Source organism: Malurus melanocephalus, unplaced genomic scaffold, assembly GCF_030028575.1.
Source record: "Malurus melanocephalus ecotype Western Australia unplaced genomic scaffold, MMel_1.1 scaffold_523, whole genome shotgun sequence".
In the NCBI taxonomy this organism is placed as follows: Eukaryota; Metazoa; Chordata; class Aves; order Passeriformes; family Maluridae; genus Malurus; species Malurus melanocephalus.
The window spans coordinates 196,632-268,448 of NW_026623755.1; the positions used below are offsets into that span (position 1 = coordinate 196,632).

Here is a 71,817-nt window from a genome sequence, read left to right on the forward strand (position 1 = left end):
CGGAGCCCCAGCTACGTGCACAGACTCGGAAAATGGTTGAGTTTAACGCACACAAGYCTGTGCTGAGCTGGGGACCATGAACCACACCCAGTTCTCCAGACGCGTCTCACCAGTGCTGAACAGAGGGGATCATATACAGAGTAAATTGCAAAATCATCTTAAAAAGCAAGTTCATAAAAAAAATACCTGCACGTCACAAAAACAGGAAAAATTTTAAAAAAATATCGGAACCTCATATTTATAATTATACATGATTCAATTTATTTCAATTTATATGTTTGGAATAAGTACCTAAAGGTTATTTATTTATTTCAGAATCAAATTTTATACTGAATACCATGGTACTATTATAATGAAACTGAAAGATCAATATTACATTGCCCTCCTTTTTGCACAAACAGAAATTTAAATATAAATACACTTAAAATGTAGTACAAAAGGTGACCATGGGGAACGGAAAGCATAAAAAAAAAGAAAGCCAAACTTCTTCGTTATATTCTAAATGTTGCTAAATATCTAAATAATGCTTGTCTGAATCATGGTCAGTCAATATCACAGCAGATGGTGCCTGACAATTTCAATCCTATTATGAACAGTATCTCCAAAACCATTCAGTCTTCTGTATTCCAAAAAATCTAGCAGACAGAGATAGTTGCTCCCAAATCCTTAGTTATCATCTCAGTTTTGGCACTTATAATATTTTTGAGACCACAGGGCAGAAGTTAACAACAGAAATTCATGATCTTTCTGCACTATGAAACAAAGTAATTTTACTTAGTGTTTGTCCGCGGTAAAGGACCACAATGATTCTGAAAGCAACACCATAAATAACAGAGAGGTGGTAAACTAGTGTCAAGAAGGTTTCATTTCAGCTAAAAGTAGATCAATGTACTTAGAATTTTAATATTGATCAGAAGATGAGATGAAACATCAGATTTCACGGTTTTTTAGCAGAAGACTAGAGTATTCAAATTACTAGCTAGATAAAAGAGGTACACTTTGCAACGTCACAAACCACCGGAAAATAGACAGCGATCTTCACGTTAGCGCTGAATGTAGTTTTCCTGAGCCATTCTGTGAATCAGCAGCTCACATCTCGGAGGAATGCAGTCTGCTCAGGTAGCTGAGAGARTTAGCTCCTTGTTAACAAGAGGTTAATGAGATCCTGCTAACATTGCAGGTCATTGCAGACCTCAAAACTGAAAGTAGATGATTAGCAGCTGATCTCTTAATAGAGATTCCTGAGCAGCACCTGAAAATTCTCTAGGAGGGAGGCTCAACTTATTGGTCATCCTGTCCATCACTTTTACCCTAAAATAAAGGGGAAACCAGACAAACTAACCATGTGGAGTGGGCATAATGGTGCTGATTTAATAAACTGCAATATCCCAGAAAAAGCTACTGAATACATCYACAGAATACTATGAGATGGGAGATATGCTCTTAATACTGAAAATCTTTTCATACACATTTGTTCAGAAAAGGAACAGGTGTGTATGAAAGGAAGGTAAATGAAGGCTCCCTAAGACAATTTTTTCATTGCTGGAAATCTAGTTTCATTAATAAACACTAAGCAAACAAAATGAGAAATTATTAAACCTTAAGTGCTATCAGATATAATTACATGGAAGCAATACCATGCAAGTGATTGTTAAACAGCTAAGAGAAACAGTGGATAAGGAAAAATCATTTAATATAGAATATAATGAATTTACAGATGTTTCAGTCAACAGTAATATGCTGTGTATGAGACGGGAAGAGGCTTTCCTGTCACTGGGAAGTGTTCTTTTTATTTTCATATTCCATACCTGAGGATCACGGTAATGTCAACAGGCCACAGGGGGCCCCTAAAATGACCACAGACCCTTTTGCGAAAGGGTTGGTAGCCTCCATGAGAGAGGATGACACATCCCATTATAGCTAGACTCTTTTTGCCTTTTAATACTACTCTAATTTATCTGTCCAGTTTGCAGGAAACTGTCAAAATTCAGCAGACAGAAAGCCCTCAGGCTAAAGAAACACTTTCTCCCATCAAATTCCATTTAACTTTGTTTGAGTTATAAGCTGTTAAAAACCACAAGCTCCCCATTAAATCTTGAAAACCTCAAGAAAAATTATTTCTGGCAGAGTGACAAAACAAACTGAAAAAGAGGGAGGGAGGGAAGAGGATTTACACATTGGTTCATAGCATTGCCAAGCAGCTCCAGTGTGTTCTAGGAGACCCCAGAGCACAGGAGCCTGCACCACACCTGGTTGCTCTAGCCAAACCTCTCCTTATACCTATATGTAATCCCTTCATATCCTAGCACATAAAACAAAATCTATTCTGTCCATCCAGCAGGTCAGGCTGGTTTAACCAGCCTCTAAAGACATGGCACTGAACACCAGCCTCATGTCTGGAATGACAATCTCCTCTGGCTAGCAGCTGACACAGCAGCTGGAGCACGTGGTCACTGTGCCAGCAAGGCTGTCCCACATGACAGCCTGCTCCGGAGATGGTTAAGGTTTCAAGTTTTTCTTAAAAAAAAAAAAGTTAAATTTATAACCACATGAATAATCCTGGCTCTCTAGTTAATTCTCCATATCCATCATGATATAGTCTACTTTCATTCCTCTGTGCTATTTTTTCCTGTGTTGTGATCCGATTCATCCCACATAGAGTAATGATATTCCTTGCACAGGGGAAAGAATAGTGATAGCACATGCAGTCATGGTATGATTTTCCCTTCATTTATTGTGGCCTTGCAATGCAATGCTGATCAGGTCTTTTTTCCCTCCACTACAATATACAAGGAGTATTGGGGAACTGCTAAGCATTTGATGAATTTTTTATCTATTTTTAAAAAATAATTTCTGACCATTTTTTCCTAACTTCCTGTTTGGGGTGTGCCGACATTAATTTTGTCTACAATCTTCCTTACACTCAAAAAAAATTGTGTCACTAAATCAATGCCTCTAGCACCATAAAAAATTAATTATTATTACATTTTTCTCACTACTAACATATTTTAAAATGTTGCAGCTATCTTAAGTGATGAGTTAATAGAATTTTTATTGTGAGATTACTACCCTCTTTGAGCTTTTACTGATGGAAATTTTTGTCTGACAAAAATAATTTCTTTTAAAAAAATTAAACATTCACATTTCTGTCTTACAATTCCATGTGTTCATTTCTATGTCTTTTTTAAGCACCTTCACCAGGTTCACTGCTGATAATATTCAAAACTTGGCAGCCAGTGAAGTTTTCAGTTAATCAGCACATACACAAGTTAAAAGCTTTAATTTAAATTTAAAGCTTTTAATTTATCTCTTCAAATGTTTCAGGGCTCAGACACTGTTAAATTCTAATGAACAATTAATCTGAACTGTATAATTTGGCTTCAGAGCATAAACAAATCTGAATTCACCTACAACTGAGTACCACTGCAACCTGCTACAAATGCTAAAAATGTAAAGGCAGATAGAAGATTATTAAAGGCAATTGTAAGATAGTTAGTGAGTCCTTATTTTAAGAGATTTTTTAACCCGTTCCTTTCTTGTATCAGTGAAAGGAAGATTGAACGAATCATCAATGAAACCTGGCCAGAGAGTCACGTCACTGCTGAATGTGTAGGGTGTTTCAGAATATAATTCAGCATAATGAAAATGTAGCTTTTAAATGAAAATTTTAGAAAAGGTTGTGGAATTCCCCTCACTGGAGATGTTCAAGAACTGTTTGTATGCAATTCTGTGTAATGTCCTTCAGGATGAGCAGGAAGGCTGGACCAGATGAGTCACTGTGATCCCTTCCCACCTGACCCATCCTGTGATTCTGTGAACACGAGCACAGGACCTCCAAAAAGGAAATCTATGCTGTTCTAATGCAGCTCTGAAATGCACACTTGAAATTAAGAAATCACAAACAAGGTTTCATGTTTGAGAACCTTTAGAACATTGTAAGGCATTTATATGCAAAACACCCCTTCACTTACAGCTCAGGCAGATTGCACACAAGTGAGAAACTCCTAAAAAGATGAATGAAGAGCAGCAGCTGCCCTACATGGTATTCTGTTGCAAAGGTTTAGTACATAGCGTGTGCACAGTCGAACTTTGAAACTGGGAATAAGCCCTTTTACTTGTGCAAGTGAAAGGGCCTTGGCAGATGTCTTACCTGGCTGTTTTAATTCAATTTCTTCAGCTTATGAGGACTGAAGGACTCCAGCCCCATCGAGCTCTTTACTCTGTCAGCCTGTCTTTGGTTGATGAGGAAGCTGGAGCCAGGAAAAGTCAGGGGCTCCCTTCACCTTCAACCTCCAGGCAAACATTTCAGATAGAACTGGGGTGGAAGATGACATGAACAACAGAAATTTGAAGATTGCCTCACAATTTTGCTGTCAATTAAGAAACCCATTAAAAAGTTAGGAAGAGCTGAGGGAATTATTACTCCATTAGGACTTTGTACAACTGAAGTGGAACTGTCTGTTCCTGAAGGTGGCTCTCATTCCTCCAAACCACACAGGTGTCTGAGGAGAGAGCCTTTTGGCAGGATCTCAAAAATCAGTTGACACCTACAGAGCACATTTAAAAACAAAAGAAGGAGCACTTCCTTTAAATTGTTTACAAAAATTATTCCACCTGCCACAGCAATGCAAAAAGCAAAGAATTACAGCTGAATTTATATCACACATGCAACTTTTCATGTTGAAGAGGCCTTAGCACAATTGCATAGCACAATGTTTATCAAAAGCAGAGTTAACTATTGAAGTGTCTATTGTGGACTGGAATGACTGGTTATATCCAAGCAGGGATCTGCAATTGTTGATTTAGAAGTAGCTGGTGGCACTGCACTGTCATGTGGCTGATGACACAAGATGGCAATAACAGCATAAGATACTTACCTAAGCTGAATCAGAGGAACAAGCATACTGGAATGAGTGCAGGAGTGACTTTGCATGGTTCAGCAGAGAAAGCAACAGCTCCCATAAGACTTGCTATACCTCACAGAGACGCATTTTCTTAATTGCTTGTAAGCATGCAAATGATTATAATTCCTAACATGAGACAAAAGAAAACTTTTGAAACATTTAGCCAAAGAAAAGAAGAGTGACCACAGCTCTCTGTCACGTATTACACACTTTTTTTTTTAAGTGGGTCAGTCTAATTTGACAACAAAATGAATAATCTTATTCTAAGTTTTCCATGAAATGTTTCATTTTCATAAGACAACAACTGCAGGCATCCTTCACAAAATATTAACTTGCCATTCAACTGAGAAAGACTTCAAAGCCAACATAGAAAAGGACAAACCTTTTTCTGTGGCCACTGATGATGCAAACCATGGATATATAAAAATGTTTATGATAAACTGTTTGTTACTATGTGATCAATATAYGAATGTTCCATGATGTTCAGGACACCAATAGAAATGTAACAAATGCTTGTAAATGTGAAGTGTGTACTGCAGCCAACAAGCTTGAATTTGGTCATGCATTATCTGTGACAACATTATGACTGTTCTGCTGCTGMTGATGACTTTGGGATACACCTTTCTGCCCATAGGCAGAGAAGGATAACGAATGGTTTCTTGCCAATTGCCTTCATCTATAAAATACACCAAGCCATTCAAAAGATCAATAAACAGATAAATTTGTGGACTGTATAGCAGTAATTTTGACTTATTTTTTTTCTGGAATTCTAGGTTTCAAAACTACTGAAGATCCTAAATTGGAAGCAATTGTAGTGAAGCAGTGAGATAGGGTAGGCTGCACCATGTCTCTTTCCATGTCTGGTGATTGACAAAAAATTAAACAGGTTTTCTGTTCTGGGAAGTTCTTACAGAATGGTGGGGATTTCTGCCTTCAAACTTTTAAATTATTTTAAAATTATACATTTTGGGAAGAAGCATGCATATTTTTGGTGGCTTTTATTTCTCAAAAACTGAATACTTCTTGCAACCCATCCAAAATTATGTTCTGAAGTTTATGAACTCATTGAGAAGTAAAATATAATAAAAACACCATCAGGTATGTTGGTCAAGAAAACCATTCCTATTTAAAAGCATGACATGACAAAGGAGGTAAAAGCGGAAGTGAAGCATTATTTAGAGACATAAAATCCATACAAATTTCTGTTTGAATAGATGAATAACAGTATATTATCTTAATCTATTCACTTCCTTTAAAAAAATACAACTACTATTTAGGGAAATCATAACGATTCCTGAAAGGTTGAAACCTGAAAAAAAGCTAGAATAAAAAAAATGTATGTAAAAAAATTTCATGCACTGAACAATTCAGTAAGAGATTTATTTTTATAAATTTTATACATATACATATTTTTATAATATTTATACGTATATAATACGTATAAATATGTATATGTATTATATATATGTATAATTTTATACATATACATATTTTGATAATATTTATACATATTTCAAGAACTGTATATTAGGAAATTGGCAATATTCTACCTTAAAATCTTAATTCATTAAACCATATGATTTAAGAACCATTTTAATATGTCCAGCTTAAACTATACCTAGACTAGCTCTTGAATTTTGAGGGTAAGCAAACTTGTTTCTTTCTAGTTCTTAGATATCCATTTCATAAAGTTATCTGCTCTACTCTGTTCTTTATTTTTACCATCAACAAAACTTTCACTATGATATTTTCTCAATCAGAAACCTTGTCTGTAGAGTCAACAGCTTTTTTAAGAGATCCTATTTGTTTACTTCTCTCTGTAATATATCTATGTTAGCTTTTCACTGCATATGGGGAAAAAGAGGAACTTTTGTGTTGACAGATTCCATACAGTGTACTGACAGTTAATAGAGTGTGAAACGTGCAGGCACAAAGCAAACTAAATGAAAATGGTTCTTGACATGTGTGTTTATTTTGCTAGCACATGGTTTGAGGAAATGCACATTCATTTCAAATGTGCAAAAAGTCACCTGTTTTTGCTCAACAATCTTTTAATCCTTGTTTACAGGTGTTGAGTTTTACATTTGTCAGTAACACTATGGTATGGTTACTGTTGTCACTGCAATGGACACACAGCTGCAGCAGGGAGGGAATAAAGGAGTGGCATTCGTTATAGAAAACAGGATAAAAACAGTAAATTGGATAATTTTTGTCTTCTCCACTCCCCCTGCCCATCTTTCCTTTCACACGTTAGTGCACTTCTTTTATGTAAACATAAAGACAAATATATGCATTTCTTTGAAATAAAAATGAATAAATGAAAGAACCTGAACTTGGACTTCAAATTTTAGTTCCTCCAAAAGTGTTAGCAAACTCTGCTCCATCTCTGGCTACTCGGAACAGAGCCCAGTGCTGTGTGTCAGGTGTGAGGAGCATGGTCAAATTGTTCTGCCAACCTCTCTGCCACAGGATTTTAGCAAAAGTGGCAAGAAGAGCAAGTAGTACCTTGTAGTCATCTTGTATAAGAGACTTAACTGATGGCAGTCTCATGGCAATAGATTTTTCCATCACACCTTTTACATGGCAGAGCAGCTCTGGTACTATCCCTCTTCTTTCAGCTGGGCTTTGTTTTGTGAGACCCTGATAGGGAACAACATTGTCCACCTTGACAGAGCAAGATCCTGTCTTGGGTTGATGTTTGGTGCCAGTTTTGTTCTGTATTCCTTTTCCGTTGGCACATATGCCCAAAAAATGTTTGTCCCTTTAAATGTAACCCAGAAGAAGGAGCAGGGGCTGCTGGGAAGCCACAGCGGACAGTTTAACAGCCAGCGCTGCCACATGATCTGGCTGCTCGAGCTTCACTCTCTCTCTCTGGCTCTCTCTGCCTCTCGCCGTGGGAGCCCTCGCTTGCTGCTTGCAGCACAGTTACAGTGTTGCAGTTTCGGCTAGCTCAATTTTGTTGGCTTCCGCGGCTTTTTCCTCGGACATCCCCTCTGCGTCTCCTGCTGCTCCTGGGGCGGTCCCGCCGAGGGAGGGGCCGCACGGCTCCATCTCGCCCGGGATTCCGGGGGYGGAGTCGCCGCCTTGTCTACGCCCCGTGGCGAGTTTTATTTTGTTTGAAGATCTGACAGTTACGCTTCATCTGTGTCCTGTGGGCACTGTGTTTTTTTGTTAATAAACTACCTTTTTTCTCTTCACCTTTTTTTTTTGCCCAGCATCTATTTCTCGTTGGTGGAAAAAAAAAAAATATCAAATTTATTTTCATTTCAGAGGAAACATTTCCCTGTAACGTTTTTCCTCTGAAAACATTGTCTCCAAACCGAGACAATCCCCAAGGAGAATTCAATTACATGCATGGAGGGAAGTCATCCAGAGCTGATTTCAAAGCTCTCTACGCAAGGAGTGAGGGGTTGTCTATTTGCAGTTGTATGATTTTTTTTCCTCCCTGCAGAAAAAGAAAATGTGAAACACATTCCCAAAATCTGATAGTAACTACAGCTTGAATTTACTCAGGTTTTCAGGGAGGCAGGTAGCAAATCTGTGACTTCACTTCAAGTGAAGTACCCACTGCTGCCTGCATGACACATGATATTAGAAACAAGTACTTATCACTGCTTAGTTTTGTACAATTTTGKTTGTTCCCAGTAAGTTTCCCCATTAGACTTGTACTATCTCTACCTTCACTGCCAACTGATTACTTGCTGTCTGGGTTTATCCTTTCAACCACTGCTGTGGCAGCAAAGCACAGAAAGAGGGGTGAGGAACCAGGAAAAAAAACAGCTTAGGTGAGGGCAGAGTTTCTTTCTAAAAGGAAAAGTTGTAGGTGAGAAAATAGTAATTGGAGGACAGTGTTCAGTCAGTGGAGTGTAATTTTAAGTGCAAATTAAAGCTCAGAGGAAAGTGTAATGCTGAAAGTGTGCCTGAAGCCAATGAAATAGAAATGCAGCCTGAAACTCTCTGCAGAAGAAACAACGGCTCCACAGACTCTCTCACCAAAGTCTGCTTCCTTCACTAGGAGATGCCTTTCCCATTAAAGAAAGCCACATTGCCTTGTTCTCATCTCAAAATAACTCAAAAATTTCTTCCTTTGGTTATGACTGCTCAGTTCCTTGTCGTGGCAGGAAACAGAGCCAAACTGATGAGTTGCTGTTGTAATTTTCTGTCAATTTGAGGTCCATGCAAGCTCATCAGGGAGAAATATACAGAGCTCCACGGGGCATTAGCATTGATCCTGTGTGTAATATCCCCTCTTATCCACACCCATTCTAAAAGTGCCAAAAACAAGCCAAGAACATTGCCAGTACCTACTACTCTTGAACTTACCACTTAGATTTCTCAAGTAATTTACAGATGATTGAAATGTTGTTAACAGCTCCAAAATTCAGCCTTCAAAATTATCTCTGCCACTTTTGACCATACGTGTGCTAAATAGAACTTGTTYTCTTCTATGAAAGCTATGATTAGGGGACTTAGTGAGCTCTATATTTTTAAAATTACTCCACAATTATTTCCCTCTTTTTGCTACTTTGCAGCTTTTACTGTTTCCTGCAGCATGAATCTGCATTCCCTGCACAGGGACTTCTTTACAGCYTTGTCTTTTAAGGTCCTGACTGGGGATCGCACGAGGATATACAGCCAGGTACACCTAGGGAGCAGCTTGTAAACAGACCACTTGTCAGTAGCTCTGTCACTGTCTCTGTTAAAAAAGGAAGGACATTATGAAAAACAAAATATCAGGAGGTTATTGTTGGTTAGAAACTGACTCAGAGTTAAGAACATGCTGCTGCAAGGAACTTCAATCCAATTGAGTGGTGTACAGGGGTTTCATTAGTGGCAAAGGGTGAAACCTTTCTGTCCCACACAGCCCTTGTTGAGAACCTTTGTGGAGCACAAATTTTTAAAAATACAATAAAAATCCCACAAGAAAGTACTGCTATTTCTGAGAGCTTTAGGAAAAAAAATGGATGAGAAATTATTTTCAAGAATTTTGTTGCTCCTATCAGAACAGAGAGACTTAAAGAAGAGAAACAGATGTCAAGTGTTTTCCACATCTTCCAAAAGAAACAGTTTTCATAAAGGACTGCAATCGATGTTTTCATTTTGCATGGAACAGAAGGTTCTTTGCCACAGAAGAGAAATAATCCAAATATAAGAGGAAAACACCTTCTAAAGGTAGTGATATGGTGAAACTAGATACTAGAAATATATGGCTTTTTCAAAGCAGTGAAGGACATATACTTAATCTTCCCCAGTGGAGGAAGGTGGTTAAAAGGACTTCTTCAAGACACTTACAGGATTAATATTTTCTTTAGTTCACATACTCATATATGTGCACAATATAAATTCTACACACTCAACTTTCAGAGTATCCCACCAAGTTGCCCCCACAGCCAATAGAAAAATATTACTGCCATCACCAGAYGCTCCTAGAGAGATTTCATTCATCAAATCTTGTTTGGTATTACCTGCCAAGTAGACAGCGGTCCTAGTAGTGAAGTCCTCCCTTTCATGGTTCGTCTTTTGCTAGTAATGTTTTGTGCTACTCTAGCACAGATTGTATATATCATTGTTCTCTCCCCATTGCTGCTTAGAGCAATTTGCTGTCTTCAAAGAACTCAAGCACCTTTTATTTTATTTTATAGTGTATATAATATAAATTTATTCTTCTTTAAACCATATGTTAAGCTGACTTTTACAATGGAACAGCTGCCTTGGATTTGGTGGGATGGTTCAAAGAGCTCTCAAGAGCACTTCTCTGCAATCACTGGAGTAGGTTTGTATTCCTCTGACAAAGTCCCCAGAGAATGTTCAGCAAGCACATACCTATTCATGATGTGATATGAATCAGGTGTTGAGGAAAACAGAATGGACACTTGAATGGAGAGGTGTTTCAGTGACAGAGACTTTACTGAAAAGAAATTATTTTTAAGCAGGAGGTGTTGATTGCTGCCTCAATCCCAGCCTAGATTTTAGCAAAATTGTGTCACATGCACAGTATTTTCCTGCCTTAGCCTTCTGACTGAAAAATAAGATGAAATGAAAAAATAATGTGTAATGTACTCCTAATGATTTATCCTGTAAAACTGTCATAGCCAAGCTTACTTGAGATCTATAGTCATCATCCTAAACCCCTAATCATCTGTAGTGTTCACATACAAATTATACTCCCTCCAKTCCCATAAATCCTAATTAGCTTTAACTCTGATGCCTTACAGGCTCTGATTAAGGAGATCATAGTATCTCACTTTGCTGCAGGATCCCTCAAGAAGCAAACTAGAACATTTGAAGGATAGTCTGATATGAAGTTAATAACCCTCTACATTATGTTCAGTCCTGATATCTTTAATTAAGAAAATGCCTGTTGTCCCATTTGGAAGTTCCTCACAAATAATAGGACAGATAAAAGTAAAACATTTACAAAATGAAAGCAGCCATTTAGCAATGTAGTTCTGATGCTACCTCTAACAAAAACTCACATCACAAATGTATTTCATACTGGTGTAGTGAGAAAGAGCAATTCATAGTGAAATCGGGGAGCTGGCAGCTGAACGACGCCCTTACTGGTTTGTAACTGGAAGAGTGCTGAAGAGCTTTGCTGGTGTGAAATGTTGCCTGCAACCTGGGGAACCCACTTCTCCCTTGGTTATTGCTTGGTCTTTCTTAACCTAATACTGCCTTTAAAGATACAAAAGCCAGCTGCTTCTCACATTTTACAGTTCTTGCTATTAAAGATAATGATTTGCCATACTCCTTGATTTCCTCCCTTCTGTTCTAGGCTTGCCCTGTTTAACCTCAGCCTTTATGGCATGGCTGCCAATTTGCGTTGTATTTCCTGCTGGCAAACCCTTGTTCTTTTTTTCACCTATGCAGACTTACTCTGTTCCTCAGATACACTTTTTGAGTGCTGCCTTGGAAATTCAACATGAATTTCCCTGGATTAAACTCAGTTTCCTTCACTCATTGACCCAAATATCTTTTGCAGCATTACAGGGCTCAGATGATATTCTTAACTCCTAGAGAGACCTATCTTGTGTCAACAGCAATAACATCCTTTTCCACTACTGTAACTCAAAGCTAGACTGCTTGCCACATCTGTCTGCACTGAGGCAAACCCTCCAGAATGATTGAGTGTTCTTGCAGACATGTAGGGTGCCACATACACAAATGATGATGTGCAACATGTTGTACTGGTTTTAAAAGTAGACTTTTTAAAGTTTCCATAGGAAGGGTTGACCAAAAATTAAAAAACCAATATAGTTGGCCTTATATAAATCAGAACCTATAATATGTGGGTTATTTGTCATCACCTTCCACACTTATTTTTCCTCACTCCCTCTTTTTTTTTTTTACTGCTGGACAGAAGGAGGAAAAAGTTAATAGGAATAGGAAGCAATGGAGTGAAGGGGGCATTTTCTCAAATTTTTCTCCTTCTAAAGAGTCTCATTCTCTGTTTTCTTCCTCTCCCTTCCTTTATCTATCACAATCACTTTCAAAATAGAAAGGAAGAAAGTAAAAGCAGCTCAGAACATTTCTTTCTAATCTTCCCTCTCCTTTACCACTAGGAATGGGAATAAGCCAATGAGATGCACAATAGAAATGAAGGGATTTTACATATTTTCAAGACAATCTACTCAAAAATCTTCCAAAATTAAAACAGTTTATTCAATCTGGTTGAGGATCTTCTGTAAGGTGAAAAGGTTCAGTGGTTTTCTCTTAAGAAAAGTGAGCAGCTTGAGATGTTATGCTTAAAGTTTTCCTTTGACTTTCATATTTGTTAAAGATCTTCCCCTTCCAAAGGTGACAGAGAAACAGCAGCTGTGGACAGTTTAGTTACAGCTGAATCTGCAGTAATGCCTTCTGCAGAAATCCCCCTGCSTTACATATTCATAGGTTTTTACCCTCTTCCTGTCTCTCTTCTCAAATTTAATTTGCCCTCAGCCATGACACATCTCCCCAAGGTGTTCCCCTCTGTATTTCAAAGGGATATGTGGCTTCCCTATATACACAGAAATTGCATCTCCTCTGTGGAATCAGAAGATGCTCAGATCTGTATGGGAACTGGATTTGATGTGGATTCAGCAGTTGCTCTGTGAAAAAATCTGAAAGCATGGAAGGGCAAGGGCCAATATAGAGTCCATTTTCAGGAAAGCAGGGCAGAAATTCAACCCCATTGCTCCTGAGATGGGTGGCTGACACAGCTGCCTGCTCATGGTTACATCACGAAGCAGGAAATAGTCTGTCAGTGGGGCCCCACACAGTTCTTGCCATCCTCTCCTCTATGAAACCTGCATCTGCACCAGATGCTCACAATACCAGAGAAACAGATGATGGAGACCTGCAGCTGCAAACCACTGAGCAATGAGCTCCGGCTCTTCACAGTCCCCACGGATGCAGCAYCTCCAGCATCAGGCAGGGCAGGTATCAGGCACAACACATAGCTGGGTGGGTGACAGAGGGAGGTTTGTGCTGTCAGGCTAAAGGCAAAAGTATAGTTTGAGGACACATCTGTATTTCTTCCCAGGACTACCCCCAGGATGGCATCTGCTATCTCCCTGCCAAAACATGGGCATATGTTCTGTTAGCCGGGGTCAGCAAACGGCGTGGTGATGGCCACATTTCTCCTAACACAAGCAGAGGAATTGGTTCAACCCCTCTGAAGAATTAGATCTTAGTTACTATTTGTTTTCTTTCTTGGAAAAAAAGTAGAAAATTAGTTCTTTAGCTGCGACAGAAAACAGAACTGAAAAAAATTATTCTGGAAGTTCAGAAGTTTTACTTTTTTATATTATAGCAAACTTTCTCAAACTGAAAATGTTGCAGTGAAAATGTAATGTGCTTCTGCTTGCTATGCTACATAGAAGAGTAATTCCTCCCAGGAGAGGACAATAGCACTCCAAGAACTTTTGCTGTCCAAGATTTCAGCTATCACCTGGTAGCAGTGATATATTCAGAAATATATTCTTCCTACATTCAGGAATCTACAAACTACTACAACTCCCACAAGCTGCCCTTAGTGTTTGTTGGAAGGAATTAATAAGTAGTGATTTGATCCTGCAACTTCTATGCTTCAGCTGAGTTGACTGAGGTTTCCAAGAGCTAGTGGGACTCCATGTCTGGAGGGTCAGGTTTTTTATTTATTTTCAATTTTATTTATTTTCAAGTTTATCGGTCTCAAGCATTTTTCCAACAACCAACATTAGACCACTGCCAAGGGGAATATCTTCTGCCCAATAAATACCATCTGGTTCCAGCTGCCAGGATACAAGACTAAGGCTGGGCATGTCATAGAGGAACAGCCACCCACTAACCCCAACACTAGTGCAGCATTTCTTGGGAGTGGAGCAGCAGTAGACCAGTCTGAAGTCGTCTTGGGCCTGGTGACAGTCAGAGAAATGGCTGTAATTACCTGTCAGCTCTCCCAAACTGCACTGAGAACAGCCTTGAGCCTCACCTGGACCTTGAGATCTGACCATTCAGTGAGTGAAATCATTTATCTATTAGTCATAATTGATCAACTGCCCTACAGAAGCAGGTAGAGAAGCTGGTACAGGTATAATTCAGCTGAGCTCAAAAGTAAAAACTTCAATCAGAGAAATAGAGATATCATAGCATTTACATAAGTGTCCTGGTATTGATCAGCATCTGCATACTGCACCTCTGGTAGTTTCCTTTTGTATGCATAAATTCTTAACACAAGTTTCTCATACAATTCAAGATTGGGGTCTTATTCTTTTATGATCTCCTAGGACAGAGGACTACTTCAGTTTCACAGGCAAAAGAGGAAATTCTTTACAAAGAAAGGATAGAAAGTCCCTCAAGCCACTAATTCCAAAGCTTGGCACTGAGAAATATTTCTTCTTTATTTATTTATTTATTTATTTATGCAGTACGTGCAAACATGTACTATACATAGGATGTATTAAGTAGGGTACTAATTTGGTATGCAACTAGGAAATTAAGATTGCAATACTTCATCAAGTTCAATGTTTAAAGACACTTGACTTACTCATTGATTAAATTCTAGTCCAGCTTTTTTGTTAGACTTCAGTTACTTGTTTTCTTTAAGCAAAATGTACTTAGTGATTAGACAAAGAAGCATTTCCTTTGTTTTCTCTGCAAYTTCCCAGCTTTACCAAAACCATCTGCTCTCAGATCCTATTCTCAGTACTATTCTACATATCTATGCAGCTTATTTGTAAAGCTTATTCAACAAGAAAGGGTTCCCTCTATAAAAGTATAAAGTAAAAAATAAAAAAACCCAAGCCATGTCAACTCAACCTCCCTCACATGCTTTGATTTCACCAGTAAAACACCAGTACTTGGTTATGACCTTTGCTCTGACTCTATGTATGATTCAAAAAGCATTCATRGCAGCCCAGCTGGTGTGCAAACAAATTCTAAAAGTTAACACAGCAAAAACTATGGAAGCATTAAATGGTGCACAGTAAGTGTGCTCTTAAGTATAAGGGGTATAACAATTGCTCAACATTATGCAAACTGTGAATCAGCATAAAGTAGGTAAGAATTATTTTTGTTTTTACCAACACTTGAAGCTCTAAATTATGTTGAGAGCTGCTAATTATAGGATAGTTCTTTAAATAGGGAACAACATATTGGTGCMCAGGAGTGCCCCTTTTATTATCACCTCTTGACAGAGATTTAAAAAGWCTGCTTATAAAAAGTTTTCTATTTTTCAGTAAAAAAATCATCTTTGTTTCTTATGAGTCTATTCGATTTCTGTCTGGCAAAAAAATTATATTTATTTTCCCCAAATAGTGTCTATTTTTCAATCACAGTAATCGCTAAGCAATTTTCYTGCCTTTATCCTGATCTGTGAGATTTTCCACACAATTTTCTCTCCCTGTCCTGGTCAGGAGGGGGACAAAATTGCACAGCTGGACTTGGGGAACTTGACATGTAGCCAACAGAATGTCTGCTGGAAAGATGTTGTCTCCTCTGGGAAGTGTCTGAGGTGATTATCGCTGTGCACCTGCTCAGAAGCAATTAATGCCTGCAGGTGATGACCAAGGTGATCACGCATGCACTCGCAGGTATAGTTGAATCCATCAAGGAACTACATGGGAATACTCAAGTTTGTCATTTATTCTAAGCTGAGCACTCAATTCCTGGTTTACATCAAAGGCAGAAATTCTGTTTCAGTTCACCCTTTATTCAATAAAAGTTATTCTGTTTTTCCATCAAGTGCAGCAAATTATTTAAGCCTCAACTTCAGTGGAAGGGCAATTTAATTAATTCACAGAGTTATTATTTTAATTGGATTTGGGTGAATCAACTTTTCTGAAACTCAGGAAAGGGGACTATTGGCTTGACTTCACAGATGCTATCCTTTCATTTCAACTAGCACCAGAAGCAAGGTTATTTCTCTCTGCAGATGTCAGTCTGAGACAGAGGCATCCACTGCATTTTTATTATCTTACTAATATAAAAACTCAGGAAAAGTGATTGTTAAAATCAAACTCTCTCCTTCTGGTTGCATTTCTAAATTATAGAAATATTACCTGGACTGACACAAAACTGATGACCAGGCTGTATCCTTAACTGTCAAAAAAAAAAAAAAAAAAAAAAAAAAAAAAAGAGTCAAAATTAATTAAAGGGAATCACATTTTGATGACGAAATGCTCTTGTCAACTTCATCATGCAGCTATGGTAATTGATCCACCTGAGCTGAGGCTGGTAGATGACACTGAAGTCATGTCCACAGAAGTGTTGTCTGTTCCTTTTCTGTGTTAAGTAAATTCATTAAAACAGTGAAAGACAACCAGACTAGCCTATAGTAAARTAACAGTAGTTTCCTCCTGTGTTCTGGCAGGACTAGGGAGCTGAGAACATACTACAAAACTAGGACTAAAATAAATAAAAAACTCTCAATAACAACCTTCTGACTTAGATCCACCATGTCTTAAGATGCAAGACATGCAAGAGATGCACTCTGTCAACCAGATATGCTAATCCTAAGGGAAGGATTTTTCTTCATCTTTTTTTGTTGCAGTGAATTCTTGACTCATTAGGAAGCATAGATCTGCTGCAATCTCAGATTCAAACACTAAGAACTTCTGGATAGTGCTGTAATGAAAAAAAGTGCTCCTGCCGTCACTCCCCTTTCCTTGCCAGTGCACAGACAGACAGGAGTGGGCAGTGTGTTTGTGTTCATGTATCATGTATAAGTCTCACCTGAGTCTGGGACTGAATTCACAGTCCCTGCTGGCCCCAGGGATGGTGCGAAACAAGAACACGGCACAGTTCTTTCCTCCAGAAGTTTTTAATTCCAGCCAATTCTTTTAATTCCAAGAAATACTGGAAAAGAAAACAGAATGCAAGGAGTGAAATAATGTCACCCTGGCTACCCACTGCCAGAACAGGGAACTCTGCTTCTCTTAAAACCATGCAAGATGTTTTTGCCACTGCTTCTACAGGATCAGCAATGAACAGTGTCAGAGCAAGTCCCTCAGAAGCGGGACATTCAGTGTTACCAAAGAGACCGTGTATCTGAACTTCTTAAAAAACATTAGAAAACCAACCCCTCAATATAAGATTCCTCTAACAGCAGTATAAGACAAAACTGGAATTCAGGTAAGGCAATGAATTCACATTCTGTGGCTGCACTTGTAAACACCAAGGTAGATGTTGACATTTAATTTTCTCCCATTTATATTCCTAAGAGGAATTACAAGTTCAGTTTACACAAATTTATTGTCTTAATTGCCTAGCAGCTTTTGGTATAATATTTAAAAGGTCAAAAAGAAGTTCTTAATACATATTGTAAGGTCCTGAGTCCCCGTGAATTACAATTATAAAGCCTTCCCTCTAAAACAAAGAGCAGTGATGTGAATGTGCACAAATTAAATGGCTCCAGATCTGGGAAAAGAGGGATGTTTTAAGACATGTGCACAAAAGCACATTTATTGAGGTAAATCCTGTCTTTTCTGGGGTTAGAAATATGGGTACACTGTTGCGTCTGAAGTCTTCAGGTGTGAACTTCCCATTGCCTTTCCTAAGCAAAGACCCTGGAGGGAAGGGAGCCTGTGATTCTGCTCCTAGGGAAGTCTGAAAAATCATCCACACCCAGACACTGGGACTCAACTAACATTTTCCATTCATACTCTGTAGTAATGAGAAAATTGGGATGCTTATTAAACAAAACTTTTCTGCAGAAACCTTTGCTCTCTTTCAAATGCTTTCAGATTCTGGGAGGGGGAAAAAACCCCATTCTTTTATTTAATCAAAGAGATATTGTAGACAAATGGTTGAGAGACCAAGGACATATATATGAAGCCTACGTGCACAATCCAGGTTTCTGTAACTTTGAAGTGTCCTTGAAGGAAGAAAAAGAAGTAAAGTAATGTAGCAATCAAGAAAAGAGGATGTTGAATGGGATACAGAACTGCTGAATCGATTAAAAGTATGCTTGCTTAGCTATATGCGCTGCTTGCTTTTGAACCAAAAAGAAGTTACTAATGCCACTTGGATACTGATGTTTAGCCAATCACAGTAATTAACACAGCGTGCGGTAGCTTGTAATTGATATATATGTYGGACCCTCAGACAGAATAAACGGAGTTCCACGATAACTCTATGAGTACGTGTGGTTCATCCTGGCAGCTCCCTATAAGATATTCCTTTTTTCCAATGAAATGTCAGTATTTTTCAAAGAACATTTATTTTCTGAACACTTCTAGAGGATATCGTATGCCAGTGACTAATTACATAATTGATGATCATTTAGAGGTCAATACACAATCTTGTGTAGTGCAGGTGAGCTCTGCTGAAGACCAACAAGCCATGGTCAAACAAGCACATTTTCCAGTGAAGCCTGTACCACTGCACCACGCCATCCYCTCTCTGTTCACGCCAGCCACTTAACCTGCAATGACGAATGTACTGAGTCCGACACATCTCCTTCCCCATTCAGATCAGGGCTGCATACACCACTGGCCGTGTGAACATGGGCAGGAGTGAATTCCTTCTTCTAAATTCCTTTGCACATTTCCCACTTGCAAAACCTGAAGAGCTTATGAGCTGCCCGCTGTGGCTAGATAGGAAATGGCTTCAATCAAACACTTKCCCACTCTGTGATGATGATTTCTACTGCAACTTCGGTGCAGGACTCCTACTGTTAATTTAGCTTATTATGAATGTGCAACGTCACAAAATCATTTGGCAACAGCAGCATTAGGATTTCATCCAGAGCTGTTGCCATGATATGAAGGGGAGTTTAATATTCTAAACCAGGGAATGATGTTTTATAGCTGGAAATTCTATAGACCATGAAGAATTTAATTGAAAATAAGGATATGGAGTTTTCCAATCCACAGAATGTACATTACCAAACCAGTATGACATTGCACTGACCGGACTGTAGTTTTAACAAATCCTACCTTAATACTATAATCAGTACCCTTATTTTGAATTCAGCTTTTCATCTGATTTTGATGGAAAAAGAAATGTCTGAAATTGGTATTTTCTGTGCTTCTTCAGACCAGTATTGTTCTGAGCAAAATTTGCTGTGACTGTACAAGGAGAAAATACAGCTGGATTTCAGGTTTTGTTGCCATCTTCTAGACTACCACAGTTAGAGCTGGATGCTAGAAATTAGAAAAGAAWTCTTCACACATTGAGTTGAATTGAATGCAAAATACTTGCTGTCATCTGCCTGTTTTCTAAAATCTTCATTCACAATGTTCCCTGAGGTAGATTTCCTCCATCACAGGAAGGAGGTAAGACGATGAAAGAAAATTGTCTCTTGGCTTCAACCCATTTTTAGTCTACCCTTTTCCTTGCTTAGACTTTACTACTTCCATTATTCTGTGCAGAGTTCTACACAAACTTCACTGTTGTTCCTTCTTGTACACCTCCACTAACAATCCTATGAATTGAGTCTTTCCTGTTAAGTCCCCATTCTTGGGATTTGTTTGAGACCTGGTATATTTTGCTCCTATTGTACAATCACCCTAAATGGTGTATGTCTGCAGAGGGATATCACATCTTTGACCCACACAGTGTCACCAGATAGAACTGAAAAACAAACAGGACACTCGAACCAAATCTAGGTTAAAAAGTTCTACTGGACCTCAAATCTACATATGATTCCAACCTCCTTTCAGTTTCTCTAAGAGGCAGCTTTGGGGGACCAGCCTTTTATGCAGATGAAATTTAAAATTCTGTCTAGAACTTTCATTCCCAGCTAGTCTATGCTGGATTTGCTTAGTGAAAGAAAAGTGTCATTGTGCATTTGCATCAAATATTCAGTGTTGATAGGTTGTCAATACAATCAGCACCTCTCCACTCACAGTAAGTCCTCCTCAGATTGCATCCACTCAGCCTATCCTCTCTCAGGGCATGATTGCTGCTTTTTCACTGCTATTTCTCAATGCCTTATGCCCTTCACAATGGTTCTTCAACAGCAGCACTGTCATCCCTACGTGGCTTCCAGGGCAGGCCACTGCTTGCCCTGTAACTCTGTGGGGAGAGGATGGGGTGGTGTCTCCCTTTCCAACATTGTAGCCAAAGCAGGTAACAGCTGAAGGTCTTGCTTTTTCCTAATCTGGCATCTGTCTGCTGTTCTGCCATCCCTCAGATCATGCTATCTGGAGTGAAGAGACTGGAAATTTTAAATCCTTCAGCAGACACCATCTAAAGAGATTACCTTCCCTTCAAGCAAGAAAGTATTCTGTTTTATTATCAGAGCTCTGTAGCTTGACCAGTTGCTGCTGCAGACAAGATTTATTCATCTTAAGTGAGAAAAGAGACTTGCTTTTCAAACCAAAAGAGAACTTTTAAAATTTTATTTAAGACAAAGCTTAAACTATTAAACTGTTCCAGTGTGGCTGTAAAATATAGTACCAGATCCAGTTCAATATTTTGTAAATAAATCTGCGAAGCAGAGACATGGGACTCCTTGCAATTTCAGATCAGTTTTTGAAAGTAATTTCTCAAGGCACTTCTGTGGCAGGGAGTACATGCACTCAGCAGCACGGTGAGTGAACAAAGGAGTGAAAGCCAGGGTAGCCAAATGTACAGACTTCTGTAATGAGAACACATTCAGTAACTGACAAAATATACTGATAGGGCTGAAATCAGCAGGTGCAACAAATATAGCTAACAGCATAGCACAGGCCAGGCACCCCATGGGCATAATCTGCCCTGTAATACTGCCCAAGCATAGGTTCTGTTTGTTTTTTTCCAGAAGTCAAAACCAATGCAACATTTCTGGAGGTTCTGGGACATAAACAAGCTGTCAGAATTACACTTGGGGGTAGTCCTACTTTGTTTTGCTCATTTATTTTTATGCGTAGGATAGGGTAAGCAACTACAAATATTTTCTTGTCTGGAACAGGAAGGGGAATGGTTGCAGGTTCAGCAACTTGACTGCTGAATTGTTCCGCATGAAGGAACAGCCCATGCTCCTGTCCTCAAGCAGGCATGCACTTAACCCTTGTGCAAATGCCTGTCCATAAACCATGCAACCTCCAGCTGGACTCTGTGCAAAATAAGATTGCTTGCACTGTCCAAAACCCTGCCTGAGCACATGCAGCTGGAACAAGGGATGGTGACACCACTGTGACTAATGAATGCAGACCATCAAGAAATCAAGGAACTTCTGACCTCAAATACTTTTGGGAAATACTACCACTTTGTGCTTTGGGAAATTATATTCACTTTTTATTCTGTATGCTTATGGGTGTAGCAGCGCCAAAAACTTAAAATGGGAAGGGTCAAGTTTGCTTAACCCTTAAATTCTTGTTTGCTGGAGACTGTTTCCAGCAGCAAAATCTGGATTGCACATTTCAAGTAAAAACAAAGAGAAATGTGGCTAAAATCCTATGAATCATAGGGCAGCTGAACAAATGTGTAAAAACTGCTCAGAAACAGAACAAAACGACCATTATTTTTGCACTCTAATCTGTTCCCAGTGGGCTGTTTGTAAAAAGTAGGTTGCTTCATGCTTCTCTGTCTTTTATCTGCTGGGACATTCCTGTGACCATTCAGTACCGTGGAACTAAAACCAAAACCAGCTGGCATATAAGGTTTCTGTACACTACCTGCAACAGTRAGTATTTTTCAGAATATCTGTCATCCTGGAGGAACAGGCAGGGGTTTGCTCAACTTTATTCAAATMTTGTAGATCAACTGCATTCTATACACACCCCTGGGCTTCTCTGGAGGCATTTTTTTTCTGTAATAGCAGAATTTTCCCCTTCCAGTGCTATAAACGAAAAGAGGAATCATTGAATAGAGATTCTCCTTAGAGTTTGGAGTCCTCTAGCTCCCCTGAGAGGAGTTTTATTAAATTCATTAAAACTCATACCTCTGGCAATCTTCTTTATAACAGTGCCATGTCAATTTATGCCAATCACATGCTGGTGGAAGATTTTCCATCTTTATATTTGTTCACTCTACTCCATCTTACCATGCCACATCATTCTATATCAAGCCATATTCTCAGCACAGAAGAATTTCCCAGATCATTAACTGTCTTTCAAGTTACAAATCCATTTTCCCATATTCTCTGCTGCACCACAAGGATTGCTTTTCTCCCCCTTCATTCCCAGCAGGTGATCAAATCAGTTGACAGTGGTACTGGACTACTTCTTTTCCCCCACTCTCCATTAACTACCACTGAGGTATCCATTAACTATCCATTAACTATCACTTCTTGCTAACTATTTCCTGCTTGGCCTCTCCAGTTCAGCCTTCCAGTGTAATCATTACCATACCTTTTTCAGCTACCCTGCTCAAAAGTGCCTATTTTCCACTGATCCCCAGTCCTCCAAAGCACTTGTCTTGCTTCATCCCCTTCACCTCTCACCAGCCTCTTTCCATGCCTTACTTTTCCCAAATATTTTTGATTCAGACAGGGCTAATGAAGAAATTAAACAGCTGATAAATGGGAGGGGCAAAAGCTTCTCATTTACTTCCTCTTTTTTTTTCCCTTCCCTGTTTTTAAGGGGAAAAATCCAAATACATTTTGAAGGACTGAATTTGGCTGAAATTACAAAAATTGGAGGGGACAATCTGTTCCAGCTCAGAAGGTGGTGGGAAGAGAGTCCAAGCAAAAGCAAATTGTCTATCTCCTATTGTAAAATGGAAGAACAACAGTATTGTCTTCCATTCTGTGTGTAAGGGTTTGGCAAACCTGTCCTGGCTGCTGTATTACCATCAAAGCTGAAATGTTAAGACGTATGCCCAGAGAAATTGTAAAAGCAGAGCAGCAAAAAGGATGCCGGGGCTGCAGGAGGAAAGATTTAAAAGGCTAACTATGAATACAACTGGATTTAAACACATCTGCAAAAGAAAAGGGACAGCAATTTTCTTATCAATATTTGAAGGGTCTGCACGCCAAGGGGAGTTCCCTCCTCCAGAAGAAAGGAGGCCATTACAAACAGGGAATGAAATCACAAGGTGAATTTAAACTGCCCATTGTGAAGAGGAACAAAAAAAATCTCTTTACAAAGGAAGATATTTTAGGAAGCAGGCATCCCATTGCTGGAGCGTGGAGAACTGATCCAACAGAAGCATATTGCTTGCATCAGTAGCTGACCTAATGGGGTTTTTGCATCTGTTCACTCCATGTTCTGGATTAAATGATCACAAATTCAGCATTTGTATGTATTTATTAAAACAGGTTAAGATTGCACTCCCAAGACAGGCTGAGAGATTTGGGGTTGTTCATCCTGGAGAGAAGACCTTATAGCACATCCCAGTACCTGAAGGAGGCAACAGGAGAACTGGAGAGAGACTTCTTAGAAAGGTATGTAGTGATGGGACAAAGGGAAAAAGCTTGAAGCTGAAAGAGGGCAGGTTTGGATTAGATATTAGGTAGAAATTCTTTCCTCTGTGTGTGACGCACTGGAAGAGGTTTCCCAGGGAAATTGTGGCCCTGAGAGTGTTCAAGGACAGGTTGGATAAGGCTTTGAGAAACCTGGTTTAAGGGAAGGTGTCCCTGCCCATGATTGTCAGTACATGATCTTTAAAGTCCCTGCATAGAGCCATGGCTCTATGGCTGATTCTCTGCTCTGTGTCCCACAGCCTGGCATCACTTCACTTTCCTCTGTTGCCAGCACAAGTACTGCTTCAATTATTGACAAAGGTGCGGGATTTTCAAAGCTTTTCTTATCCCAATATGTTAAATCTGTCTTGCACTTGTACTACTGTGTAATTCAATTTAGTGCATTTGAGTTGGAGGCACAAATAAGGTGGATGCTATAGTAGCAGTGTAATGATGGGATTTTTCTTCAGTGATGAATCACACTGGAGCATTTCCAGTTTCCAGAGTTTGACTCTAATGGTTCATTCCTGTTCCTTAGCAGGGGGCATGTGTAAGACAGAGACACAGGGTGCAAGCACTGAGCTGCTTATTTTGTAAACGTCAGAAGCTACACGGTGTAGGTGAACCTCGACCAACAGCTCATGCCAGGAGCTGGGTGGGAGACATCCAGAAAGCAGATTTCAGGTGGTAATTTGCTGTTTAGTTGGGACAGGACAGAGCTTACTGATCTCCCTTACCAGCACACACAGTTGTTATGGGAACTTGGAACAATGTATCTAAACATCTAAAGAGCAGCAGTAGGATTGGGAAATTGGAGTCCTGTCCCAGACAGCTGCAGGGGGGAGGTTCATTGTTCTTCAGCTTCATGTTTGCATTTTCCTGGAGCTCAGGAAATTTCTATAGTCTGGCAATGAGGTGGGTAGCACTGACTTAATTATTTGGAGAACCACCCACAAGTCCCAGTAAGTAATGCGCCCCCCTGCCAGGACACACACTGAAGGGTACAGCCCATGAAATAGGTCTGGATCACTCTTCTTGGATTCACTGACATAGCTCATGCATTTCAATGCAGGAACTTCTGCCCCCCCATTTTCCCGATTACATTTTGTGGGAGCTCAATCCTCCATTAACTTCACATTAGTGGGAATATTAATGAAATATCAGTGAATTCACTGTTAGGAAAAAGAAGTTCTTACTCTTACAGAGGCTTCCTTTTTTTTTGTCTTGGATCATGCTATTGTCTTTGTTCACGTATCACCAACACAGGATAAGTCAAGCCAGATGCACCAGTTCAGCAGCCTGATATTTAAGCACGTATTTACAGGAAAAAAAGTATTCCCTGAACAGTCCTTGAGTCAGGACTCGGGCTCTGCCAGGCTGGCAGGGCCCAGGGGTTTCAGCCATTATACAGGGCCACAATATAAGGCTCATCTCCTGTCAGGAGTTTGGGTGGATGCCCGATTTACTTTCAGAAGGAAATTTCTGTCTCGAATCTTGCATTTAAAAGCCATGCATTAATTTAAACACTTCATAGAGGACATCAAGGAAGCAATTTAGCTCTCTTGTTATGTACTGATTCCACCTACCATGTGCCAGGTGTGTCTCATTGCCTTGAAATTTTCCAACACCACAGAACATTTTGATTTCTATTCCCCTCATTACGTGCTTCTTGAGGACAAGGTGTAAAGCAGAAATGGCAGAAGTGTCCTTCCAGCAGAAGTGTCTCTTCAAAGTCAACATGCTTTAGGCATTTCTGTCATTTTCACTCCAAAAATGCCCTGAACACAACTCCTGACTTCAGTAAACAGTATGTTGCTAAGAAGTGAGTTGTGTTCATAGTAACTCTACGAGGCAACCAGGAAAGGAAATGCATTTTTCCCACTGCCTTTTCTGCCTTGGATTGTGAAATCCCAAAATGCCCTATAAATAAAACCAGACACATATAAACATGCAGGCTCCAACCTCTGCCAAGCAGTCCGTGATAGGACTTTGAGTGGCACCAGCCAGCCCCTGCAACCCAAAGATCATGAATCCCTGTTCTGAATTTGTTCCTCATTATAACCTGTGTAACTAATTATGACTTCTTGTCTACACACAGTTTATACTGAAAGCTCACCTGTCCAAGCCTTTATAAAAGTAGATTCTTCACTGTTTTCTCTCAGACTGTCACGGGATTTCCATTGTTCCAGGTATCAAAAGTCAGGAGACTGGCAGAGTGCCTCAGGAAATGGTAATTAGAAGATCACTAAGGATCAGATTCTGGACCTGGCAAAGATGAGAGCTGTTTTTCTCCTGGAAACATGTTAGACTGAAAACAGGAGATTTTCCATTTACATTGATTTACCAGTGGTTTGAAGGACACTATGCTCCCTTGCTAACCTCTCCTTTTCTTAGTACAAACAGGAACATGAGTCTAAGATACTTGGAGCAGTTTTTCTTCTACGGCATGCCTGACAAACATGGAAACAAAACACTATAAAAAGTTTGGAAGAGTAAACGAGCATTCAAATTAGTACTTGATAGTGTCCAAAAGCCAAAAGACTAAAATTTTAAAGAGAGCCCTATAGGACCATGAAGACACTTTTGSAGCTTTCTTTATGAGTTTTTGCATTTGAAGTAACAAACTTCCAACCATGGATGTGGGAAAGGGTCATTCCTTGCCTTGCAAGGGAGTTTTTGTCAAAGACTCATCTGACTCTACATGCCTGATACCTGACTCATGAATCTGCATATCATAAGAGATCATGACAGCTCTTCCTTCCCTCCCCTTTTTTTCCTTCATCTGTCAAACACCAAATCTTTCCCTATTTTCCTATACACCCTTTACTTCCTGTTCTGCAGGTCCTGCCACTCTGCAGCAGTCCCTGTTCCTGATATCTCTTCTCCTTATCAAACTGAATATCTACTTTCACATCTGCATTTTGAAGTGCCTTCCTTTCTGCCTGTGCCTCTCTCACCATATGAGAGCTGTAGTAGAGGTCCCAGTTAGTCACTGCCCCCATGTCCAGGAATTACTGTCCAGGCTTTCCAGGATGCTTCCCACCCTTCCTGTGGGCAGCCCAAGAATGTCCTTGCAGCCATAGAACAGGCAATGCTGATGAAGCCTTTCCTTCATGGTATCTCCCAAGGGAYAGCTGCCAGGGCTACACAATGTGCCAGCAGCCATCCCCATGGGGAATATGTGTGCTTTGGGAAGTACCCTGATCCATATCAGTCCTGGGCCTAGACACACACATCTTCCTTGCTCTGGGTTGTGCCAGCGCATCTCTCAGATGACCGGGGCAGTGCAGCAGCTGAGATTTATTGGTGTGCATTAACTACAGAGTGCGGCAATGCTCCATAATGTATTAATAGGCACTATAAAAACTTGTTTCTGAAAGAAAGGGGATAACTTTTACCATTCACCACTTTCATCCAGTAATGACTGTTCCCTCATTCCTGCCTCTCATCAGCCACTCTCAAGGAAGCATCATTAAGAAGACTAATTCCAGTACAAGAAAGACATCAGGCTCAGTTCATTTAAAAGACATATTTCAATAAAGCTAATTTAACTCAGATCAGAGGTGCCCTCAGGGATTCTTGTGCCTGCCCTGTGTGGCTCTAATACTCAGCTGCAGCCCATGTTTGCACAGTATGGGTGTATAAGAGCTGGAGATGCCCAGTGAGTGTGGATTGTCCTAAAATATTCTTAACATAAGTCAGACCTTTACTGCACTCCATAACAGAGTGATGTTTTGACATATGTTAGAATGGTATAAATTAAATTACATAAAGTAATCAGTTCTTTACTTGTAGTCCAATTTACAGTACTTGCTTCCCTGGTGGAAATTGACAGTAAACTTGATATTTGGATCTTCAGGGGACTCAAAAATGAGTCAAAAGAAGATGAAATCCAAAATGTTGACAGAGATCTTAAACCTCACTGAAAAGTATTTTATATTTTAGTAGTATTCCACTTGTTTCTTTAAGCGATTCAGTGCTTTAAGTAAATACTTTTGATTACCTTAATTGTTCTAAAGAAAAACATATGGATTCCAGTGACATTCAGGAACCAGAACACAGATAAAGCAGTGTCTAATGAACTAGGTAAATAATAACAGCTCCTCTTACAAATCAAGTTGTTGCATTTTGTGATCTCTCTAGGACCTTCACAGCAGAATTTTGCAGGCTCTGAAGAGAGTATCTGGTCACATATTGTGTCTAAAAGAAAAGCTGGGCATTAGTTCCATCACTAAGCCAAAAGGAGGCGACATTTCCTCCAGAACACCTTAAATTACAGTAAAATCATTCTGCAAGAAACACAGTATTTAAAATATTGGAAGTTACAGCCAACTATCAGCACACATTAATTTGAGTCACTAGTTGAGTCAACTAGTTCAGACAACACAGTGTCTACATGTAAAAGACTATTTATGTACCTGGAGGCCACATAATTCTTTTACTGTATATTGTAAATCTCTCTTGACTCTCCTGTTTTAAGAACCAGACATTACTGTGAAGATACCATCAACACCTTGACACGGGAATCGCCACCTTACACGAAATGAGTAAAAGTGAGATCCAGCTCCGCAACCCACTAAAAGCCTGGCCCTAAATTCACTGTCACAGAATCTGTGGAAGCAATCACCTTTTCATAGAGGGAACTGTTTCTCTGTATATCTACAATTCAGGTGCATATCTGTGTTAAACAGGCAAACTGGATCCTAGCCTGTAAAGCCAACTGACACTCATGACAAGCCATAGTCACAGTATCACTAATAATATGTAAGGGCTCCGTCAGTTAGTGTTACTTGTTTGCACTTTCTTGCCAGTCCACATTTCTCAAACAACCTCAATTTAATGCATAAAGACAACTTTGCTTACTTCATACTAAATTAGGCCTATCAGGGACTGTCCTTTACAGGACTCTCGCATGCATCCATTAAAGCTGTTACAATCAGTTAAATATAACTAAACAAAACCTGATAGCAAAACTCATAAGCTTTTCAATGAGGAATAATTGCATATGCCTAGAAATGTAGCACATATTTAATAACAGACATTCATACTGATGACAATTCATGCACTGTACAGTATTTTCCACTTTGATGGTTATAAATTACCTGCTGTAACTTAATAACTTGCAAAAATGTGCTATCCCAGGAACAACAGAGGAAAAATGTAAGAGCAGTCACATGCCAGATGTAATAGGGAGCTGTAACAAATAGCAGCTATATTTATATATGTATATACATATATTTATATATATGTAAAACTTCAGCACTGCAGCTGTTTGGTTCTGCCATATTTTCAGAGCAAGAAATGCATGCAAAGTAAAAATATTATAATTATCATTCTTGTGGTGCCCACCTATTTCACAGCTCTGTGGTACGATCTGCCTTACACTGGTGAGCCCATGAGCCTCTGAGAGGTACAAATCTATTGAGTTAATCCCTGCTACCACACAATGCTGCAATCCAGAAGAGGTGACCCACATCTGTGGATTCAAAATTGATTTTTTTTCTCTTAAACACTTCTCCATCCATCAATGTCCAAGCGTAAATGTAGGAAGGTCCTTATGGATTCATTTTTACTCTTGCATTTCTTCTTATATGCTACTAGAGAAAAAAAAGCGTAAAAAATTAGCCCAGAAAAATATGGACAAATCACTGTCTGGAACATTAAAAAAAAATGCAATTGCTTTTGTCTCCCTTTTGTTTTTTTCTTTTCTTTGTACTGATCATAAAAGTGATGGAAGTTTTTTGAAGAGGGGAAAAGAAGAAATTATGAAGTGCCCCCATTGTCTTCTGCAGTGTCTATCCCCTGATAAAAGGCTAATCCAGCTAAAAGCGGTAAGAGTCCCCAGAGATGATGCTGCCTTGGCAGAAAGTTCCTACCAAGCCACCTTTGCAATATGGTGTATGGTTTGGTTACCCCATTAAAATGATGTTATTTCACTGGGTAACAGCTGAGGTGAGACAGGCTTTGGATGATGACTGGTGTTAACTGTGGGCAGCCAGTGCATCTTTAAGCAGTAAGCTGAAACAAGTCAAGTGGAAAATGCTCACTATTGTTTGGAAATTTAAACTGAAGGAAAAAATAGTGGAAGAGATTGAGTTATTAATGCATGGAATATGGAGCTTTGCTTCATGGGATTTGATGTAATGTATGTCTGGATGCAATAAAATTTTACCTACAGAAAAACTGCCCAAATTGTAACTCAAGTGGCTACATAATATTGTCTCAAAGCAAGCCAACCTATCAGCTTATTCCTAGCAGAGCTGAAATGAAAATATTCAAAGCCAAACAAGTTTCAATAAATCAAATGTCCGCAGGTGCTTCTAGTTATACAAAAGGGTCATTTTCAGTTACATAAATAGTTAATATTTACAGCTTAGAGCAAGACATGGAGAAGAATGTTTTCCTTCAGGTTTCACTAAAATAAAGCATAAATTTTTAGAGTTTTCTTTACATAAGGCTGCAGGGTTCTTCCTTAAAGTATCAAGAGGCCATTCATTGCTTCAGCACAAAAGCTTAGGGACACTCCCCAACAGTTCAGCCTCTAGCGGGAAATCAAGTTTCCACAAAATCAACTTTCTATTCAAGGAAACAATCAATTTTATCCAAAGCATTCAGATTTCCTTTGGGAAAAGAAAAACCAAATATTTTCTTCACTACACGGGCTTGACCCAAACCAAATGTTTCAGTTTATTTTTTAGCTGAACAAGAATATTGTATTTCAACTCGGTTCAACTTGAAACTGTCTCCGGGTGTGCTGTCATGGTGTATATAAATTGCCCAGGAGAATCAGGGAATAAGACAATTTGCATCTCAGCCAGCTAGCTGGCTCATAAGAAAATATTATTAATTCAACAATATTAAAATACCATATTTAGAACAACAAGACTGAATCAAAATGTTTGGGTACTTCCAAACTGAAGTTCTTAATAACTTCCTCCCATTAAAAAGTTTTGATATGGGGAAAGAAAAGTTTGAACAGTTCAAATTGCACATGAGAAAAAGAAATAATACTGAGTCCAGTTTCTAGCCAACTAATCATTACATCAGTTTTATGCCACAGTAATTCCATTGAGSTCCATTGGAATGACACTGAAGGTACAGTGTTACCAATCTGACCTTGGTGCATGGGTTTAGACAGGTAAAAGATGTGCCTTAAGGTGCTCTGGGCTCTCTCTCACATTTGGCTTCCACTTGGAAGTATGCAGAGGAATTTGTAGATCCTGAAATAATAATGTGATTTGAAAGGATGACACCCTAAAAATCCTCAGGAACACAGCACATCTTTCCAAAACTCACATATGAACGAGACAATCCGGCTTTTAAAAGCAAGATATTAATTCAATTTCACCTGGAATTGAACAGAGATTGAAACTAGCATTAGTGTGTGGGATAGACATGAAAATTTAGAGAGCTTCAGTTATACGCATATTTATATTTTCTTATTACTTAGAAATTATAGTTAAACTGAGTTATTACAGCTTTCCCTTCAGCATCAACTTCTAATATTCAGTTGTCATTCAAAAGCAATCCAGAGCAAATCAATACAGACAGCCAGTTCCACAGCAAAGACCCCTACAACACCATACCAGTTACTCACCTCAGGTTTACAGTCACCTGCACACAGGGCTCTGGTGCTACAGCACCCAGCTTGCTCGGGATCATCACCTGGGAACAGCAAGATTGAGGGATGCTGTTCCAGCATCGTTTTCAGAGGGCTCATGTCAAGTTGTTCTCATCTGAATGAGATAGCKTGGGTTTAGAAGGCTGAGAGGTGCAGAGTGAGATCATCTGCATCAAAAGGAGAGCAAGGATTTTTAGTTATTAGTTCTGGTTTATAATAGCTATCCTCTGAATCACATCCAACATCTCCTGATGAATGCAGAGACACCAAACTCTAGTAGACTTGACCGCAACACAAATTATTTACATTCCACTTGCCTCACTTTTAGATATCAGAGTGATTGATYAATCTCTGCAGTTACTACTACACTTACTGATTACAAAGCCCATTCAGAACACCAGAGAGCAATGGAAAACTAAGAAACTGGCAATTTATAAACCTGAAACAATCCTGAGAGCATCAAATCTGAATTATGTAAACTAGGATTTTTGCTTCTCCATTTCAGATGAAAATTGTTGAAAAGCAGCATTTCTAGGAAGTGTTTATGTGCACCATGCCAAGCATAAAAACCCTGCCCAAGAGAACAGAATAATGTCCTACAAAAAAAATTACGAGCAGAGCTGCAGAGCAGGGGAGGGGCTTTCATGGATTCTATGTTGGTGCCTTCCAGAAATCAAAAAGCAATATGCAGTCTGTTCCCATGCCAGCTGTGTTTCTAGAGACTGCTTTCTGTCTACTGCAGATCACATTATTGCCATTTTAAGCTAAGATTTCACCGTATTTCCATAGGCTGGGACAGACCGCAGCTGTCTGCTTCCAGCGCAGACATGCTGCCTGGAATTGCAGGTCACAGCGTGTGAGGCTCTGCTGCTTTCAGCTTGGAAGCTAGTTTGTTTAAAATAGAAGATCATGGGAGCTATACTTTTCCAGCGCTTTCCACCTTTAGGAAAAGCAATGGTCAAGGCTGGCTGAGACATGACTAATCACCCAGCAGTTGTTCCTCACCAAACTCTCAAGGTACAGCTCATGGCTGCTTTTGCAAAGGGATGAGAACTCTGGTACCCTCCTTTTGTTGGGTTCTGCAAAGGAAGATTGGACACTTTTTTCGCTTGATACCTGTGATGATACTACATGAAAGGAAAACAATTTTCAGGTTCTCAGGAGGAGGCAAGATGACCTTTGCAGTAAAAAAAAAAAAGTCCTGAGATAAATAATAAAATAAACTCATGATCACTTGCACATCCAATATATTTTGCTAGAAGACATAAGATCACAGATTTGCTTCTGAAATATCAACCTACACAAAAGTGGTTTCTTATTTATCCATGCTTCATGAGCAAACCTTAAAAAAWTTTTAATACACCTGTGCCTCAGTTTCACATATGCCAAATTGCTTTCTGTGAGGACAGTTTAGTTTTCAGAAGGCACTCAGACTTTGCGATAGACACTTGAGTATCTAAGCTACGCCTAAGTAAATAGTGCAGTCCTTATATGAAGAGCTTTTGAATGCAGCTGCAAAGGAGGTCTTAGGCAAGGCAACATTTAGCATTTTCTTCCTGATGTCCTACAGTCGTAAATGAGTCGTTGTACACACCTAATCATAGTGTTTGTCAAGGTCCAACTCATGTCAAGTTTGGAAGAAATTAACTTCTGTAGTTGGTATACAAATATGACTATAAGTCAATTATCTTATATCATAAATAGTCAGGACAGCCAGGACTCATTGATCTCTCCTGCAGGACAGTGGACGTTTGAGCAGAAGCTCAAACTTTAAGCTGTAGCTCTCAAGGCTACTCCTCAAAGTTGAGAAATTCTTTGACTCAAGAGATTCTTGGTGAGTGATTAATAGCATGCTAAGCTTTGAAATATTAGCTAAGTGACACAAAGGATTGATTGTGATGATCTTTGAGATACTATTGACCAAGCTTGGGACTAAGTTTGGAATGAGGTACACATAAACTCCCTTCTGAGAAGGAGCTTAAAACACAAGGATGTCTTTTCTGAACCTCATGACTTAATGGGAAAGTTTCTCTCTCTGCCTGTTTTGTCTGATCCTGTCCTCTAAAAATAATCAAGGGCACCTTGTCATCAGATCTTATTAAACCCCTGTCACATTTACCATCAAGTTTTGCAAAATCACTGCATTATATCAATAAACATATTTCTACTTTTTTCTTAGGAAAAAAGGACACACCCATGACTGCTACATTATAGCTGTCAGGGCCCAGACTCAGCCTTCGAAGGAAACAACAGGACACCTGGGTTCCTCATGAAGGTTGTTTGTAGCCCTAGCCAAGGAATCTTGTGCCCTGTTTTGCACAAGTAGCTGCATTCAGCAGGAGTGGAGCCCACCCTCTGCATCCGATATGGTCTCTCGTGTTCATGGGGATGGCTGCCAAACCCTCTGGAGCATGGATGCTGAATTCAGCTGGTGAATGCAGTAACCCATATGGTTATTGCATGGAAGGAGAGAGGAAAGAGCCTCTTCTGACTCCTGGATGAGACTGCCAGGGCTGAAACATTTCTTGCTAAACTCAGCATTATCACCTTATTTCATCAGTTTGTCTTCTCTGATAGTCRTCTGATCTCACCTATGGGATTGGGAAATTTTAGTACTGGGATGACATATTTCCTAGTCCCACGTGGGCATGAGTGGGAGCTACTGCCTTGTCTGCCCTGTCTTGCTGGGTTCATCTGTGAGTAAAACTGGCTGCAGAGGAACTTTACTTTACAAACTCTGCCCCACTGATCTGACTGGGCTCCAGTGTGTGCTCTGAGACTCACTTTGGTAAGGTTTTGGTCCATGAAGAGAGATTAGCAGATGTCAGCAGAGCTGTAGTAACACTCCATGTGTTTGAAATTCCCTAGGATCTGCAGAAGGGTTAACAGTGCTGCACATAGACCTGAGCTATGGGAGCAGCCCGCAGCTCCCAAGTGCCTTCCAAGACCCACAGGTGCCCAGTGACACTGGCACCCCTCCGAGCTCTCACTGGAAACTGTCGGAGCCTGCCTGCATAAATCCATTGCCCTCGGCATGAGGGAAATCTGTAATATATTTTGACAACTGTAAGTCTCAGAAAATCTGGGAGCAGGTTTTGTGTTAGGTGGCAAATTGAAGAGTGGGCTGTTTCTTCATGTGTGTCCTGGCAGCAGAGGTACAAGGCAGAAGCAGCGTGGGGCTGTTTTGTTTCCCTTTTGCTGTACAAATGCTTTGTTTTACTGAACTGCTTCATTTGGGACACCTGCTCGGGACAGGCTGCTGGGGTTAGGTGTTATATCCACCTCCGAATGTGCATGACATCAGAGTGACTTCAATTTTTATAAGTATCTATTGCCAATTTGATTCACATGTCAGCACAGACCTGGTGTTAAAACTGAAGGGGACTGAATATTATGCCAGCCTTTTAAGGCTGGTGGAATTTCCCCTCTAAATGGTAAAAACGTCTCAAATATATTTCCCTCATATATACCATCGCAATCCCTAGATTTTGTCTCTCTCAAGCCTGCATCCTTGTAAATCCCCATAATTGCATGCAGCTCTTTGTGAGCCATCCGTCACAAATTGAAAGCGTGCCCTGAAAAAGCCCTCAAGCAGAGAACCTCTGAAACACACGCTGAAAAAGCTGCTGGTTTAAAAAAGACCCTCTGTGGTCTGCCCTCCCCTGCCCTCCTCTGCTGTTGCTACCTTGCAGTTTATGACATCCAGATAGTGGGAGGTCTGACAATCCGAACTAGGCAGCAAGCAAGAAATTCTGTTGCAATCGGTAATTCCTCCGAGAAGGCTGCTTTTTCGTGAGTGTGTGCATGCGTCTTTCTTTTGTGTCACTTCAAGAAGGGGTCTGGTATTATTATTACTTTAAATATAGCTTGCCCTGGGGCGGGGAAATGCACAAGGAAAGAGCCAGCAAGCAGCCTATCTCTCAGAAGAGCAGAGCAAGCCTCACTGCACAGGAACTGGCTTCACTCAAGTGTGCAGTTTAGAAGTCAGAGAACTATTACAAATACCACCACTGGGGAGGAGACTGAAGAAAAAGGACACGAAACTGGCTAAACACAGTGAAGAATATGATAAAACCAGGGTACAAAGTACATCTAATTGCAATTTGAAAATGGGCTCTGAAGTGTAATGTAAGTGTTCCTTAACTTGTATTTTTTCATAATAGTATCTAGTTGTTTAATTTCCATTTTGAAGCCATGCTGGGCCAAAAGGTACAATTAGCTACAAAAATCAGCATGGAGCAGGATGTGTGATCTCTGATATGAGGCTGAAAATGACATTGAAATACAACAGAAGACAGAGACTCTCAGCCATATTATGGAAGATGCACTATAAATAAGAGCATATCTAATTATTTCAAGAGAAAGACGCTGGATGGAATCATTAATCAACTTTCTTAATAGGGAAGTGAGCGCTCGGCTGTTTAGTATGGCAAGCTATTTTAATACTGCTGCTTTAAAAATGGTGTGATTACAGTTACCAATAGCAATAAGATGTAGCTTCAGAGGGGAGTCCTAGTGGTTGCAAAAGTTTTATCTCTTATTTCTCCCACATTTTTGCTCTCTGAATCCTCAAGTCCACATTCTCTATCCTACAGCCTGRATTTACTTTTCAGCTGGGTTTTCAATTTATTCCAGCACTTCCTATGGAACTGAAAACAAAATGTTTCAGCTTTTGGAGTAATTCTGGTGTGTTTTTCTACATCACTCTAGTGGGAAAAATACAGTCGACAAAAGATTGCGCTCCCTCAAATTCTGGCATGGAGAGCTGAGGAATATAATGCTCAATGGTGACAAAGGGTGATAATTTCCTGGTTTTCACTATTTATCTCTGTGGTTTTGGACTTAGCAATGGATGTTCTTTGTGATGAAGAGAGCTCTGTGAACCCAACTGCAAACTCCTTCATACAAATAAATCATGAGAGAAGACTTTGCAGAAATATTTATGGAGCTGGAGAAATTGATATATCACATCTCTGCAACTTGACTGTGAGCTCTGACAACCTAACCAATATTTCATGTGCAAGTAATGTGATTCCACCATGCTGCCCTTCACAGAAAAACTGGCCGGCTTTGCTGACAGTGATAGTRATTGTTTTAACCATTGCTGGAAATATTCTTGTCATCATGGCTGTTTCACTGGAGAAAAAACTACAGAATGCCACTAACTATTTTCTAATGTCACTTGCTATAGCTGATATGCTACTGGGTTTCTTTGTCATGCCTGTGTCGATGTTAACCATACTCTACGGTGAGTATCAGCTGTGTAACCTACTTCATATATTGACAAACCTTAAATGATGCATGCAATAACATCTTGTTATTATGATTTCATTTTCTTACCACAGAAAATTGTTATCACTGTATATAAGTTGAAATATTTGTTAATGGTTAATGGATGAAACAGGTGAAGTACTCAAATCTTTTCCTACTTTTAGGAAAACATTTCCAGTTACAAGCATTTTAAACAGAGTCCAGAACATTAGTTTATTACCCGGTTGTCGCATGAATTKTCTCAAAGTGTATATGAAGAGGCTTTGTTCTTTCTATTGCTTTCAGTTTTCCCTGGCTCATAATTTTCATATTCCTAATGACAATGTAGGGTCCTGCCAGTTACTTTGCTCTGCAAATATTCACTGAAGCACTAATTACTACTCTTAGATTCAAAGTAGGCAGCCCCCCAATTATTTTAATGAAGTAATACAAATGTAAATAATTTTCTTATCACCAATACTCTGCTTAGGGTAAGTATTAATCTACTTACCYGCAAATGCTGGAATAAATATTGTGGGAGTTAAGAAATGGATGGGCTTTAATTCTGCCTGTTTAGTAACATTTACAAATGCAAAGCTGTAATTTCTTTAGAGAAGTTATTTAAGTTAATAATGACTCACAGTTCATGCCCTTGAAGGTGATTAATAGCAGATCTTTCTTCTCATTTTTACCAAAATCATTTGCACCAGAGCTCACACAGGGAAAAGCAGCGCCCTATGCATTCAGCACCAATTTTGTCAGGTGGTTACTATCCCTAAACTTCAGAAATGACTCTTCCAGTGCCACAACTGATTTGCTACAGCTCAGAGAGAGGCTAGGCACTGTCAGAAGGAAAGTGAGATTGTTTGGAAAGATTTCTGTTACTGCATTATTTTAGCAGTTAAGGCTCAGACATGAGCCTGTGACCTAAGGGAGTTTTAATCCAGAAAACTGGAAGTTTGTTTTCCATTTGCGGTATCTCTACACAGATCTCCCTCAGTAGCATTTGCAAACTGCATTTGGCATCAGTGATGRTACAACGCTGTGATTTACCGTATTAGTGTGCGATTACCTTTGGCGGGAGGAACAGCGTGAAACAGAAATTGTCCGATGGGTGAGATTTAAATCGTGCGTGAGACAAGCAACAGGGACTCCTGCTGGCCAGGCTCCGCTGCCGAGGGAAGAGATGCCCGAATTCCGTGTCTCGGGAAGGAACTGGGGGTTGGGGAGTTGGATGCCTTTCCCACACGCCGGGAAGCCGGAGCCCTCGTCCCGGGGAAAGGCTGCGCGCCCTCCTTGGCGACGGCCGGAGTGCAGGAGACGCAGGGCACCCGAAGGCAGAGGGGAGGGGCTGTGCTGGCTTTGCCTCCTCTCTTCCCGCTATTCCCTTTGCAACACCAGGAACAAAGGCAGCATAACTTGGGGTGGAAAATCATCTGGTGGTGAACAGAGGTACCAGGAGATCGATCTTGGTGCACCATCAACCTCTAGGATGACCAGTGATGGCATGGAGGGAAACCTCCCACAGGAGCATTTTCTTGGCCTCACCTGCTCAACTTCAGCTASATCATCTATGCTGACAGTCTTGAGCCTGAACTGGAGGCCTTTGCACACACTTGCTCTGCTGAGACATCCCCAAGGCTGCGAACAAGTGTGCTCCAGCTCCACCACCCCTTCTGCAGCCCCCTGGAGGGTATGGGATTGTTTTGCTCAAAAGAGAGATKATTTTCTTGAGAGCTTTATAGCTACTGTGGGCAATTCTGGTTTAGGGGCCCAGCCATGCCAGTCACGTGCCTGTGCCGGTCTGTACCCTTTGGGCCAGGCAGGGTCCATCCAACCAGCAGCCCTAGAGTCTGCTGGAAAAGGTGGCACCCAGCAAATTCTGCCAAGGTGAATGTGTCTACAGAGCAGAAAGCTTCCTGGAGGATGTTATCTACATCTTCCTAAGGGTACATCTTATTGCATCCAGAGTTTTCTGCTTTCATGTACTTTCTCCATTCTTGAACTTGTAGTCTCTAAGGAAGTTTATCTGGCAGATGCTGCTTTATCCCTGGCCCATTTTGGTTTATAGCAAAGAAGTCTAGAAGGATAGGACAAATGTGTTCCAAAGGTCCCTGAAGCAAGAGAACAGTTGTATATTGGCAAAAGTAAAATACTTTAACAGTTTTCCCTGTGCAAACTGACCTGRTCTGACAGAGAGATGCTACTGGAAAGTCATGCCCCGAAAGCCAGGCACATAACATACTCCAGGGACCAGATTTCCCAACAGAAGACCAGAAAACATTATAAAATACATCCATAAATGTTGTATGGCTTGTCGGGGTCAGCTCATCTTACAGCAACCCAAGAGCACCAAAGAATAAGTCTCCTCAGTGCTCACTGAGATAAATTTAATTAGGCACAGACCTACCTCCTCTGCCTCTCTCTCCATTCCTGCTGATGCAAATCTTGCACTGTATCTCCAAAGAAGACAGGAACTCCCCCAAATACTAGCATATTCACAGTACAAGCTTTGGCGTTGCCCAGTGCCACACCGTCACGGGCAGCTTGGGTAATTACGCACTAAATTAAATCGCTACAAGATAAGGGCCCTGATAACTGCAAAACTTGCTGCAAGGAAAGCTATTAGTGGTTCCCTGCAGGAATAGAAGGGCTTTTGAATGGGGGTCCTGCAGGGTTCTGCTTAGCCTGGGTCTGCTCAGTACAGCTCCTAACAACCTGTACAGTGTGTGGAGTGTGAGCTTACACAGCTTTCCAAAAGCACCAAGCTGGGAAAGGTTACAAGCACTCAGAGGGACAGGATGAGAATCATCAACGAGGATCTGGACACCTGAAGAAAAAGTCTGAAACCAACAACAATTCAGTGATGACTGCAAGGTTAAAGAAGCAAACCAACTTTTGCTGAGGAAATTCACAAGTCAGGCTTCAAGAATGCTGAACTAGATTTGGCTGTCAAAATGTATCATTAGCTAAACGTGCTTCATTAGCATGATATTTTCATACAAAAGGCACTTATAATTTCAAAGACTTTCCCTTCAAGATCCATGAAGAAATCTACTATTTCACTTAACAATCAGGAGGCCTTTGCAAGGGTACCAAGTCCTGTTTTAGTCAGTGAAGTTATACAAGATGCAGATAAATTAAACAGACTCCAGGGCAGAGAAAGAAGAAGCACAAAAGTTTTAAAAGCATGATCTGTAAGAAAAAATACTTGGCTTTTCTTAGACTGGAAGACAAAAAAAAAAACAACCACAAAACTAGGCAAGACATGATAGCCATCTCCTAACAGCTTCGAGAAAGGAAAGTAATCAATTAATCTTCACAGGTAGTGGAAAGAACAAGGAAAAAAGTAAGGGCTTAATTTGCAGCAAAGAAGCTGTAGGTTGGATATTGGTAAACATTAATGCATCTGCTTTGGATTACATTCCCTGCAGGAGTCTATCAATATGTACTGACAGAGCGAATATCCTTATTTAGGTATGTGGTAGAAGCCTAAAGACAAGTGAGATAAATATCACTGATATGCAACAAAATAATTTTTTTCTTTAGCTGCCATTAAATCTTAAGTTTTACTTTCATAATTAAGGCAGCTTTGCATATCAGCAGGTGTTGATAATGCAGTAAATACATGGATAAAAAGTCCAGAAACAAAACTGGAAACTTGCAGGTTTACAATGATAAAATTACTTTTCTTTCCATAGATCTGCTGCCAAAAATGTTTAATTATAGCATCAAGCACTAGCATTATGCAAATAGAATTAAAAAGAAAAAAAACATATGCTGCCTGTAGCTTGGGAAAAAAAGCAAAGTTAACCCCAAAAGCTACAGTTAGAAGGCTGCAAGCAAACAAAAATATTTTCTTAAAACAGTGTCAGGCAGCTTCTAAATATATCACTTACTACTACTTAGTACTTACTACTATCCTAGAAAGACATATGCACTGAGATGTGTCACAACCAAACCTATCTGCCACATCTTTAGCTGATGCCAGCTTTCTCTTGTACAGGATACGAATGGCCTCTCCCTAGAAAGCTCTGTGCCGTTTGGATCTACTTGGATGTGCTCTTCTCCACTGCGTCCATCATGCACCTCTGTGCCATCTCCCTGGATCGCTACATTGCCATTCGAAACCCCATCCACCACAGCCGCTTTAACTCAAGAACTAAGGCTTTTGCCAAAATAATTGCTGTTTGGACCATATCAGTTGGTAAGTGAGGCAATATTTCAGCATGTAATTGCAGATTTCCAGCTTTTGAGAGGATTTGACATATATACTGCAGTCTAAAACTTGATTCTCTGCCTGCAGTATTTTGTTTTCCACAGTCTAAGAAGTGCTGTAATGTAGTAATTATGCAATGGAAATCAACAACAACAATGGGAAATGGAAGAAAACTGAGCAGCACTGAAAGAATATATATCAGTGATAGCATGACTGCATTCAAGTTTGCTTTAAAAATGTGTTTATTTCCCATATTGATTATCCATCATTACCTAAACATCCGAAAAGAAAAAAATACATCAAGTAAAATAAGTRTTTTCCTGTTTTATGTAAGTCAGTTGTTCCTAATTTTGTATTAGGGTAATTTGCTTAGAGATTTTTCTCATGGGCAGATCTTCTCTGCCTTTCTAAGTGTGTATGCTGGGGAATTTATGCATCCTATTTAAGAGACAACAGATACTGTGTACGGTGTGGATGAGAGGAGTCTCTCCAGAGGACAGCTCAGAGTAACAATCTAAAATAGGTGCTCTGAATGACCCAGTGCATAAATCTCTTTTTGCACTGGCAAAACCCAGAGCCTCAAAACTAGGCATAGGAACACTGATCTTTCAATCCCATGGTGGCAGCATGTCCAGAGCAGTCTTATGGCATGGGAGTTGGAAGAGTCTGGTGTCTGATGCCATCAAGGATTTCCTCACACACCTGCGGTGGTTTTGAAACCATGGTTTCCTTTCAGCTCTTGTGGTTTTGCAGACCCTTGAGCATTGACAGCTCACTTATTCAGAGGCTGGAAAAATTCATTCTTTTGCCTGGGAAGAGATGTGAGCTATCAGCAATCAAAGGTAATCAGCCGCTTCCCTGGCTAATACAAATTACTGCAAGTGGTAACTGTGATCCCTTACCTTTTCCAAGAGGAGGGAAAGGAGATGTTGCCTAACATGCTGTCAGCCTGGCACTCTAAATCATCTCCTGACCTCCCTCTTGATCCTGGCCCATTGTCTGAGAAAAAGCAGCTTAGGACTGTTAGGATTTAAAATAGCTGTATCTTCCACTGCACAGGAAGAAATAGTGGGAGTCCTCGCTCAACAGGAGGAAAGTTCTGCATCCTCCACAACCTGATGGGGTTCAACAGTGTGTGGCTCTGGGGTGCATTCATGATCGCATGTAGATGTCTAGCACAAGCCAGTTGAACCCCACCCTGAAAATATCTAGCTCTCAACTACAAAGGAAGCCTATAGCAACTCCAATGTAGATGTCTTCATTCAGACTAGATGAAACATTCCTTGACTCTTCTACAGTCGTATTTTGATTAATCCAGTCTAAAATACGTTACTTACTCCGTCCTTTTTTTCCAATTTTTGACACTGCTAAGTGCAAGTATTTTTAGTGTGTTTCTCTATGTAAGTCAAGCATTCCTTAAAACTSTGCATAATGTGTTTGTCTACAAAACAAACACATGTTGTGTGTTGTGCCTTACACTTAGTGTGCRTGAAATTATTGTCCCTTTTAAACACAAATTCACAGAAAGATCAGAATGGCCATTTCAGGGGTCCACCCTGCTCATCATCTTTTCTCAGTCAGGGGCTTAATGACAGAGCATCTGAACTAGCTCACTATTAAAACGAATCCAGAAAAAAATTCTTATTTTAGCCCTATTAGTTAGAATATGGTTTATGTCCTGTAGCAGAAGGGTTTATTTCTTTGATAGTTTGATATTCTGTTTCAAAAGTTATGGCTTTTCTTTGCAGTAATAACTGCTAACATATCCATTGTAAAAGCACCTTTTCTGCTCTCTGGAKAAGCTTTCTTCTAACAGTGATGAGTCACAGATGTTACTTGCTATTATTATGGCAAGTGATAGTGATAGCAACGTGGTCCCTATTTATATAACTCTGAAAAATACAACTCGTTATTTTACTGGAAATCACTGAAGTGTGGCATAAGTCAAGAGGACAGTCCTGCTTTACTGGAGCTAGATAAGGACATGTGCAAGGGAATAGTGGATATCAGGTAAACAGGAAGGGTTAGAATGTAAACTCCATCTCATCCACACATTACGTGTCACCAAAAGAGTGAGAGGGTTAAATGGGTATAAATGAACATAGGCAAGCACACTTAGGTGGGCAGGAATGAAGTGATGCTCATGGAAAGTCTCATGGAAATAAAGGGCATGGGGAGACCAGCTGAAGGAAGGTCAGTCGGTTTCCATCCTGGCAACAAGCAATGGCAAATGGGATGTGCTTTAGAGGACAGGTAAGAAAGCAAACACACAGGAAGCTATAAGAAACAGATGAGCCAGTCACTGCCAGGCTGAACCAAGTTTATATTGTGCTATATTGCTATATTAACAGAATAAATAAAAATGCCAGCATTGTAAGAAATCTTCACAGATCCCAGATCGCCCAAGCAACCTTCTGTCAGTCAATCATCAAACCTTATCCTCCTTATCTGCTACATCCAACGAAGAAAATGTAGGAAATGGATTTCTGAATGTGTTTTTTGTATCACTTACTAATAGGAAACGCTTTCTCAACAAAGAGGTGCTCCATGTAACATTTACCAGTCTCAAGCCTCTCAGTGCTGGTTAAGAGTGACAGAGCTCTAAATTATTTAACTCTGCATTTTCACACAGCTAYGGGTGAGAACTCTCACTGAGATGAGTGAGGTGAGGATAGTGAGACACTGGCATAGGTTGCCCAGAAAAACTAYGGGTGCTCCATCCCTGACAGTGCTCAAGGCAAGGTTGCTCTGAGCAACTTGGCCTACCTGTAGGCCAAGGGGAGTTGGAATGAGATTATCTCGAAGGGCCTTTCCAACCCAAGCCATTCTATGATAGCTGGCACCAGCAGAACTGGTGTTGGGCACAMCATACCCTCTACAGCACACAGTGTGGTTACCATCTCACTTACAGATTCAGATCTGGTTTTACTCTCCAGCCTCAGACAGATATCCTTTGACTCCSCCATGTTCCCACAGTTTGCAGCTGAGCTGGTGACCTGTGAACTCTCCTGATGTATGAGATGGAGTGTAAAAAGCAAGAGAAAGAAATGAAAGATATTATGTTCCCCTGTGTACAGGTTCATTTTAGCAGAGGAAAAGGGCAGAAACAGCCAATAGTTGTGTGTTGGCAGCACATTAAATCGGTTCCATTGACCATGGAAAAAGCTCAGGCTGAACTGAGCGGCACTGATGAACACAACACACAGGGCAGTCGGAAGCTGCCTTCTACCACTCTCAATATGGAAACAAATCATTTAATCCTATCCCTTGTCTTTCAACCTGTTCTTTTTCTACAAGAGGATCTTCTATTGCCATTAGAATTTAATTTCACTAACAGCCTTTGACAAAACAGTATTGTCAGAACTTTTTGGAGACCCAGCAATATCAGCTGGATTACCTTTTATACACCTGCTCACTGACTCCTGCAAATACTTCTAGCTGATTTGTGGGTCAGGGGTTCTAGATGATTTGTGGGGCCTGAAGAAGTTCTTCTAGTGCTTCCCAGCCCACCTAGATTATAATACCTAGCATACCTAATTAATTACACTTTTGTTCACTAAATTTGTAATTTTCCTTTTATTCACTAAATACACAAATATATATATTCAATGAATTTTAACCAAAGGCAGTCAGTGATCTTCCTTCCATTGGCCTCAGTGACATATGAAGCATTTAAAAAATAGCAGAAAAAAATAGTTTGATTCACTTGACTTTTGAAATCTTGATTTTCACAGTCAAAAAAAAATTGTGCTAACATTTGTTTTTGTATTTAGTGGAAGAAGAGCATTTAGCCAGCAGCCTTTGTTTCACTAGACCATGTAATGCCACAGGCAATTGGTTTAAAATAGATTCTAATTACTGTAACAGATTCTAATCATGTCTTTAATTCTTAAATCATCCTGTACGCACAGTGGCTAGATTATTAGATTATTTGCAGCTGTTGAAGGAAAAGCTCATTAACCCTGAAATCTTTTCCATTTTGTTTTAAAGCACAGAAGTCATTATTGAAAACAGGTGTAAAAAGCCAAAGCATTTCCCACCGCTAGAAAAAAAGTAGAATTTCAAATAGACCTGGAATTTTTAGCATTGTTAATAGAGCCTGTTCTGGAAAATACATGTAATATACCTTTGAGTCCTAAGTGGGCCTAACAAATGCATTGCTCTGCAAGAGGCCAATAGTGCATCATTCCCTCCTTGAAGGGGCAACATAAAAGAATTACAGGCATGAATGTTAAGTCCTTATATATACCATTCCTCAGTACTTATTTCTGCTCTGTTAATGGTCTAAGTAATGTGAAGTCTGATGAAGCCCAAGCACTATAAGCTGAGTTTTCTCTTATCATTTCTCACTCAGCCTACACATCTGTTCATTGCCTTCAGGCAGTCTCTGCACTCCCCAGTCACTAACAACTTAGATTTATTCAGACTTTTCATACAGAAAAAAAGGCCCAACATGGATCTGGATGAAGCTGTTAAAATACGTCCCACCACATAACTACAATTTCACCATTGCTTTTGAGGCTTCACAAATGAGAAATACTGTAGCATGTGAAGCAGCATTCTCCAAAGTGCAGGGTGAAGTTAGCTCCAGGTATACAAATAAAGCCCAGTGTAGCTGAGCTCCCAGATAATTTGGCAGTGTGACATTTTATGCTGATGCAGAGGCTTACATCTCCTTCACAGGCAGCCTGCAATTTCTGTGCATGACTTTTGCTGCCTTACAGCCTTACAAAGGGTCAGGAAAGCCGCAGGGATTGGGAGAGTTTGACAACCAGTGCCTCTGGATTCTRTTTTGCTGACAGCTTTGGCCTTCTTAGGCTCAGTCTTCCTTCTGTCAAGGACAGCTTTCATTTGAAAATCCCTTTACAGCTTTCAAAAGGTATAAACAGCCAATCAGCTGCAGGCTGGGAGTCCCTGTCCTGAATCTACTACACATCCACTTCTTCCAGATGACATAATTTGCCATTTCAATCAAATTTAATTTAGGGATATCTTGGCATAGGAAAAGACCATTTGTTATAACATGAAATATACTGACAAAATATATAAAATTGCAAATAATTACACACTGAAGTGTACTCTGACAATACAGATTTAAAGCTGAGCACCTCAGTTTGGAAGTGCTGGAGCTAAACTTGAAATATCTATTGCACTACCTTCTTTCCCATCTAGTCATTCACTCTGCTTCCATTTCTTCTTTTGAAGACCTGACTTTGCATTCTGAACAATTTTACATTTAATTTTAACAGCAGGAACATTGCAAACTATTGAACACTCAAGCTGCAACTAACTTTCCCCACACATTACCTGGCTGGTCCATTGGCATCCTTTCTAARAAGAAGCCCAGGTAATAAAAGTCAGGGATTTTGTCAAAACTGAGACAACATATTCCTAATTACCTGCAACAAATTTAGAAACACCTATCAATTGATTTTTCCTATGATGTCCTTCACGGYCATTGATGGAAAATGTGATGTCCTCAATCCTGTGATGTCCTCAATGCAGGCTGTAACATTTGCTGCCTGATCAAAATTGAAATCTGTGCATTTCACAGTATTCAATTCTGCCTTTATGTTGGAAGTAAATCACACCCACTGGGAAGACTTATTTCCTTTTGGCAGAACATAGCCCTTGTTTCAAATTTTGTATTTGATCTGAGTTTTGAAATGTCAAATTGACCGCTATTGCTGGGATCGTAAACTGAGCTGAACTGTGAGTATCCTGAGAGAAAAACTGTGTGATTTTAGGTCCCGGGTGCACTGAGTGAGCAGTGTAAATTTCCCCTTACAAGCACAGACATACTCAGAAGTTTTAGACAGAAAGTTTCCCAGTTAAATCCAGCCCTGCCTTGCCTACCACTGCTGGACATGAGGAAGTCACTCCTGCATTTCTTGTTGCAAGGGCAGCTCATGTATTTATTTTTAATTTTCAAGGTGCTTTGTGACATTTAACAGAAAGATAAGCTTAGGGATCCTGCTGTAGCACCCACACAGACACCAGTATATGGGAAATATGGGCAGATACGATCCCTTTTTATTTCTTCTTCAACCTTGTTATCTCATAAATGTAACCAGGGCATTGACTGGTTTAACAGAGTTCAGTTAGGATGAAGGGAATTAGCTGCAGGGTAGGCAGTGAGACACAAAGCACAGGATCCTGACTCATCATATTCAGATGATGACCTGTGCATTTCTCTAAGCTGTTTCTCATTCTGTTTTTCCTTCCCAATTATCCATCTGTCGTGGTTTGAACTGTGCCCACGACGTTCCCTCCTTTCCCCCCCACCGAAGAGGGAGAAGGGAGAGCGAAAAAACCCAATTAACACGAAAATTTATGGCTTTGAGATAAACATAATTGGAAGAAAGATACCTATGTACTCCACAAAGAGTCAGACAGGCTGCATAACTTAAGTTGCAAGATAGATTTATTACTACACACTACTAAGAATGGCACTGGGTGAAAACAAAGATAGGGATATTTACAAAGAGAAGAAAAATAAAATGGACAATTTAAGACACCTGTTACACTTTCCCAGGGACCCATCTCTTCTTCCAAGTCCCCCCATCTCCACCCCTCCCATGTTGTCCCTCACACACACGGGGGCAGGAGAATGAAAGTCTAACACAGATCAAAACACTCAGCTGTTGTCCAGGCATTGTAGGATACAACATTCTTACAGCTCCAGCTGTGGGATGTGTCCTTTTCTGAGAAACAGTCAGTGTAAAACTGCTAATAGCAGAAAGGAACTTCTTTACCTCGCAGGAGAAAAGAAAAGAAATGTCCTTCAAAGCCCATGTTGTTTTTTTCAGCGACGTGAGTCCGATTATCACAAACCTCCTGGCAGAACACCAAACACAGCTTCTTCTACATCAAAACTTCGTGGGGGGAGCAAACCTCTTCTCTATTTCTTGGCTTCATAATCAAAAACAGTCCGGTCCTCAAAAGGCCAGGGTTTTTTCTCTCACAGCAAGGTCGCTTTACTTCTCTATACAGGTGTCTCTCAATATGATGGGAATAGTCCTTTTCAAGAACAACTTATCTCCTCCAGCTTGTCCGAGAACCACAGCAAGGGCACAGTTTCTCCTTACTGTTCTGTGATCTTGAGGTGTCTCCATTTTTCTTCTTACATCTCCTCACCCTCCTGCTCTGTTTTTTTCCAGTGCAAGATACTAAAACTACATGCTATCAATTAACCTAAACATGGYGGCCGCATCTATCTTGTTATGAATTCTTTCTTAAATACTACAAAGTATGTCATCACAGAGGTGTAACTATCCTGTGTAATTGGCCCAGGCCTGATGGTCAACCTGTCCATCAACCTCAGAACCAATGATGGGTTGGCTCTGAAACACAGGAGGGGGGCAGGGCTCTCTTTGCTGCAGAAGAAGAAGAAGGAGACACCCCCAGGACTTCTCACAGCAGCCATCTTTGTGGTTTCTTGATCCCCATCCCCCACCACCAAAAACTGGACCAAGCAAAACCATGACACCATCTCATCAGGACATCTGTCCTCATAACTGTCCATCCATTGCTGCAGTCTCCTTGTGTAACCAGTCAGAAACTTTCCATTTGCTTATTAAGCATCTTCTGCAAGCAACCACAAAAGAAGTCATGGAGAAACAACTGGGACATGGTCTGAGGTCTGGAAAATCCAGAAGAACTACAGTTTTTGTTATCTGTGCCCTTCAGATAAAATGTGAAATTATTGTAAAATAATAACTGATTATGAAGTGTGAAATTATTGTAAAATAATAGCTGATTCTGATAGCTACATTCAGTCTCCTTTTAAACTACACAATGAGGTCAAGTAACACTGCTGAAGAAATCTCAGAAATACGAACACAAATCTCTGTTCAGTTCAGTGAAGGATTAAGGCAAAGTTAAGTAAATTGTCAGCATTCAACAAATCACACCATGAAATAATTAAAAGATACAGATATAAAAGCTGGGATATTAGGGGATCTTGTCACTTAAGACTGCTCTAGGAGGCATCAAATTATTTGCTTACGGTAGGGGAATATCTAGGATCTTACCATAATTTTTAGCTTATTGCTGCTATAAGTATTTTTTTAAGCATTACTGTATATGAAGCATGTATAGCACATAATAAATTAGCCCTGAGGATCCTTTAGGAGTTTCATAACTAAAAAGACAAACTGATAATGTGTGGTCTAGGAAGATCCTGTAACAAAGGTATGGTGTTTCCTTCTTCTCAAAGCATTATTATCTCCAAATCTGCTCTCCTAGGGGCCTGAACAGTGAACAATGCGAGGCTATCTGACATGGAATACAAAAAGGTCCTATGTGAAACAGAAGGGATATCACAGGTGGCTGGAGCTGATCCCAAACAGAGGCTCTTTTCCTTTGCAAATTAACATATTTACCTAGGCCAGTGACAACCATAAATTTGTAACTTCTTTTGAGTAAAAACCAAACCKTTGCTACCCAGAACTTAAAAACACCAATGCAATATAAACATTATTGAGTATGCATGAAGAAAAAGAATGTTTGATGTGCTCTGTTGCATTTTGCTCAGCCACAGAAGTAGCAGCCTTAAATGGAATGAGGAGAACCTTGTCCCTCTGCACAGAGATAGGCTGGAGACTGTGGAACCCCTTGCAAATTTTCAGACTAAATATTAAGCTCCTTATTGTAAGGCTAGTCACTTTTCATGACTTGTAGTTACCATGGGTGAAGGGGTTATACTACTGTTATTAGCCTTTGTCCCCTGGAGGAGAACATCATTCCCAGCTCCCCTCCATCTCCCAAATGGCAGCAGAATTGTAGCTGCTGTYCCTCTTGGACTTGGGCCCTGTTCAACCACAATCCCCCAGAAAGCTGTTTCCTCAGCTTCCTGCCCATGCTTAGCCAGATACCACCTTACTATCCACTCTTTCCAGGCTTGGGGACAGTCCTAAGTCTCAATGTAACAAAGACCAGACTGCAAGAGAAGTAACTTCATTTCAGATGTGATGTRGCGGTGCAAAAACATTGCCAAATCRGTCCCCTGAATGTTTCTTTATCTCATCTTTAGGATGGACTGATTTTTCACATGGGGAATGGAGGGATGGCGCTTTCATGCTGTACACAGTTGACTGTACATAGCGTGATAGCATGCTCCTTACCAGGTATCAGGTTGAGTGGGTTCCTCTGGACCAGTAAAGAGGAAAAGGAATTTTAGACTCTCCCTATAATTGGATTTAACCTTCTAGACATCCTGGAGCTGMACAGCTCTGTCTGACCTTCTGCTGCAAAAGCAGGCCCAGACATCTTCTTGTCTCACTCTTCTTTGCTGTAGATGCATTTATAATGTCTTGCATTACTGTGTATTTACACAGTAATCTACACAAGGCAACGACATTTAATTTTTGTCTAAATGTTGGCCCACATGTAGGGCTGGGACCTTTTGATGTCTTTCTCCAGGTTTAACATCACTTATTCATAATTAGACCATGAGGTCTAACCAAGCACAGTAAAAAGGAGTTTCGTCAAATCCATGGGAGACCTGATAGAGTATGGCATGTGGTACACATTATTTTGTCCTTTAGCCATATTGTAAAAAATGTTATTTACTGGGCAGTTTAGCATTTCTAACTTATCTAGATAAAGTTGTGTGCCTCAGTAGATATAAATGCTTAGTAAATTAGCAGTAGATTGAATGTAAGTACATGTTATCTACAAGAATATTTCTGTATAAATTGATAAAGTCTTTCCATTTTTTGAGGTTTCCATGTAATTTTTGTGTTTGCTTGCCCTACAAGWGAAGGTTTTACCCACAGGTGTCCCTTACAGAAGGTGTGCTAAATCTAAGCAAGAAAACTTTTACTTTACAAAGGTAGAACCACTTGAGAGTTTCAATCAAAATAAGGCAATGTGCAGTCACAGGTCAAGGAGATCATTACCTGGGAATAACTACAAGCACATTAAGAAATAAACTTTAAACATTATATTAAAATGAGATATGAAGAYTATCTTTAGGATGTGTGACTGCCTCCCTGCTTATGAGAAAATAGAGCAGGCAGCACAGTTTTGTCCAGCAATTTCTTACCCCTTGGAAGCCTCCCCTCTGCCCACTGCAGTCAGCAGACAGTGAAGGTAGCATATGCCAACCTGTGCTAGCACCAGATTTAGAGGGATTGGTTACAACAGCAAAACTTCCTCTTTGAGTTTGTTCAGTTGAAACTACCGGTGTCTAAATACCATTGCTCCCTGCTGTACACATGAATGGCGTCATCTGAAGTCCCTAAATCCTTYTTCAACATAAATTTCTTTAGGGAATTTATAAACCTTTTTTTATTTCTAGCTGTTTGATAAGTGTAGGCTTCTACATGCTTCTGTTACTCCCTTTAGTGACTGGGTAACCATCTTAGAGAGATAACAACTTCACTCAATTGGAGATCTCTGTGAGAAGCCAATAAACACCTTGGAAGAAGCCTCTGCTCAAATCAAAAATAATGTCACTAGCTGAAAAGCAAGGACTGTATTGGGGAAGAGGCTCCATTGGAATTTACTATGCAGAAGTAGAAAGCCTGAAAAATCCAACAAGAAAATTAAAAGAACTGAAGTGTAAACAAGTCCCACAGCAAAACTAGCAAAGAAAATTTAAGGAGTGCATAGGCTGGAAAAGCACATAAAGCCAAAAGCCAAAAACTGCTTCCCACTCTTGGATTCTTGCTGCCTTTAGAAAATAGGGCTGTGCGCACATTTTGAGGATTATACCAAAGCAGAAAGCGACTCCATCAGTGGCTTCCTCTCTCATAACTCAGTCCACTCTGGAGCCTGGGGTTTCTAAACAGCTGGGTCAAAAAGGAGCACATGTACTCCATTTCTTGCACTGACCTCCCTGTAATTCTCCTCTAATCCTGTTTGTATTTAATTTATTGTCACAGTTCTAGAAATTAATTTGGAGACACATATCTCTGTTCTTGTAAGAAATAGGCTTCAGGACTGAGGACATAAATGAGAAACATATTAGGAAAAACAGATTTCTCTGATTTTGTTTTTCTAAAGTGAAATAGATGATTTATGGCATAAATTATCATTTACAATCATTTTCTCACACAGAAAAAATGGAATGTATCTCCTACTAGGTTAAATAATATGTTTCTGTACAGACTTTTGGAGCTGTCAAGAACAAAGCCATTTCAAAATTAATAGAATAATCTGTTACTTGGCACCCCCCCCCCCCAACATTAAATATAAATTATTTTTCCTTTCGGTTGTATTAAATAGAACATGTGTGACCAAATAAATTGTTCCAAGGGAATGATACAGCAAACCAGCTCAGTGAATAAAAAACTAAATTTGCATAAAAACCTAAATTTAGTCTAACAGCAGTGATAAGGAAAATGCCGGGACCTACTCTGATTCCAGTCCTGTGAGTACAGCCTCTTGGGATGCTGAAAGGAGACAATGTTCCTGAAGCACTGTAACTCACTTAGCTCTTGAGGAAATCCATCTGAAAACAAGTATTATATGGGGATTTGTGAGAGAAAGCTCCTCATCCACTTCTGCCTCCGCCAACACATGTACCTACCACTAGGGAAGAGTTCTCTGCTGGTCTCACATGCGWGGAGAAATTCTAGCACAGGACTTTGGGGACACTGCCACACTGACTAAAGAAGGTGGAAGCTTTTTGACATTCATGCTAACTAGATGCAGCCTCAAATGATGTTTTCCAATCCACACAGAGGTTTTCAACATCCCCTCAAATTTCCCAGGTGGAAATTTCTGATTCTGCGCCCATCAGCAACCTGCATATATTGGAAATACGGCTGGCAGTATTCTGGCAGCAACAAAATTGTAACAGTGAAAGGTTTTTGCCATGACTGGAAAGGAGTTGATGGGGGGAAACCATTTTCAAATGCATATAGAGAGCAGCTTGGTGTTTGCAGGTCTGAGGAAACAACGATGTAATGATATAACAATTAAATGTGGTGATGTAATAACAGTAATGGTGAGTCTCAAATGCCAAGCAGAGGCACGAAGCCAGACTGAGCAGCTTCTCTGCAGATTTTTAAGTGGAAGTAGCCATTACTAAATTCCAGCTCCTCATATAAGGTCCAGACATATTTTCGTCCCTGATACTCAAAGAAGGACGTGGTCCATGGTCCCCCTGCCACAACTGGCTCACTGTGACTTGTGTTCCTTGAGCAAACATCCACACAGAGTACCTCAGCAGCCCAAAGGCATAAATATTATTTTGTGTGGTTAATTAAGTCAAAAATATTGAAAATAATGTGATGGCAGTGTGCAACAAGGAAAATTAATACATGAAACTGAGAGTATGCATTGTGTGCCTTGGGATGTAGCAGGCGAGTATATGTGGACAGCTGTTGTTTGAATGTGTAGATGTGCCAAAGGAGGACATTCTCTGAGTCCAAAAAGGCACCAGATACCAGCATGGGCTTTGCTAAAGAAATTAGATCATATTGCTATATTGAGCTGCTTGAGGGAGTCACTGGCCCTCTTAAACAGCAATCCTCTCAGAGGTCCCCCATGTCACAGCACCTCTCTGTGCAGTGGCCCATAAGCTGGCCTGTGATCTGGTTTCATGAGCTGGGGTGTATGCAGGGGGTCTCATCTCTCTGCGTGTACCGCAAGCATCTCCTGCTATTGAGATCGCTTTGGCCAGCACTTCTTGGTGCTGTGCAGGAGTAAAACCCACGCCTGGGCTTATGATTAGCAACACACCTTCCCCAGTGGACTAGTAGTCCATACATTACCAGTGACCAAGACACAGAAGGCTCAGTCGCATGGCTTATTCCAGGAGTTTATTCCCGAAGGGACCAGAGGCGAAAGAGAGAGCCGCAGGGTTACCTGCTCACAGATATATCCCTCAGGGCCAGTTACTGGAGAAGCTGGGCGGAGAGAGAAGGTAAAGCGAATACAACAACCAATGGGGGGGAAAGGGTAGGCAGAGAGAGAGGTCACATCAAATCCACCCAGGGCATCAGGATTTACATATTCATGGCAAGAACCATTTCATTCCCAGGGGGGTTATCAAATTATTTCCACCATTGTGTGCTAGCTATCCCAGGGCTGTCCAACCCTTCAGCATTTTCTGGGGTGGTTTCATCTACCACAACAACCTGGTATGTCTGAATCAAGGTGGCTGCTAAAACCTGAGATGGGGAGGGGTTTTGTTTTTCAGGAGAAAGTGAACAAAGGTGCCAAATTTTGTTGAGAAACTGTAATGACATTTCTAAAAGATAGTTCCTAACCTCTAGACATTTATCAACGCACAGGGTAATGCTCATTTGTATTAGACACAACTGAAATGGATATATGCCAGGTGAAAGCATGTCTCTGACAGTTTTTGCTTGAAAGAGACTTCACAGAAGGAACCTTGCCCTTATCACTTCACTCTCCACTCCTTGTCTTCACCCCAGCTAATCCAAGTGTGCCACCCTGCACACACATTGTATATTATGGCTTTGATTTATTGATAGTCTCAGCAGCTCAAGGCAGCTGCAAATCCAGTTTACCTGTCCAGGTRAAGTCGTTTTATAGCAGTTGAATACCTCTGAAGCCAGCAATGTGAACCACTTTATCAACCTTTGTCAATTTTCCCAGGCTCTTCGAGAGAACGAAAAGAAGGATGCCATTGCTTTACTTCTTAAACTTTGGTGTTTTCAAGAGYCTTTTGTCATTCTGAAACTGTGCTTAAATGCTTGAAGTTTAATGCAGAATTTATTASTCATCTTTATTGTTTGGGATCTGTTGTGTGGTTTATTAAAATCCACAGTTTGAAACAGACGTGTGTATAAATCAAGACATATAAATAAACCACCTTGTACCAGAGCAATGTAATATTTAGGACTTGTCCACAAGGGAAAATGTACTAAGTGGGAATGTCAACTGGAAATGGAGTGGCTAATGTACCCTGAGTGTTTGAATGGATGCTCCTATTCTTTGCTGAATGCTTCCTCGCACCTCAGTTTATTTTTTTCGAAAGCCAAGAAAGATAAACCATAAAAAAGCCCACAGGGGATAAGATTTTTTCCAGACTGACCTTGAGCTATTGGGAGCATGGAATGGGCAGGATGTGGAATAGTTGTTTTGTTACAGCCCTTCCAGGTTGTTACCTCCGGATCTACTGTTTGTACATGCTTCATTTCCCAAATACCTGTTTGTCCCTACCTGGCAGCTCTGTGTGATCCTTTCTTATGAAGCTGATTCTCTCCTTGTGATGTTTGAATGCACAGGCACCATGTGTGTCTTCTCAAACATCCAGTCACCAAGAGCAGGGAGCTGGAAAGCAAGGACAAGTACACCAGCAAGGAATTATACATCTGAAGCATCAAAGTGAAATAGGTTGTTCAGCTTCAACTTTTAAAGAATTAATTCAGTCAGTGCAATAATGCTAATGCAACTTTAGACCAGGACTTTTTGTTATGGTGAGTGACATGCGGGAGATATCCTTGGCAATTCGTGATGCTTCCTAAGAATCCCATCAAAATAGTGGATGGGAGTAGCACATGGAAGCTCCTTTACTTCCAGTTTAAATGTGACTGCCTTTGAATTTGTCCCTGTGTCCTCATGGAATTTGCCATACTTATGCTGTAGAAGCCAGAAGCCAGTTTGGCCTGGGACAAACCCTGTTCTTCTCAGGAAGGGAGTAGTAAGTTTAGCCCCTGTAGAGATATGAAAAGAGAAAATTGGGCTGGATATTGATTTATTCTATGCAGGACTATAATTTGTGGGATGCCCTGCATCAGCTGAACTGGCGTTATGCAAAAAGCAGACCACAGCTATCAGTGTTCTTTGCCCAGCAAAGCGTGGTATCTGCTGTTTTCAAACTGTATACTGGCCATTTCCCTGTGGCTGTAGGGGGAAAATGCCCTGAATGTTCCCTCAGAAAAACTTACATGATTAGCAGTGCCTGCTATAGCTCTGCTGGGTACAGCACTTTTGTGCTTCTTGAAGGAATGACAAAGAAATGTGGGAACTTCTGCTACATGCTGAAGCCCGTTTCTATTTTTTAAAGCCAGAATCTGGATTTAGATGCCAGCCTCCAGAAGCTGCTAAGCACAAAAAAGAGCGGTTGGAGAATTGCTCTTGTTTCAGGTGAGAAGTTGTAACAGACTTTGGCCCTTTACTTGAAAAGTGTGCAATTATGCTAAAATTTTCCTCTTTCTAGTGCTGTTGCCTCTGCTCCCATGCCTCCTCGTGCAGCTCAAACATAAGGTAGTAATGAAAAGCATCTTTTTACTCTGTCAATACCTTTGTTTATTTTATCTCTGTAGCTCACACTAGGCTTTTGAATTAAATGAAAAAAGTCTCACAGTTTTCAACACAGGGCAAAAGGAGATGGAAAACTTGTGGTATTGCTCTGACTAATGCTGTGTCTTCATGCAGCTGAAGTATAATGCTGGGAGGTGCTGGATGCCTTCAGCACCCCTTCAACTCATCAGGAAAAAAAAGGAACTTCAAAGCATTCCTCATTTCCCTGGAGATGTTCAGCACCCCAGATTACTCAGCCACAGCTGGACAGTCTGGCTCTTCCTCCATGCTGTGAGTGAGACTGACTCGGACTTTTTTAGCCAGCAACTTTCCTGGAGTCAATGGAGGTTTCCATCAGCTCAACTCAGGGGGAGCCACACATTGCATGAGGTTGCATCTCACTCAATGGTTTCTCTTAGCCCAAGTTCAAGCATTTAGAGCTTGTGCAGGAGAAACAGAAAGAGTAAGACCACAGGCTCCCCACCAGCTTCTGCCCTGGGCAGATAAGAACAGCACTTTTCTAAACTGGCCTGAGGCAATGCCATGACTCAGTTCAAAGTTGCAAAGACAAAATGAAGTACAGTGTTCTTAGAAAAAAAGGTCTTTGTATAAGCTCCAGAATAACAAAAGAATGAAACAGTTGAACAGAATAATAATCTAATATTGTTATTACTGTTGTTATTATTATTGTTTGTTATTGAGCCTGTACTCCACAGCCTTCCTCTAGGACTGGAGCTGTTATGCTGGGCACTGGATATGTGTGAAATGAAGAAACAGGTTATGCTTTTAAAGGGCTCCCAGTCTAAGCAGCAGAGAAGGAAGAAGGGAAAGAAAGAGAGAGGTAGAGGAAGGTACCATTGAAATGCTGATGTTTCAGGACTCTCTGTGAACTAGTAAGGACATTCTTGGGCATACACTGAACGAAGTAGGGCACAGCATGCTCCTCATCTTGTAAGAAATTCTTCTCTAGTTAATTTTATTTCTTTCTCATAAGCAAAATACAGCAACTGGGATTTCTGTTCAAAAATGCAAATAGGACTGAAGACCCCAGATTATCCTGACCTTCCACAGGAGTCAGACTCCTAGCTGCTTTACCCAAACAGGGCTGCATTATCACCCCCTGCTTCACAACTTCACTTTTTCTGTCTTCGCAGCACATCATTTCTTTCATTATCTGAACACTGCCCCTGTTGGAGGGACAGCATCCATTTGGAGGGGAAGAAACAAATGCTGAAAAACCCCCAAAACCAACAACCAAAGAAACAGCAGCTGTTTGATTTTGCCCAGACTCTAGCAGCATTTGCAGAAATCCCTGAGGAAATGGCTGAATAGGCATGAATCAGACAGAGCAGTTCTAGGAAACTGGACTTCATCACCTTGCCTTGCCATCCATGACAAGGCAAGGATGAAGCACATGCTCCAGGAGAAAACAAATTTTGAATGGCTGTGCATAGAGAAGGCAACCTCTAGCAGTTGGAAATACAGTGAAAGGACCTTTGCAGTACTGCAGGACAAACCACATCTCAGGCTGCCTTATATCAGTATTTCTCAGCACTTCATTTGTCCCCATWGTTCATTTGGCCATTATCACATGGGAAGTTGGGTTTTGTTAGCATTTAGCCTGTGTTGGCTCTATGGAGATTACAGCAAGAAAAGAGAAAGACACAATGAAAGATTATTCTTAGACCTACAATAAAAAATTATCCTTTCTCCTAAAATCAGTATTTCCTAGCCTATTCAGAACCCAGAATACTTTTAATCCTCTACTGAAAAACAGTCCAAGCTCATTCTTAAGTAGCTCCAGAAAAGAAATACATAATGTGATCTTGGTCATAGTTCATAAAAGCCTTGCCAAGGTGGGAGGGACCAAGAAGACCATTACAAGGAGTCCAAGATCCAAGAACATATACTTTTATGGCTACCAGGTGTCATAGAACAGTTGGACGGAARCAAATGTGTTCTACCATGATTGAGGTAAGCTAAGGTATAACTAAGATTACCTAAGCCACAAGTAGAACACAAGGAGATGTTTGTTTATTTTTTTTTCTTGGAGTCTGGAAGTGTTTTTCATTAATTGTGTTTAACCTTTTCTTTCTCTCCTCCACCTTCAGGTATCTCCATGCCTATACCAGTCCTAGGACTACAAGATGACTCCAAAGTATTTAAGAAAGACATTTTTAAGAAAGACATCTGCTTACTTGCAGATGAAAATTTTGTTCTAATAGGCTCTTTTGTGGCATTCTTCATCCCTCTAACTATTATGGTAGTCACTTACTTCTTAACTATCAAAACACTGCAGAAGGAAGCTATGCTATGCGTGAATGACATTGGCCCTAAGACCAAGTTTGCTTCATTCAGCTTCCTCCCTCAGAGTTCCCTGTCCTCAGAGAAACTCTTTCAGCGCTCCTTGAACAGAGATACGGGGACTTCGGGAAGGAGAACCATGCAATCCATCAGCAATGAACAGAAGGCTTCCAAGGTTCTTGGCATTGTCTTTTTTCTGTTTGTTGTGATGTGGTGCCCATTTTTCATCACCAATGTGATGGCGGTTACTTGCAAGGAGTCATGCAAAGAAGATGTCATTGGAGGATTACTGAACATATTTGTTTGGATTGGCTACCTTTCCTCAGGTGTCAACCCACTTGTATACACGCTGTTCAACAAAACCTACCGCTCAGCTTTCTCCCGTTACATTCAGTGTCGCTACAAGGAGGAGAAGAAACCTTTCCAGCTGATTTTAGTGAACACTATCCCAGCACTTGCATACAATTCCAGCCAGCTCCAGCTAGCACAAATGAAGAGTCTGAAAATAGAGGCCAAAATGATGGCTAAGGATTACTCGACAGTTACGATAGGAACACATCATTTAGATGACACCTCCAAGGGAGGTATTGTCCCAAGGAATGAAAAGGTTAGTGGTGTGTGATGGTCAGCAGCTGCCATGACAACCAGTGTGCATGCGCTGAAAATTTCACCTGTGGGAGAAGCTCTGATAGCTTAGGAAAATCAKCTGTGTTTCAAGAGACCTCCCAATAACATCATAAATTCCTCACATTATCCTGTGGATGAAAAGCAGGGTTGAAATGGTATCAAATGTGAATTTTTTTTTCATACAGTACTTTGGCAGTTTTAAGCACAGGCTTTATTAAACTTATTTTTTTAATATACTAAAGGATATATTTCTTAAAGAAAAAAATGCAATTTCTGGTATTATAATATGGGCTGTGAGTAAAGTTACGCTTTTCTTTTCTCTTTGCAAATGAAAGCTAGGCTGTCCATTGATGTTGTTGCAGAATAGGCTCCAGCTAGTTTGTCTTGCTACAACTGAGTTTTGTGATCATTAACTGAATGAGCACTTTACAGAATTTTAAATAAAATTATGGATAATTTGCTAATATATATTTAAAATAGATTTTAACGTATTACACAAAATCTATTAAAACTGTTATAGATTAATTATATGGACAGTYTGCTAACTGTTTTTATGCTACTTTTTCTTCCTCAGTAACCATTCTGAAATGTTGCTGGGCTTTTCTGCCATTTGTTCTTATTTGTATTTCAAATAAGAAATCTTCAAAGGTAAATTATACTTGAGTAATTCTTTGTTTCCACCATTTCACTTGTAATCTTTATTTTGTTGTTTATTTCCATTCAAAAATTTCAGGTGTTCAGCTTAAATGTGGAAAGTAATGTTTCCAAAATTATTGGTCTTAATTCCCTACTCCCCCTCACTGGTGTTGACAGGGAGGTGAAGTGAGAGAAGAGTAGAAAACCAGGCACAATATTGCTATATAATTTCAGGACCAATTCCAGATCCATGTCTCTGTTCAATTCCAACAAAATCTAATTTAAGTAATGTCAGAGGAAGCTTTGTGTGAGTAAAGCCTTCAGTAAAAAGGTTGAAGCAGATCTTCCCTCATCTTTTTCTTCTTTTTTTTTCTTTTTTTTCTTTTTTTTTTTTTTTTCTTTTGGTTAAAATAGACTATTTCGAAGAATGTTCTGGTTTTGTTTTAGGCCTTGCAAAGCCAGAATTATTAAAAAACTCTTAATTGCGAAAAACTGTTTTTCCTGGTTTTGCTGTATTGCTGTTAAGGCAGATTGCTCAGGAACGATCAGAAGATTGAACTACTAGGATTCAGCCTGCACTATCAGGACTCAGCCTTAATGAAGTATGTATGGGCAAATGGAGCTCACTTGAAAAATAACAGGACCTATAAACACCACTGCATTTCACCTGCACAGATCCAAGGGCAGAATACATTGCATAAAGAACATAAAATACACTGCTTGACAGACATGCCTAGTCATAAAATTTTTCTTTGAGGCATTATAGCAAATGTCACTGAGGCCAGTGGAACTGCACTGAAGAGGAGAAATATAGATGTTGCATTCCTTTCAAAGCTTAAATCAAATAATTTGATTCACTCCATGAATTTTGCAGCCATAATCTCATCAGAACCCAGATGTATTCCAGTTTTTTAGAAAAAAAACACAGACCTTCTAGAAGCAAAACTCCAATGCCTTTATCAGTCCTTCTATTGAAGCTGTTCAGTTTTTACAGAGCAATTAAATTTCCACTACGTCAAAGAAAGAGAGAGACAAACTGAATCTTACTCTAGTTGGGAGCCTTTGGAAGAAGAAGGCCTTTAGCTTTGCCTATGGCAGAGAAGGACTTAAAAGTTTGCTGGGTATTTGACTGATCTAAAAAAMCCCTCATTTTATTGTCATATACATGTTGTAAAACTAAATCTGCTCATTTTATGAGCCCTTTCCTCTGACAGGGGACAGGTAGGAGCCACCGTGCACTGGTCACACAGAAGCTCTGCATGCACATGATGACACTGACCCCACAGACCTCAGCCTACATGTCTGGTGAAAGTGTCATGCTGTAGTCCCATTTGCAGTGACGATGCCATGCATGTCATCTATCACCTCACAGACATTCATGGTTTTCCCCCCAAAACTGGTAATTTGGGATCAGCTGATAAATCAAGTGGAATAAATGCTGTGCTCACCAAGTGCTTTCTGTGGTCTCTCTGAGTACACTTGATCACCAAACCAAACTGAACAGCTTCAGCAGAAGGAAGAATGAACTTGCTTTTCCTACCTCCCTATGTACATACCCTGCTCCCACACAGCACTGTGTGAGGGATGCATGCTGGCAAAGAAGGGATTCCAGGGGGAATCTGCTAAACACAGCTGAGCATGAGGACTACTATAGCAGTAGGTGGGAGCAGTGACTTTCCACTCTTTCCTGTCAAGTTTTATATAGACCCTAAATCTGGGACTTTGAACTAAACATAATATCTAGCTTGTATCCCACAGGCCCCATGTCCAGATATCTCCACTTGGCAACTGGGGTGATAGATTTGAGGATTTGCCCTTGGAAACAGGTACCTCAGGGAATAAGTAGGTAGTAATAAAAGCAAARGTCTTTTTTGAGAAGAGGTCTGAGGCTTGAGATCACCAGACCACATTGCCTTCGTATGATGAATACTGGCAGGGGAATGAAGGTCTCTAAACCTGCATGTGAGGGGAAAGGAAATAGAGGTTTCACCAGTGGAGGGAATTGCCACATTTTTTGCCATATATGCTTGACTTGATGTGCGTTTCTCTGGCCTTGCAAGAGAAAGAAGTAGTAGGGACAGATAGCTTGGGCCTTGTCACCCATTTGTGCCAGGGAGCAGAGCCTATCTGCATACTGTACGATGTATATGGCACCCTGCACTTCTCTGGAGCTCAATTCCTCCCAAATCTCCTGAGGGTTTAGTTACTGCTCTGCACAGTCTCCTTCACCAGCCTGCAGCTGATAAACTGTTACTGAACATAGCACATTCAGTGCTTATGCGCTCCGCTTGCTGTCTGCATTTTGCCCATGTGGCAGATCAGATCAGCCCTCTGCTTCTCTTTCATTTCACCTTCTGTTCTTCTTTCACAATGTCAAATTGCTCAGGACGCAAATACTGACAGGGAATGTTTCACTACAATCACAGAGGTTTTCAATTACTGGCTTGAAGTTTCATTATAAGATGACTCTGAACAACGTCTTTTTCCAGCTTATTAAAATAAAACCTATGTTTTGGACATAAGAGATTTGACAGCATTTTATTAATTGACAGCTGGAGAGAACATAACACATTTTTTGCTTAGAAGCAGGGAAAATTGATGCCTGACATTCTGATTCTGTGAACACTCAGATAGGTGTCTTTACTGAGTGATCAGCAGCTTTTGCCTAAGAAACCTCTCAAAGCCAAGAATGAAGAGCAGATAAAGACCAGTATCTCCAGCTCTTTATGGGCGTTTTGGCAGCTTAGCAAGGTCTGATTCTGTCACCTTGCATCAAAATATTAATAGATTTTTGTACAGCTTGCCTTGGTGAGGATGACAGAGCCAGGGTATGAATTTGTTCTAGCCACGATGCCAAATCTGCTAGAGGTTGTTCATCAGTAGATAGCAATTAATGGACTCATTATACTCAGACAGATGACAAAGTTCAGCTGTTTTAAACTAGGATTTCCAGCACTTGCCCCATGCTTGGAATGATCACCATGGTTTAGTATGACCAGCTTCAGAGCAACAATTCAATCTTCCAAAAAAGTGTGTTTTTATTATGCATCACACTGGAATGGAAATTTTCGTAATTTTTCGGGTAAAAAAATGAGAGAAGACATTCATACAGACTGGTTCAGAGGTTAGGGCTTTCTTCCACTTCACAGGAAAAGCAGGCTGAGTCAGACTGTTGTTTCTGCATCTGAAAAAGCTTCTTCCTCTGAAAAAACTTTCCAGCATCAATTTTTCAATTTTATTACTTTTAAGACTGCATCTGAAAAATGTCCAAAGACATGAAGCTCACCATGTATCTCCTAAACAGGTGTGCATCCTTTATACACTTCAGGGCAAAAATTCCTATGTATCTATTCCATCCAGTCAACCATGCACTGTACTTATGTAATTATTGCCAGATGGTGAGATGCATTCTATTTTGAATACCTRTATGTTTGCTTATGTAAATACATAGAGAAAAAAAAATGCTGTATTTTGTAATGTTAATGTAAAATGGTGTTCCAATGTTTTACTGTTTTGTCTGATCACACTGCTAGTAAAGCAGATTAAAATACTCAAATGCCATCAGTTGTTTTATAAACTGCAGGTTTGTCTTAAGTAGCTAATTTGGTTTGGTTTTATTTCTCCCATAAATATTCAGCACAATGTCTGCTGAAGGCTAAAGTAATTTTAAACATTTTGCTGGACAAAACAAATGAGTATGTTACACGTTACAGAATTTAATTGTATCAGTAAACTGGTCCAAAATAAGCCATTGTAATCATTCTCTTTTTCTAAGGACAGCCATCTTTCTACTGAAGATGTACTCTTTGGGTAAGTACATACAGCTTAATACATTTCAGTCTCAGAAGTACTAAGCCAATTAAATTAATTTCACTAAGAAGCAGAACTATGAGATTAAAATTAATAAATTGTATTAGTTTGCATGGTAAGGTTTTAGTAGCAGGGAAACTACAGGAATGAGCTCTGTGAGAAGCTGCCAGAAGTTTCACCCATATCTGACAGATCCAATGCCAACTGGTTCCAGGATGGACAAGCCTCGGGCCAAGGTYAAGCCCAGCAGCAACCATGATAGTGTCAGTGGGCTAATAGATTTAAGAAGTGGGGAAGAGCTGCACCATAGCAGCCAGAGAGAGAAACAAGAGTAGACACCAATGTCGGTGCAGAAGGAAGGGAARGAAGTGCTCCAGGWGCCAGRGCAGAKATTCCCCWGCAGCCCATGGTGAGGCAGCCCATGGTGAGTCAGCTGTGTCCTGGCAGCCCATAGAGGTCCATGGGGGAGCATGGGGGAGCATGGAGATCCATCTGCAATCCATGGAGGACCCTATGCTGAAGGAGGTGAATGCTCAATGGAGGCTGTGACCCTGTGGGAAGCCGGTGCTGGAGCAGACTCCTGGCAGGATCTATGGGAAGCCAATGGAGAGAGAAGACCCCTCTGGAGCAGGTTTTCTGGCAGGATTTGTGACCCTGTAGGGACCAATAATGGAGCAATTTTGGAAGAACTGCAGCCCAAGGGAGGGATGCATGTTGGAGAAGTTCATGAAGGACAGTCTCCAGTGGAAGAGACCTCATGCTAGAATAGGGGAAGAGTGTGAAGATTTCTCTTCCTGAGGAGGAAGGAATAGCAGAAACCACGTGTGATGACTGACCACAGTTCACATTCCCTGTCCCTCTGTGCCACTGCAGAGGAAGAGGTAGAGAAAATCAGGAATGAAGTCAAGCCCAGGAAGAAGGGAGGCGGTGGAGGAGTGAAGCTGTTTTAAGATTTAGCTTTTATATCTCATTAGCCTGCTCTGATTTGATTGGCAATAAATTAAACTAATTTCCACAGGCCAAGTCTGTTTTGCCCATAATAGTAATTGGTGAGTGATGTCTTCCTCCCCTTATCTCCTCCCCTTGACACACCACCTTTCCTTGTATTTCCTGTGCCCTGCTTGGCTGAGTGGAGTGGGAGTTCGGCAGGCACCTGTTGTCCAGCCAGGGTCAGCCCACCACCAGAGCAGCACAAACAGCACAAACAGCAACTGAAACAGAAATAACCTCCCGGGTCACAGAACCACAGTGCCATCTATTGTCACTATTTTCTTTCACATATGGAATTGAAATATGAACCCCAGGTGATTTTAATACTTTTTGTTTTCTCTGTCTTAAAACCAAAATAATTTTTTTCCTCCAACTGATCTTACAGCATACAAGCTCTTGTTTGCAACGGCAACACATATCCAAGTGGTACATCTATTAATAAGTAATCCCTTCAAAACCTTGCTCTAATCTTAGGGTTTCATCAAGCTTTATAATGTAGAAATAAGCATCCAAAGATGTATTTTTCAGAAGTTATCAGACATAGGGAATCAGACTGYTTTACCTGCAAATATGTGACACACCACAGGGTGAAATGAACCAGGTAAGAGCCCTGAATTGAAAATCCACTCTTTTACCTCACTACTACTAAACTGCTGTATATAGAATATAATAATTTCTTGTGTTCTTCTGAAAAATCCCTGCCAGATTAACCTGTTTCTACATAACTTGCACTGATTATTGAAAGAGAATACATTTAGTTTATCAGTGTGGMACTTCAAGAGGTAAAAGCAAAGATGATAAAGATGATAAAGAATATGCTAAGTTCCATCTAGGGGTGTATCATCTGAAGGGAGTCAGTATTGTATATGCATCAGCACAGTCCCTTATCAAAGGCTAAAAAAACCCCAGAAGTTAAGACAGTTTCTTATTGGTATAATCAGGTGTCACCATGGAGGCAGGACACCAGCTCTTCCATAAATATTTCTGCAAGTGCATTTGCAATTGACATAAAAAATTCTCAAGAAGTTTATTTGTAAATTCTTCTCACTGACTATATAAATATTAGCATTTTTTGAGTTCACTTTTATTCTTCCAGTTATATGATAACAGTTCTGTAGCAGTAGAAGAAATTGTGAGTCTCAGAATCCTTAAACACTTCTTCACAGCTCTCAGGAACCCAGTAGTAAAAATTATATTCCTACAACTACACAACTGCTGCAGGAAATGGAAGCAAAGAAATCAGTAGTTAAAATTATGTTGCTGAGTTTCCAAGCAAATTTACAACACCCTTTTGTAAAGTCTCTGCTGCTGAATAATTTGAAACAACAAAGATGTTTGGGCGATCCATGTCTCTGCAGAAAAAGCAAAAATTGTGCAAGTTGAAAAACTTATTTTTTCATGGAGTCATTTAGACTGGGAACTGCTAGCAGCTCCTAGTTAAATGTCCAGGCCTAAATCAGCTGAGGCAGATCCTAGAGGCRATAGAGAAGGAGAGGCAGCCTAAAATTAATATTTCAAGCAATTGGAGAGAATTACCCTTTGGAATTGCCTAATGAAGAAAATCGCAGTCTTCAAATCCCAGAAGTATAAAATATATCCATTCACAACTAGCAGCAGATGTAACATAGTCACATAACTTCTCTTTTCAAAACTAAATAATTGGAGCTTATGAGGCTAAGGCTAAGACTGGAGATAGGTATAGGGAATAAATTTCCCCCTGTAAGGGGACTACTAACAGTCACATTGGGGATCCTTGAGGGAAAACAGCTTCTTTGCTGAATGGCTCTTTTGAGGAATAACCACCTAAGAGAAGGTATGAAGACTGAACTGTGCCATCTTCTGATCTGCCCAAGATGCCAGTGGCTGATGAAAGAGGAGCACACTCACATATTAAGTGAGATTAAACCTCACATATTAACTGAGGTTTCACCTTACAGATCTGGATCTAAGGATAAAAAGGGGAAAGAAGCATGTTAAACAGATTACTGCAGTCACTGTCAGACTACATTCACTTTTATTTATTCTTACAATTGTTTCCAGGAAGAGACAGCTATTGCTGGGGACTTATTTGCTGGTGGGCAACTGAGATACTGTGAGATAAAATCAGCAAAAGAAGCCACTCAGTGAGCTAGGAATAGAACGCAGAACTTAAAAGACATGAGTGAAGGTCCCCTTTTTACAAGCCTCTACTCTCTGATGCTGGGGAAAACAGATTTCCAAAGCACGTCTCTTAATCTCTGTTACAGCAGGGAGTAATATAAACTGCCTTTTTCTTACCTACATATCTCAGATTGTACCCCATCTCATTACCCAGGTCATTAATAAGACATTAAACAGACCTGTCCGTTGTATCGATCCCTGAGGGCTGTAATTCTGACAGCTGTATTCTGTTCTGCTGATCAACACTCTCTGAGCCCAGCAATTCAACCAATATTCCACCAACCTTATTATCCACTAATCGAGCTCATATTTCTCCAATCTACTTAAMAGGATACAAGGAGACTATTTGAAGTTCTCTCAAAGCCGTTGCTAAAGTACACAACTTCCACTGCTCTTGCTTTGTCCATTGAAGCAGAATTCTCTCCAGAAGGTAATTATACTGGTCAGGTGTGCTGTGCTCTTGGTAAATCCATATTAGCTATTCCTAACCACATTCTTGCTCTTTGTATACCTGGAAATGGCTTCCAGGAGAATGTGTCCCATTACTTGCCCAGGAATGGTGGTAAGGCTGACCTGCCCTTAGTTTGCTCAATCTTTTAGACACTAATTTGGATACTTTCAGACACTAGTTATAACTAAATATTCCCTATATCAGTGACTGAAAACTTGTTCCCTTCAAGGTTTATTATTTTTTCAAACTTTCAGAAGACTGTTATCTTTTCTTAAATTTCAGATCAATCAAGCTTGTTGCCAATTGTCTTTGGGCAATGTAAGCATTTACTTTTTCTTTTTCACCTTAAATGAAGTTTGGAATCTTCTGACCCTTTCAATGTCTAGGAATAGAAATAGGATTCCTCTAGGAATCAATATATTATTGAAAAAATATTCTTTCTGCTGGGGATCACGCCAGTTGTTCCAAAAGCTGTGTAGGCATGTTAGCATACTCATCATTGACTGCAATAAATTACTGCCTTTTCCTCAATATTTCTAAAAGCCATACACTTTAAAATAATCTTTTATTGTAATTTTCTATGACTCTCTGTCTTACCTCATGATAGAGAACAGATTTTAATAGTCTTTACAGGAAGAATTTATGATACACATAAAGATTCTTTCTTCTACTTCGACCCTAAATTTGAACATAACTTCAAGTTTGTGGCCTGAACTGTACAACAAGAAAGAAAGTCTACTGTACATCTATTACTTCATACTCATACTCATGTAGGGATCATGGAATCCTAGGAATCCAGGCCAGCTGGTGTTGCTGATCTTAACTCATTCCGTAAGACCTAAAGAAAAGCCTGTCTCCCTTGGAAAGACAACCACAAGCCTAAACAAATGGCCTTTATGCCTCCACCTCTCCTTGCAGCTCCCATTAATAAGGCAAGCCCAAATGTTCTACTATGTTATTTACTGGGTTAAATTGAATTTAAATTTGTCCTTTGGCATTTGCTAAATCAGATCTTCACTATTTCATTCCTGTCAGCCAGTATCTTTCCTTAGCCRCAAGTATACATCAAAGTTTAGTTGAATATCTGTATTGAAAATACCAGCCTCAAGGGCTCAGTAAATACATGACAAATTTCAAACTGTATGTGGAAGAATTTCTCAAATAAGCAGACTATTCATGAGTTCAAAATTAATCTGTACTAGAAAGAAATAGAAAACAAAAAACACAATACAAATAWGTGTAGTTAATTTACTATGAAAAAGCTAGACTGCTTTGTTTTTCATTATAACACATTAAGAGGAAAATACCTTCTGTCAGAATTACCAGGAGCATATTCCTCACTGGATTTAATATCAGTTGTAACATGCTTAATTTTGCATTTTTCTGAAGCGATAAGAAAATATTTCTAATATTCCTTACCTTATTGTAATAAAAGAAGGATGCTTGGGCTCTTTCCCTTGGAAAAGTTTCAATGCTCCAGGGACAAAGAATTTTTCAAACAAACGTTACTTTTTCTATTTTCTTATCACAAATTACTTGTTTCTGTAACTGCATATTTTCTGTGTATATATATATTCTACGACTCTCTGCAAAGAGAATTTATGAACATGCTGAGCCTCACAGCAGCTCAGAGCTATTGAGGCTGTTCCCAACCACCAGAGCAGTGCTGCAGAAGCACCAATACAAGATAAAGGCAAGTGAAAGAGATGCCAGGGGAGCTATATAACTTGGATTACAGTGCAAGCAAGACCAAAGGACAATGCTGTGTCTCAAAAAAAACCTAGACTCGAATGAGACACTAACTCTCTAATGAACAAAAAGGAAATAGTGAAATCGAGAAATAGAATAAAGAAGAAAAAACCCTCAATGTACACAGGTAAAGTGAGGGTGTTTAAGAGAGAAAAGAAACTCAAATCTAACTTTCATCTAGAAATAAAAGGTAAGATAGATGGATGTAGAAAGAAGGGAAAATATGATCAATAACAATGCAGTGTCAGAAAATTCTCCTTTCCCGTGTGCAACGTTTCTCCCTTAAAAATCTAGACTTAAAACAGGTTGTGTCAATACAGATAGCATGAAATATACTGTGGGATGACAGTGTTACCAGCATATGTTTCTTGAAAATGACTGATAGCACGGGATAAGACAGTTTAAGATAGTTCAGATAAAGATCACATTATAATTAAAAAAGACTAAATCATAAACAATTGCTATGAAGAACACTGGAGAAGTTTTTTATAGAATAGAACAGCATACAAATAATCTCGTGGCAAAGTCAACAGTGAAGTGTAAGTTCAGAGTTCTGAATAACCAAAGTGAAGATGAGGTCAAATTAAAAAGAGTTGAGGAAAAAAATGACCGAAAAGCAAGCAGGAGGAAGTTAATAACCACTACTCTTAATTCAGACTGCCACCAAAAAAATTAGAACATTAGAAAATAGTGTATCCAGATGCATGGCTGAGGGAAGGACTGTGTTTACTGGCAAGAAAATGGGAAGGGAAGAATTTGATGCCATAAGCTTAAGTCATACTTAAGGTTGTTCGGCTACAATATGGAAGTTCCTTGCTGGAAGCTTTACAGCAAATATATTTAGAGTGTTGAAGCTAATGGTATGTTTCCCAAGTAAAGACGGCGAAAATGCAAAAACCTTTCTGATGGAATGCAAATACTTTCTTACTGATACCATGAAAAATTCTAGGTAGGTGATGTGAAATCATATCTCACCACTGGATTAGATCAGTGGTAAAATGGTAGAAAGCACTATCAATGTAGGAGGAACATACAGAAAATATTTTGAATAGTGTGCGCTGTACTGGAATACAACAATAATGTATAAAGCAAGAGTACATAAACCAGGAGATTTTCCAAAGTGTCTGTCATTCTTTTCTTTTACTATCCTTACTTCTACTGGCTGTCCTGCTGTACCATATGAGAAGCCTTTTAATGATGAAGGAAAGGAAGCCCATTTCACATCCGGTATATTTTAGAGAATCTGAAATGATAGGCAGAATGCTAACAAAATGAATTCACAGGTAAAAACTGCAGACACTGTCTTAAAGGATACAGAAATGGAATTAAGGTTAAACAAATATGCATAACCAAAGATACTAGAAATATCTATACCACAGCACAGAAAAGACTGCACCAGCTTGGCTCACTCCGCCTTACACTGTTCTTAACCCTGTCCTAGTGTATCACCTTACATCTTGACATCACRGAGATGTGGGAAGGCCAGGGAAACTGATCAGCAGACTGTCAGGTGGATCCTTCTGAATATACCACTCTGAAATGGGAGCAAATAAGGCAGAGGTTGTCTAATGGACTTGGACAGGAAGACCAGGAGCACATCAAAATCTTATCAGTATCACTGCCTGAGTTAGGCAGGTTTTATACTGACAATAGATAAATAGATTAAAACAATTGCAGATACCAGGGAAAAACGAAATGTGAGTAACAACAACTGTCTATATATACAAGAGAGAAAACAGATTGGCTACAGTTCAGCTCAAATTACTACCTGGGCAATATCTTGCTAGTGAGAGATACTTAGCTACAAAATGCACACAGAGATGGAAGGAAGAGAAGAAATACTAGTGAACGAATACAATTTAACTTGATTAATAGCAACTTAAACACAGCTTGGAAAACAAAAGTTGAGACAAGGAAGTTTAAACAGCTCAGCACAGACTATTCATACCAACTACATCCAAGTACAGAGACAGGATGCAAGGCCCAGGTCCAGCCACTGCAGTTCAAATGGATCTGGGAAGAATGGGGGGACWAAATCATCAGTACTGTGCACTGCCAAAATTGGGGATACAAAATATAAAAGGAATTACTGTCACAGCTGGAAAAGCCAAGACTGTAAAACGTTAAAGCCAAAATTGTTACTGCCAATGCAGTACATAGTACAAGACTACAAAGTAGRACAGAACCTTGCTAAGGATATTTTTTTCACAACTAATTTGCAGGTTTAGCTGCAAATTAATAAATAAAAATAATAATAAAAAAGCACAAAATTATATAATTTGGGTAATGAATAGGATGGATGCACTGCCAAGTATCTTCTTTACTCCATGATCTTGCAGGAAAGGTATAAAATACATACACTAGAATTTGGGTTTATTATAAAATCAGCAGCCTGTCTGGTGGCAGCTGCTATGAAGAACTCTGAAATCCTGAGGGGAGGAAAAAACAATTTGCAATGCAGTGATCCCAGCTCAGACCATTTCAGCAAGTTTTTACCCCCTTAAAGCGGTCGATGAACAACAACACTAACAGAAACTCTGCTTTGAATAGCTCACTATTATCAGATTCTCTGGATTAACTTTTTATTTCCTTCTTCATTTTTTACTGCTCCAGATTTTCTTTTCCACAGCTGGGATAGCCACATCTGCAGCATGGGGGTTTAGAGAAGCCCAGGGTGCAGCTGCCCCTGCTTCAGCGCTGTGCTAAAGCGCTGAGAAGCACCTGCAGAGGTGTGAGCAGCACCATTGTCGCAAAATAGTTTCTTTTGCCTGGTGTGCAAGAGGCCAATCCACACACACAGCCCAGGTATTTTTTTACACTTGTTAGGAAAATTAATCCACAAGCACTAGAGGTTTATGTCCAAAAAGGAGACAGAGGAGTCCCGCAACTTTATTCATGAATAAAGGGAGAGGTCATGGGCATTTCCCATGGGGTCTCTCAAATTCATAGAGGATGCAGCCTCCTTTTATCCCAATTTCTCGGCCGCGGTTCCCTCTTTCTTTCCCCATTGGCTGAGGTCCTTGAAAGTTACAGGCTCCCCAAAACGCCTGATGAAACCCCCCTTCTATCATAAATTCCCCCCCC

At 40.0% G+C, this 71,817-nt stretch overlaps 1 protein-coding gene across 1 annotated transcript; it reads left to right on the forward strand.

Moving 5' to 3' along the window:
- Positions 1–36,048: 36,048 nt before the first annotated feature.
- Positions 36,049–59,441, forward strand: HTR2A (5-hydroxytryptamine receptor 2A). The gene is made up of 3 exons (XM_057381711.1): positions 36,049–36,560; positions 40,569–40,769; positions 58,118–59,441. Exons 1-3 carry the CDS (start codon positions 36,161–36,163, stop codon positions 58,930–58,932), a joined length of 1,416 nt encoding a protein of 471 aa, XP_057237694.1. The 5' UTR covers positions 36,049–36,160; the 3' UTR covers positions 58,933–59,441.
- The last annotated feature ends 12,376 nt before the right edge of the window (positions 59,442–71,817 follow it).